This window comes from Pinus tabuliformis, chromosome 9, assembly GCF_031772625.1.
Source record: "Pinus tabuliformis cultivar Carrire ecotype Pingquan chromosome 9, CPIR1, whole genome shotgun sequence".
NCBI lineage: Eukaryota > Viridiplantae > Streptophyta > Pinopsida > Pinales > Pinaceae > Pinus > Pinus tabuliformis.
In genome coordinates, this window is record NC_142307.1 from 924,519,490 (window position 1) to 924,591,578 (window position 72,089).

Sequence of the window (72,089 nt, forward strand, 5' to 3'; positions counted from 1 at the left end):
CTCTAATAACCTATCTGCATTTGCTGGAAGTCCTCCTGCAACTTTTCAAGCTATTTGTGTGCCTCATTATTAGTGTTGGCTTGTTGCAATTGTAGTTGCAGCACCTGTATTTGATCTTCTTGTTCTTTCAACAATTGTTGTACTTCTGATGCTTTGTCAATAGTCGCAGAGGCATACGCTCCTGCGATCTGAGATAGTTTGGTGAGATTTTTAGTCGGATTACTCATGGGATCTTTCCTCAAGACGTCTAATTGCTCTGCATCTTGAGAGAGTGTATTTTCTAATTTCCTTTTCTTTCTTTGTCTTCTTACCACTGCTTTATGTTGGGGACTATAAAATATTTCCAGAGGGGGAATTTCTTCTATATTAAGTATAAGCTCAAAAGATGGAGCAATAAGAATATGCTCTATTTCTGAGACATTGCTGACTATGGTTGTTACTACTTCCTGTGCTACCTGTGTATTGCTCACAGGTGTTTTTAGGGCTTGTCCTTCAAGATTGATCAGTTCGTTGAAGGTTTCCCTTTCCTTATCTAATTCTGTCGTGATTGTTTGTGCTTCAATGACGAGAGGGGGAGGATCTCTTTGCGGGGAGGTAATAACCTGCTGTTGTAGAAGTTCCACTGACTGAGCGGTATCCTTAGCTGAATCTTCGCTCCTATCTTGGTCATTTCCGGATCTTTTAGAGTGTTCAGGAATTTCCTGTTCAGACATAGATTTAGATCCGTTAGTGCTTGAACTCCCACTGAGACTAACGCTTGGAGTTGGTTCTCTTTTAGACAGTCGTAGCTTTTCTAGAGGAATACTGGCTAGTGTTCTTTCTCTGTATACCATGAACTTCTGAAAGTCTTCTGGAGACAATTGCAATTGGGCTTCACGCAAAATCTCTTGAAGTGAGCTTTTATGTTGGAATATATCATCAAATAAATCCTTTTTCCCAATGAACACTTTTATCTTGACTGTAGTTGTGAAATTCTGGGCAACCTCATTCGGGTCAAAAGGTCTTCTGGGGAATTTAAATAGTTGTAAACACGTCATATTCTGTACTTCAGTGAACGCGTGACCTACATCAAACAGCGAAAAGGCCCCACAAGCCACAAGAAACTGTGGCCATATAGCCTTCTTTTTGTCCTTTAAGTCTTTAGTTAGGCTGCCTTCTGAACAGGTTTGATATGCAATTTCTCGAGCTAGGAGTTTATCAGGGATATACAAAGGTAGAACATGAGGGGGTGCAGTACTTCCAAATACTCTAACATAAGTGAAAAATTCTTCTCCGAACCATCTTGTGATGGGGAGGATATCTATCTGTGCTTCAGGTGAGCACCTCGGGGGTTCTTTATCATACAACATTCTATACAAGGGCAGCATAAGTCCGTGACAAATCTGGTAGAAATATGGAGTGAACTGAGAGTCCCACAATATCTTATGATAGACATGGATGGGTAAGGGGTCTTCAGTTGTCCACTTCCAACCCATAACAGGGAACTTAGAAACATAACATATTGAATCCATAACATATGCGGCTAGGTAAAAAGGAGGATAAATCCTTTGAGACGTAGATCTTTTGGACCGGTAACTGACAATAGCCATGATTAGGTTATCAGATAAAATTTTGGCCCAATCCATAATAGTGGCATTTTTGGCAGCATCTAGTAATGGTAACCATTCGGATGAAAATTTGTTGATATCTGGCATTCCAAATAATCTACAGAGCATGGCAAAAGCAAAGCAATATGGGGAGGTAAGGGAACCAGTACTGTACATACCGTGTTTATCTTTCTTGAGCGGTTCATCTTTCCTGGACCAGTGTTTGGTGGTTTCTGACAGGTTCGGGTTCTCCTTCACGAATTTTTCTATCAATTGCATGTTGTAAGTTGCCTGTGGTTCAGGCAGATGATACATAAGCTTTAAATCATGTGCAGTGAATGACCCGATGAGCCCTTGACCATGAACCTTGAACTATCTATTTTTCATTTCTGCGCTATTAAGTATCCATTTGATCATGTCTGTGTATGGGAGAATTTTGGGCCTTGCTGCTATCCGATGTAGGAATGAGCATGCTAGCTCTTCTAGGGATGCTTCAGAAGAACTCTGTGAGCCCGCAATAGCAGTAACTTTCATTACTTTGGGATTCTCTTCTTCGAGTATTCTGTACATGCCTTCCCACGTAGCTATTCCTGTGTCTCTGTTACAAGCCGTGTCTGTATACAAAGGTGCCATTTCCTTTTCTTCGGAGCTCGGGGCTTTGTTTTTCTTCCCCATTTCAACCTACGTATCGCCTTGTATCGTCCTCCGTTCTCCATTCTTGCAATTCACAAGTGAAATGAAACTGAATGTCCCGGACGGGTGATGGGAGAGTTTTAAATGCCACAGACATACCAAATACACCACCCTACGTGAAGTGATTCTTCGAAAAGCACACGTCCATATTTTATTAATAACTGGCAACTAACTCCTATATTAGCATTTAAAGTGCATAATCATGTGTCAGCTTATGGAACGTATCTTTTCTTGAATATTGTGCCCGAAAGATCTACGATGGAGGGATTTTGCGATTTGCTTCGCAACATCGCAGATCACGCCATCGCGGATTGCGTCATCGCAATATCATAAAATTGCACAAATATAACATTGCAGCATTGGTCTGGCTTAACATCACAACCATTGCTATATCGCGATATTGCAATATCGCAGATCGCAAAAGTTTATGTATAACAAATTTCGTTAACCTGTTTCCTACGATATGCGATCTTGTGATCATGTCATTGCAAATCGGTAAATCTTGAAGTTTTTCTTATAAGTTTTTCTTATTGCGACGCGATAGTTGTTCAATACCACAATCTCGCACATGCCAGATTGCCCTTGAATGGTGACGTTCTACTACCGTTTTACGATGCGATTTTATAAAGATTTTTTCCTTATCGTAGACTTAGGTTTTAAGTATTCGAAGGAGTTTCCTAAGCTTACGATGGTAACTTTATTTTGCGGAAAAGGAATTTAAGCACTACTCTTGCTTTTCCTAAATTTTAACTAAGGGTCCCCATACATTTAGTATTTTGGATAACACTTAAATGAGAAGGGGGGGGGTTGTTGTTGGTCACAACAATTGGTGATTCACTTGGGAGAACCAGTTATCTCTGTTTTTCTATTGAATTTTGCAAACTTCCAAAACAATTTTTTTTTCAGAAAATTAAACTTTATTATTGAAAGATAAAGTACAATATGCTCTAAACTGTCAATGATATTTTGTTTCAACCTTTTTCTACTTTGACTATTAGTTTCCTCAGGCTAGTCCTTGTATTTACATCAGCTGTTACTTGGTCTTGTAAAGATAAAACAAAGTCTCCTTTGCATACCAGTTTTAAATATGCTCATTTGTCGTAGGTAGAGCCTCTGCTGCCAACGGGCGTTTATAGCCTCGACAGAGTTAACTGTTACCTAGAAATGATCCTGTATCCTACTTAAGGTGACCTACAACTTTCAAAGAAAAATCCATATCCACACTTATTGCTTTGATTTTCTTTTTATTCTTAAAGAACAATGTCTTGGTTTGGTAGCCAAATTACGACACAATCATTCACTTGATTTATAACTTTGCTGAACAAGTTGACTCGTGATGAGACCCCTTGTCTTTTGATTGCAACAATCTTGAGTCATTGCCCTGTTGTGGTATACAGTATTGGCAAAGTCAACAAGTTATAATATATGTGATAATGATAAGCCGACTCGTGATGAGACCTCTTATTCTTCAAGATAAAGTGTATCCTTGGATTATTCCTCTGAAAGCTGTGATTTCCTTAGCAGGGAGGAAGTCATTGTTTCCTTAAGATAGCTTTGGACGACAATAATAGAGTTTTTGGAAACAGCTGTTCTACAGAGAATCTTTATTTTGTTATTGATACCTTTCATTGTACTGAGATAAAACAATTTCTTCACTAAAGGTTGTTTTCATCAAACTTTATGAAGTTGAAACTAGTATCATATCTAGGCTAGAGTCTTTAACTGTATCTATCAATAATAAAGATCAGTTTTCCAAAAGATTTTCTATTTATACAAGCGAAGAGTTCAAAATCTGAAAGAGAATTGGCGTCTTTTAGTAAATGTCAAATGTTGTTAACGACAGCAGATTTTATTAGGGAAAAACATATTTAAGGAAATGAGAGGTAACTATTCCCTTAGATTATTTACATGATAGGGGTAATTGCTTCTCTTATTTTTCCTACCAACTGTTAAAAATAAACTATCCACCTAACAACCTAGCTAAATTAATTCTACTCCTATTTTAACTATACACAGAAAATAATGATATTTCCAGTGTAACCATCTTTCCATTTTTATTCCTACATGTGTATACATTTCAAATATCAGTATTAGGAATAAATTTTTTCCTGAACTGAAAACGTTAAATGTGGAATTAGAAAGTGTAATTATTGTCATAATTATGCCTGAAATCTCCTTCTTATGAAATTTTCTTTCCAATTGGATACCTATTGGATCATAAAAATCAGGATGAGTTTCCATTATGGATTGGTAATCGTTCAATAGGAAAGATGACAGGCTGGGTTGTGAATATGAGTTTTTGGATTTAATAGCTTGTATTCTATTATGTGTGAAAGTTAGGCCTTTGACAATTTCTAATGAAAGGAAAGTTTTCAAATATATCTCTCTGAATGAATCAATGAAGAATGGATGGAAATTTCTCAAAAGACAATTATCAATTAACCTGAATTGTTGGCAATTCTCCAAAAATACCTTCTTTTGTTGATGCTGTTTTGGATAAGATAGAAGTTTTTCAAGGAAAACTGATATTGATTGGAATTGAAATTGAAAAAATTCTACATTCCTTTGACAGAATTCAATTTTCTAAAATGGTAAAACATCACTCAAATGTTTTTCAATAAGGTGCTCAGTATGCCATAGTAATCTATCAAGAGTCTGAAAATTGAAATTTAAAGCAAAATCCAATTTTATACAAAATGAGTGCAAGCGAAAAAGAATGCAATGACTATCTGTACAACTAGTGTTATAGCACAACTGGGATTGTTTTGAAATATTTTCTCTTTCACAAGGATTGGCCAGAATTATGGGATTCGAGTAATTTCGAATTCCATCTTGCGAATTAGAAAACGAATTATGATTGGGAACAGGCATGAAAGTTTGTTCATGATATGAATCATAGATTGGAATACTCTCTTGGGTAGTGAAATCATGCAAATGATCTGCTACTCTGGAATGAGGATCAGCTGAAATAATTCTTGAATTAGAATATCTCTCATTCTCATATTTTTGTTGATTTACTCGAGATAAATCAACATCTTCAACATCAAAGTAGCTATCATAAATGACTTCACAGGATTCCCTAGATTGCTCTTTTTCATCCAGTATATTCAAACAAGGAGGGTCAAGCCGTTCATGTTTGTAAATGACAAAAGGGTGTTCTATAGCTGCTTCTTTATCTTGAAAACCTAATGGTGATTCATTTGGATGATCCTCTGTACTTTCTGAGATATCGTTAATACTTGGGGGGGGGGGGGGGGAATTATCATCATTAAAAACATCAGGATAAAGAGAAAAATGAGACTCTGAAATAATGCATTTGAAAATATCTCCCTGTGAAAACTCTTGTTCATCACATTCATCGTAGATTTCAGGTTTTAGATCATACCTTTGTGTGCTCATGTTTTTTGAAAGAGGATTACTTTGCTGTTCTAACCTTAGCATTTGCATTTGTCGAGTTTCGATCATATTATCTACCTTTGTCTCAAAGTTGCTTTCCGATTCCAAGGCTGGCTTTCTTCCAACATTGTCGCTTTTGTCTTCTTGTATTGGATCAAACATGTCCCCTAAGCTTTGGGAAGTTTCTTCATCATGACTTATTCGCACATCCAAATTGGAATTCTCATTTACATTAGAAGAAAATGGAACAAAGCTTGGACTAATTTCTACTGGATCGGGGATAGGAGGCAGAGAATAATTATGATTAACACAATCTAATGATTCTTCATTCATAAGTGCATTCTCAACATCATATTTCAAACAATTAAGATGAAATCGAATATTAAAATCTCTAACAGACTCATCTTCTTTGCGTAGATATTCAATTTCATCTTATACCTGATCGTAATCATAGCAATCAAATTTACAAATGAAAATAGTGAAAAATTGGTCCCAGTTGTGAATTGAGGCAACGGGGAGGGTTCTACACCAGTTTCTAGCTTCCGCTACAAATATGAGAGTAAAAATTCTGCATAAAATACCTTCATCAATTCCTTGAAAATTTGAATTTGGAACATTTTGAATAAATTGAAGGGCATGATTAAAAGCAGAAGAATTTCTCTTACCATTGAATTTTACCTGAGACAAGAGTCTTACCACTTCGGGTGGAGTGTTGGAAGAGGCATGAACATGGATACAACTCCAAATGGGAAGTTCAAGAGAAGCCATCCTAATTCGAATGTTACAATTGAAAACAAACCCCAACAGACAACATGTTCAAGCCCTCCTTCTAGCGCCAAATATGTTGAAGCCCTGAAAATCAGGTCGACAACAAGGGGGATACCTGCCCGGTCCGGACCTTGGTTGGCAGCTCCTTATCCATTTGGTATAGCGGGTCTGACTGGGGATAATGGGACCAGTTTCCCAATCTATGTGTGTGTGTATAATTCGATTTTGCTGATCTAACAGCTCCTATCTAAGTTATTCTAATTCAAACTTTAATCTAATTCTATGCTTTTGTAATCTAATAAACAGCACATCTAAATCTATACTAACCTAGGATGTAATTCTTCTATTATGCGATCTAAAGAGATTTCAAATAACAACGGGTAATAAAGATCATTCGACGATTATAAGAAAGGAAATCAATTAAGACGAACCACTACACATAAAAAGTTAGATGAAACAGTTTTGAACAACATATCGCATAATGAGCTATTCATACATTAAACACAAATAAATAGCTACCACCGTACAAAAGTGCCAAATGATAACTCAAGCAGTCATGCAATAATACCTAAATAACTAAAAATTGTATATCACTTTAACATATAAGCAGAAATGGTCAAGAGATAAAAGTACCATTTATGACAAGTCCTACTCATAAGCTTCAAGCAACAATGATTTATCTCTCCTTGCTCTAACATATACTAAGAGTACAACAGTGCAACATCAGTAGCAGATATCAAATGCAAACATCAACAAATCTTTATCCATTCATTCACCAAAAACTCCTCTGAGGGTGCAAAAGTGCATGTTCTGAGGACAAGTTTTTGATAAATTTCTGGACCCTTCTCTAAATGCATGAGAAGGGTTTAAATACTACTTATTAAATCTAATAATAGTTTATTTACAAAAATTTAGGATGCGGTTTAAAATGACCACCCTTTTTCTAAGCAAAATTTAAAGTGAAAATTAAATTCAGAACTAAACTACTTTTGTATCTGGTCTTTAAAACTGCATGTATTCAGCATTGGTTTAAGGAGAGTCGGCTGACTGACTTTTGCTTTGAGCTGGGCTGAGAAAACGATGAGAGCTAGTACCATCTTTTCAGCCGCATTTATGATACACTTCACAGTCATCCACTGACTATGCGGCTTTACCAAGTATGTCAAGTAACATTCCCAATTTAACCTATTCAGCGCTTCGATTGCTTTTCCCTTTTCTTGCGCTCTCTTCTTCCATTCCGTCTCTAGTTGTAGTTTGTTCGGTAAATATCTCGGGGTGGTTTCTGCAATTAAATTTACTCTTTGCAAATTCTCATTTACACAGTCAATAAGAATTCTTGTTGTCGTGGCTGCTGTTTCTGCCACTTGTTATGCCTCCCTGATTTGATCGTCCCACTTGTTAAAGAGCAGCTCTTTATGGTTCTCATTTTTTCTTGGTGCGCCTATTCTTTTTCCCTCATCCTCATCCTACCAAGCCAAGTACTCAGTCACCCGTTTATCAATCAGATCATAGTCACTTTGTAAATCGACCACTTGATTAGTGATCTTATCACTCATTTCACAATAATAATTCCACTCTGATATCTTTTGGCCCAACACTTCTTACTGCCGCAGTAATTGTTCATTCAAGGAAATAGATTCTGAAATAAACTCTGTAAGCTTAGGGTCATCTCTGTGCATCTCTTGTAAATCCCATAACTGGTTTCCCTTCTTGTCCAAACTTCTCTGATAACCTATCTGCATTTGCTGGAAGTCCTCCTACAACTTTTCAAGCTGTTTATGTGCCTCATTATTAGTGTTGGCTTGTTGCAATTGTAGTTGCAGCACCTGTATTTGATATTCTCGCTCTTTCAACAATTGTTGTACTTCTGATGCTTTGTCAATAGTCGAAGAGGCATACGCTCCTGCGATCTGAGATAGTTTGGTGAGATTTTCAGTCGGATTACTGGTGGGATATTTCCACAAGACATCTAATTGCTCTGCATCTTGAGAGAGTGTATTTTTTATTTTCCTTTTCTTTTTCTGTATTCTTACCATTGCTTTATGTTGGGGACTATAAAATATGTCCAGAGGGGGAATTTCTTCTATATTAAGTATAAGCTCAGAAGATGGAGCAATAAGAATATGCTCTGTTTCTGAGACATTGCTGACTATGGTTGTGACTACTTCCTGTGTTACCTGTGGATTGCTCATAGGTGTTTTTAGGGCTTGTCCTTCAAGATTGATCAGTTCGTTGAAGGTTTCCCATTCCTTATCTAATTCTGTCGTGACTGGTGGTGCTTCAATGACGAGAGGGGGAGGATCTCTTTGTGGGGAGGTAATAACCTGCTATTGTAGAAGTTCCACTGACTGAGCGGTATCCTTATCTGACTATTCGCTCCTATCTTGGTCATTTTCGGACCTTTTAGAGTATTCAGGCATTTCTTGTTCAGACTTAGATTTAGATCCGTTAGTGCTTGAACTCCCACTAAGACTAACGCTTGGAGTTGGTCCTCTTGTAGACAGTCGTAGATTTTCTAGAGGAATACTGGCTAGTCTTATTTCTCTGTATACCATGAACTTTTGAAAGTCTTCTGGAGACAATTGCAACTGGGCTTCACGCAAAATCTCTTGAGGTGAGCTTTTATGTTGGAATATATCATCAAATAAATCCTTTTTCCCAACGAACACTTTTATCTTGACTATAACTGTGAAATTCTGGGCAACCTCATTCGAGTCAAATTTTCTTCCCGGGAATTTAAATAGTTGTAAACACGTCATATTTTGTACTTCGGTGAATGCGTGACCTACATCAAACAGTGAAAAGGCCCCGCAAGCCACAGTAAACTGTGGCCATATAGCCTTCTTTTTTTCCTTTAAGTCTTTAGTTAGGCCACCTTCTGAACAGGTTTGATATGCAATTTCTCGAGCTAGGAGTTTATCAGGAATATACAAAGGTAGAACATGAGGGGGTGCAGTACTTCCAAATACTCTAACATAAGTGAACAATTCTTCTCTGAACCATCTTGCGATGGGGAGGATATCTATCTGTGCTTCAGGTGAGCACCTTGGGGGTTCTTTATCATACAAAATTCTATACAAGGGCAGCATAAGTTCGTGACAAATCTGGTAGAAATATGGAGTGAACTGAGAGTCCCACAATATCTTATGATAGACATGGATGGGTAAGGTGTCTTGAGTTGTCCACTTCTAACCCATAACAGGGAACTTAAAAACATAACATATTGAATCCATAACATATGCGGCTAGGTAAAAAGGAGGATAAATCCTTTGAGACGTAGATCTTTTGGACCGGTAACTGACAATAGCCATGATTAGGTTATCAGATAAAATTTTGGCCCAATCCACAATAGTGGCATTTGTGGCAACATCTAGTAATGGTAACCATTCAGATGAAAATTTGTTGATATCTGGCATTCCAAATAATCTAGAAAGCATGGCAGTAGCAAAGCAATATGGGGAGGTAAGGGAACTAGTACTGTACATACCGTGTTTATCCTTCTTGAGCGGTTCATCTTTCCTGGACCAGTCTTTGGTGGTTTCTGACAGGTTCGGGTTCTCATTCACGAATTTTTCTATGAATTTCGTGTTGTAAGTTGCCTGTGGTTCAGGCAGATGATACATAAGCTTTAAATCCTGTGCAGTGAATGACCCAATGAGCCCTTGACCATGAACCTTGAACTGTCTATTTTTCATTTCTTCGCTATCAATTATCCATTTGACCATGTATGTGTCTGGGAGAATTTTGGGCCTTGCTGCTATCCGATGTAGGAATGAGCATGCTAGCTCTTCTAGAGATTCTTCAGAAGAACCCTGTGATCCCGCGACAGTAGTAACTTTAATTACTCTGCGATTCTCTTCTTCGAGTATTCTGTACATGCCTTCCCACGTGGCTATTCCTACGTCTCTGTTACAAGCCGTGTCTGTATACAAAGGTGCCATTTCCTTTTCTTCGGAGCTCGGGGCTTTGTTTTTCTTCCCCATTTCAACCTGCGTATCACCTTGTATCGTCCTTCGTTCTTTGTTCCTGCAATTCACAAGTGAAATGGAAATGAATGACCCGGACAGGTGATGGGAGAGTTTTAAATGCCACAGACATACCAAATACACCACCCTACGTGAAGTGATTCTTTGAAAATCACGCGTCCATATTTTATTAATAACTGGCAACTAACTCCTGTATTAGCATTTAAAGTGCATAATCATGTGTCAGCTTATGGCAAGTAGCTTTTCTTGAATATTGTGCCCGAAAGATCTGCGATGGAGCGATTTTGCGATTTGCTTCGCAACATCGCAGATCGCGCCATCGCAGATCGCGTCATCGCAATATCGTAAAATCGCACAAATATAACATCGCAGCGTTGGTCTGGCTTAACATCGCAACCATTGCTATATCGCGATATCGCAATATCGCAGATCGCAGAAGTTTATGTATAACAAATTTCGTTAACCTGTTTCCTGCGATATGCGATCTTGCGATCGCGTCATCGCAAATCTGTAAATCTTGAAGTTTTTCTTATTGCGACACGATTGTTGTTCAATACCACAATCTCGCACATGTCGGGATTGCCCTTGAATGGTGGCGTTCTACTACTGTTTTACGATGCAATTTTATAAAGATTTTTTCCTTATCGTAGAGTTAGGTTTTAAGTATTCGAAGGAGTTTCCTAAGCTTACGATGGTAACTTTATTTTGCGGAAAAGGAATTTAAGCATACTCTTGCTTTTCCTAAATTTTAGCTAAGGGTCCCCATACATTTAGTATTTTGGATAACACTTAAATGAAAAGGGGGGGGGGTTGTTGCTGGTCACAACAGGTTCATAAAAAGGTGCTTCTATTTCACCCTACTTGAACAATTTTTCCCTAACTTCTGGAATACTAGTGGTAGTTGATATTATCGCAGTAGACAATGTGAAGGTTATGCCTATAAGAGTGACTTGGTTATCTTGAATTTTGGATATGAAAATCCTAGTCAACTCAAGCTGGTACTGGACTGCTTGGACCTACTCACAAAACTAAAAATACCCTAACCATTTAAAGGATTTCACTGTCATAGGAGAAGCTAGGAGCTCTTTGAGATCTATGGGCTCAAACCTATGAATTTTCCCTCTATGTGGCCTTCTTTGCTCTATGTTTCCCTCTCTGTTTGATCCCTCTTATTCACTCTGTGGACTATATCTTTCATCCGCCTTGGTACCTTTGTTATGATACCCTAAGTAAATGGTAGGGGAGTGCAAGTGTCTAGGAAGGAAAAATGAGAAGGGAAAGGTAGATGGGGAGTCTGATAGGTGTAGGGATAGGGGTCTCTAAAAGGGGATATAGTGTATTAATCAAGTAACTTTGGGAAATGGAAAGATTGCTTGCAAAATCAAGGTTTAAAACTAAGGTTTAAGATGTAAGACTAACACCAATCTTTATTTCATTCTTCAATCATTGAGGAAACAACTTTTAGGAGTGGGAAAAATGATATTTTGAAGAACACACTTACTTGTTCTAAGGATGGGGAGGTGTAAGGACCACTGAAGAATGAACAGGGGAAAAACTGGCCAAATGTGTAGTGTCTAGAGGAAGTGTGCAGCGCCTGAAGGGAGTGCGTAGTGCCTGAAGGGAGTGCACAATGCTTGAAGGGAGTCCACATCGCTTGAAGGGTGTGTTCAACATGAAGAGGAAACGTGCAACGCCTCCAGTTTTTCTGCTGATTCATCCTCAAACTGTAAAAAACACTACTGAGGTTTTCTCAATGCATGGTAAGAGGAAAATAAAGAAGATATGAAGGTAAAAAGATATTTATACACCCTTGAATTTAATCTTTAGCTCCTCAAACACCCTTTGCTAATGCTTTTTGTCACTTTCACCTTTTCATTTAATTGCTCTTGATTTTCTGACCCTTTCATTCTTGACAAGTGGATGAATGCTTAATTGGACTTGAATTTTTCATTGTTTGTTTGTCTTGCAACAAGGAGAAATGCTTTGGTGCAGGTGAGATCCATTATTACATATAGGAACTTTAAAATTACATATGAAATACAAATAAACTTAAAATACTCTGTTTTCACCTCAAAAACATGTTTTTGAGGAGAAAATTATGTTAGGTTAAAACAAATAATAACTCAGTAGCTTATGACTTACAAAAAATTATGCTTGTTTTATCAGTCATCCTCATACCCTTGCTAACCTTTATTTACCTTTTGACATCAAATTTTTTACCTTGGTGGTGAAATCCTAAGACCTAATGAAATCATGCCCTATGACCTAATGGAATCATGACTTCAGGTTGATTATGAAACGATAACTGAATACAATCTGGAGGATCAACAAGTATACTCTATGAGGGAAAAATTTAGATTTTCTGAAGAGAAAACAACCATCAGTGGATTATTATATCATTACCTAATGGAATGATAAAAAAATTTCAGTATGGGACCCCTAAAATGAAAATGAAAAGAGTAAATTTTTATCCCTGATGGAAGTATTCAAATACTGACACTAACATTGGCCTTATCGGGGATGGAAGCTCCTTGGAGGTGTCAAGAACACTATAGACCAAGTGCCTCATCCATTGGGCAATATAGTCAAAACCAAAAAAGTGGAAAAATAACTCAATACAACTAAATGCTGACTATCAACCAAACTGACTCAAAAATTGACTATAAACCAAATCGACCAAACTTAACACTAATCATTTAAACTTTATAGCCTTCACTTCGGGCCCCAAGCTCAAATGATAGTGTACTCGAAAATTTGCAAGGAAAATCAAATTGGTATATACAATGAAGGTGCAGTAACTTCAGAAAACAACTTCAAAAGTAGTAATGCTTCAAGAGCCTACCTTTCACTGGCCCTCTTGAATAATCCTGACCATCCATTTCCTTTAACAAAAAGGCATTTTGTCCTCGATAGGCTGAGATTTTGTATGATCCTTTCCATAGATTGTGAAGCTTACCATGCTTTCCTTTTTCCTCATTTCGTGCATCCCATCGCAGCACTACATGCTCCAGCTGAAACTTTTCTGGTTTGGTTTTGTGGTCATAGATCTTATTTATCTTTTCTTGCAACTGGAAAGTGTTTTGAGAAACCTCTTCTCTTGTTTATTGAAGGTGAATCATTTCATTAATTCTTCATTGAATATCATCCTCTTCACTGCCAGCCTCCTGTAGCAGTCTCATGACCGAGACTGCAAGTGACGTAGGAAATAATGGATCAGTACCATAAACCAACTCAAAAGGTGACATACCTATGGATTTCTTACTACTCACTCTGTCAGCCGACAAGGCATTAACAACCTTTCGATGCCAATTCTTCTTATTTGCCTCCAACATTTTCTTGATTATATTCACCAAGGGCTTATTTGACGACTTGGCCAATCCATTGCCCTGCAGGTAGTATGCTTTAGAATGACCCAGTGTAATATTGTACTTGTTGCAAAACTCCACCATCCTCTTGGACTTAAATGCAACTACATTATCTATTATGATCTTGTGAGGGCAACCAAAACGAGACAAGATATTAGATTCTAAAAATTGGATAATTACTGTATCTGTGGCTTGTTGGTGAGCTCCAGTATTGTAGCAATAATGCTACAACTCCTGGGGCTTCCTGTCTCTCATTTTATCAACCCGGTAGTTCGTACAAACTTGGAAGCGACGGTGCTATATGCACAAGTACTAGCTCTTGTCACAGCTGTCACTTGGTCAGCTGGCACAAGTCCGCTAGGGCTCAAGCCAACTTCTATAGGCTCTCAAAAGAAGCTTGCTAATTGATGGACGAAAGCTAATCTCAAAGGAAAGTTACTCTACTTGACAAAAATGGACTGAAAGCAAATCAAAGCATGTAAACCTAGGAAACCCTAATTTAACTAGTCTGACCTCTACAATGCATGGAATGTAAATGCAACTTCTACCAATGCTGTCACTACCTCTGATAAATGAAAATGCATCGTTCTAAACTACTTGCATCATGAAAGTTATGTTTTTGTATTTTCTGTTAAGTGTGTGGGATGATGGTGATCTTGAGCTAACTAGGGTTTGGTTGTGCAGATGGGATGGAGAAGGAAGGAAAGCGTGGGATAGGTTGGGGAGGCTAGGAGAGGTCCCTAGGGATCCTTAGCACCCATCCACAGAGGTTCCTCGCATTCAGATGCTCAGCAACCAAGAGAGTGGCCTCCTACAGGATGGCTGTGGAGAATCCTACAGGATACTCTGTTTTCTACAGGATGTCTATAAATGGCTACAGGATGACCTACCGTGAGTGTTTGGAGTGATGGAGGAATGATGAAATGGTAGAGGGAGATGTGTAAGGTAGGGATGAGGCTCGTGATGGCTTTAGAAGTGGAAGATTAGGATGGGAAGTGAGTGTAGGGAGGAGGATGGAAGGTGAAGGGCTATGTCAACGAAAGGCTAGAGAATGGGAATACGTGAGGAATGAAAGACTTTGTGAGGTAACAGAGCGGAGCAGGGGTCAAAGAGATGTCTGCATGCGTGATCAAGATGGAGGAAAAAGTGATGGAACGAGAGAGAGCAGTGTAAGTGAAACAAATGCTTATGACTGTCATTTAACCAAAAATGCATCAACCTAAACTACTTGTGCTTGTAAATTCGATGAGAAGCAATCTAAACGTGAAAGAGAATGTGCATGAAGTTGTGGTAAGGAAGTGTGGTGTAGGTGTGAATCATGTAGAAGCAGCTAACTTAACGTGACTGTGTTGGCAGCAATCATGGAATAAAGAAATGCGTATTTTTGGTGGTTAATCATGGACTTCACTCCAATCCCAGATGAGACGGCAGTGAGCCTTAACAACCTTTTTGTTGGAGCTCCAATTGATTATATCTATCCTCTGCTACACTAAGCAAATGGAAACAAATTCACTATAAGCAATCTCCTATCTAACTCATGAAAAAGACCAACTCAACAACCTGTAATTCGAATTGCATGTGTAAATGGAAAGCTCACAGTGCTGAAATGAAATGGAAACAACACTACAGCAGAGGGGATCTATGGCTCTCAGGTTGGGCCCTAACCTGAGAGCTATAGTCTCCTTAAGAAAAACTCAGAACTAGATCACAAACTGCCTTCTTTATTCATAACTGATATCATGCCAAATTGGCTTACAAAAAGGAACGAAAACTGAACTGTGCTCCAAAATTACAATAGCAATACGAGAGTTTCAACAACCTATCTAAGGCTAAAGCCTTCATACTTATACAAAAATGATGATCCAACAAGTGTCCTACATTTTAGGAGCTCGGCTGTCCAACTAGAGTTTAACTGCTGATCCTGTAGGATGGTCATAATTGTTGTTCCTGTAGAGCAGTTTATAACTGCTGTTCCTATAGAACAGCTGGCCGTTTTTTAAGCTCGGAGGGGAGATGGATTAGAGCTCGGAGTTCTTGATGGGAATCATGAGGGATGTCCCTAGAACCGTGGACATCCTCTCCCAAAACCCGCAGTGCCACCTCGTTGTCTCCTTAACTCCTTTTTCGTTGTCTTTTGCTCCCTTTTAATGCCAAAACCTGGAATCAAAATGCATTAGTCACGTAGAGAGAGTGCCTACCCTTCTTCCTACAAACAACATGAATAAGCTAAGAAATTCATGCATAAGCAATAAAAAATGAATGGTTTGAGCAAGTAGAATAGGCCAAAATGAGCCCAAATTGTACCAAAATTGGGGCTCATCATCACCCCCCAGCTGAACCATTTGCTCATCCTTGAGCAACCTTGCTCCTGCTCCTTGTCCTTGGCCGAGGATTCGGGATCGGAACAGGCTCTTTCTTTTCTGGTTTTGATGGCCCTGCCTTCTCTGCCCCTGGTGGTGATGAGGGTGATGCTTCCTTCCCCTTTTCTATTTCCTTGAGTCGGGCTTCGGAAGGCGACTGGCCTATTTTTCGTGTCCAGGAAGTTATTTTTGGGCTCCCTTTTTCTGGGGTGGCTGATGTTTTAGAGGGGGTCCTTGCACTGGGTGAAGTAGGGACATCCCCTGAAGTTGTTTGGCTGCTGGGTGGAGGCTGTGGCTTGCCCATGGTCATCCTCTTGCTTCTCCTGACTTCAGGTGGTAGAGGGGTCTCCCTCTCTCTTTTCTCTTTCGGTTTTGGAGGTGTGCTGAGGGCAGCCAGTGCCACTGCTGCCTCCTTCTCAAGAACGCCAGCCTTCTCTTTCTTGCGCTTTGCTATCTCGGAGCTCCTTGTAGAGGGCCTCTCCTTTTTAGATTTCGGGCTTCCTGTGGAAGACCCTGCTTTGCCTGCTTCCGGGCTTCTTGTAGAAGATTCTTTCTTTGTCTTCGGACTCTCTATAGGAGGCTGTATCTCAATGACCTTCGGGCCTCTTGTAGAAGCCCCTCTTTCCAATCTCGAGCTTCTTGTAGAAGCCTTTTTCTCCGTTTTTGGGCCTCCTGTAGAAGCCTGTCCTCCAATGATTTTCGGGCTTCCTGTAGAAGCCTTGGTTGTTGCTCTTGGGCTCCCTGTAGAAGCCTATTCCTTACTGATCTTCGAGCTTCCTGTAGAAGCCTTTATCTTTGTTTTCGGGCTTCCTGTAGAAGCCTGTTTTTGTGTTTTCGGGCTTCTTGTAGAAGCCTGTGCTTGCGTTCCTGTAGATGCAACTTCCGCCACCTTTTCTTACTTGGCTGCGTGGATTTTGCTTTTGGCTTTACCTGTAGGAGCTGACGAGGTGCTTGGGCTGGCAGGGACCACCTCAGTCTTGACTGCCCTGCTTTTCAACCTCTGTTCCCTTGCTGACAGGATGGGGGTGTCTTCTTTTGCTCTGTCATCCTTTCCCTCCTCCTTTTCCTTTCGTTCTTCCTTCTGTGTCGGAGTCGGGACCTTTTTGCTTTTCCCTTTCTTACTCTTGGCTACGGGCTCTTCTTCTTCACCGCTAGAGGACTCCGTTTCTTCAAGCAACATTTTTATGTCCCCTTCCCATGTTAAGTTCCTAAATGATTCCCATGCGAGGGGGACTTTATATGAGTGAAGAGCATCCTCCACAAGCAATTTTATCAGCCCATGATGGGCTATCTGATCAGGGATTCCGTCCTTGAGCTTTGTAGAGCACTCCATCAAGGACTGCAGTAAAAAGTAAGGAATGCTTAGCCTCTGTGCTGCAGGGAGGTCAATCTGGTGTCTTAGTTCATTGAGCAGCCTGAAGTGATACGCATATATGATGTTGTAAGGACCCTCACAGGTGATATATTTCATAATTTGCAATCTGACTTCGTTCCACGGTGGCAACAGGCTTGTCCTTTTCACCCCATTTTTGTCCTCTGTGAATGATTCTTCAGGCGGGAAGAACTCCTTCTTTGCTTGCTGGCTCTGCTTCCGCTCTTCTTTATCCCACGGCAGACCCATGGGCAGTTCCGTGACTCGACTTATGTGCTCTGGGGTGAGTTGGAGGCTGAGGCCTCGGAAGCTTACCGTGGCCAGTGTCAGGGATTTAGGCTTCAAGGCCTGCAAGAATTCCTCGGCTACTTCATCATCGTAGCCTTGTAGCTTATCACAAAAAGGCATCCATTGTGCTCTGTTGAAGAGCTCAACCACTGCCGGGTTTCTCCTTAATTTGGCGGAATCTGTGGGTTCTCGCCTGATAAACCCACCAAGCATGACGAACACAGTGGTTTTGACCAAAGGCGGTAGATATAAAGGAAATTCGGTCTTATAGACAGAGCATGCAATGAATTCACAAAACCACAGTCTAATTATACTGCTATCCTGTAGAAGCGATAGTATAGGCACGGTAATCCAATATCTTTTATGACCAGACTGTGAATAATGACCTTGCCACCTTTGAAAACCAATTGCGGAAGGAGTTTCAGGGTTACCTCTTTTCCGCCACCTTTTTTTTACGTGAAGACTTCACCTTCCTGTAGATACTGCTTTCCTGTAGATACTGCTTCCTGTAGGACTGCGTTCCTGTAGAAACTGTTCCTGTAGGAGCAGTGCGCAGACTCCGGGGGGAGCTATAGTTGGACAGCGGTCGAGAGGTGCCTTACCAACGTTCAGGTAGCCGAGAGCTTGGCGTATCAACATGCAGAGGTAATCAGAGGAGTTACTCGAGTCTTGAAGTGAGGTTGATGGATATACACGCTTAATCGAGCCGATTAGATTTTGAATCGGCGCAGCTCGTGGCGCGGGGGGTGAGTTGTCCCCGCCGGACCGTTGGGTGACGTCACCCATCATCCGCCTGCACATTCGCTTGCTGCTGCATTCATTCCCACAGATCTGCCGCCGCCCTTTTCAGTTAAACTCGTTTCACGGTTGACGGGACTGATCTTCACGTGCGTGCTGCGTGTGTCCTTTGTTGTGGCTGCCACCTCATCATCCTACTATCCCTTCACTAGCCGATGTGGCCAGTCAACTGGCCTTACGGCCGCTCAACCATTCACCTTTATGCCATGCAAAACAAATCAAAGTAATATCCATGCGATTTGATGGAGAGAAGGATTAGAACACTTACCTGCGCGCGTCTGCATATGATTTTCAGGTTTTTGGACGACGGATCTACCTACTGCATGTGGCTTACATAGTCCGGAGGCTCGTGGTCACGGGATGTTGGCGCTGTGGTGGACGTTCTGGTTGCATGCGCCAGCGTTTTGCTTGCAGATGGCTGGCCGATGAATGGCATCCACTCCTGCAGGTTTGACTGCTACAGGATTCCTGCGGGAGCCTTGCAACAGTCTCACCTCCTTGGGTGCATGCTGCATGCTGGTGGTTCTGGCTTCTCGATCACGATCCCAGTGCTTCTGATGCATAACGTGGATGTGGTATGGCTCTCGGTGCTTGGTTTTTCTTTGACAGATGTTTTTTTTCACGAGAACTCATTGCTTTGTTGTGCTGCTGCAGGGATCTTGGTTGCATGGCGACGAGGATGGTGGAGCAAGATAATAGCAATGTTCAGGGGTGCCATCAGTGGCATGCATGCATTCAATCCATTCCTCAGTTGCTAGATCTTCATTTAAAACACATTTCGGCCGTCGCAACCTTCTACAGGAAGTTTCCTGTAGAACACAGAGCTTCCTGTAGAAATTTTGCACTTTCCTGTAGAAGATCCGCGTCTTCCTGTAGGAAGACTGTCTGTTCCTGTAGAAAACTGTATCTTCCTGTAGAAGATCCAAATCATGATGAAAATTGCACATACCTTGAAAAACATTGTTATTCTTGGAGGAGGTGTTGATGACATCCTTTGATAGCATGATGAAGGCCCCTGGCTTGGAGTGGAGAGGCTTCTTCTCCTCCATAGAACATCTGCATGCAAAACTCTTATTATGCTTATTGATTTTTCTTTTTTTTTTCTCTTTTTTTTTTTTTTTGAAAAGATAGCAGGGGCGCCCCAAAGAGGTTTTCACCCTTGCTACCTGCCCTGAGCGCCTCAGAGAGGTTTTCACTCAAGGATCCTTTTTTTTTTTTTTTTTTTTTTTTTTTAACTTTCTCCTTTTTTTTGAAAGACAATAGGAGCGCCTCAATGAGGTTTTCACCCCTACTGCCTGCCTTGGGCGCCTCAGAGAGGTTTTCACCCACGGATCTTTATTATTTTTTCCTTTTTTTTTTCTTCTCTTTTTTTTCTTTTTTTTTTTCTTTTTTCTTTTTTCTTCAGGGTATGCCCAAAATGGAGGCAGAACCCTTCTCTATGACCAAAACAAATTTCTCCATAGTGCTGATAAACTCTTGTCTTGAGGGAGGCTTCCTGTAGATCTTCAATCGGTGCCCATTGACAAGCATGGGAATGGCTTCCTCATCAATGGTTCGAATGAGGACAGATCCATTGTCATGGCACTGCTCCACTACATATGGTCCTAGCCATCCGGTTCTCAACTTCCCCTTGAAATCTTTGAATTTGGAGTCATACAACAAAGCCCAATCTCCCGGCTGAAATTGCTTGTCATGGAGATGTTGGTCATGCCACACCTTCCTCTGAAGTTGAACCACTTCTGAGTGAAGGAGGGCCTGCATGCGGTGCTCATCCAGCCCATTCAGCTGCAACAACCTTTCTTGCTGTGCATGGCTGAGATCTAAGTCCAGCTGAGCTGCCATCCTCAAAGTGTTATACTCAAACTCAATGGACAGCAAAGCCTTCTTCCCATAGACCAGCTCATAAGGTGTGAAGCCGGTGGTGGTCTTCCAAGTGGTGTTGTAAGCCCAGGTGGCTTCAACCAGGCGATCTGCCCAGTCCTTTCTGCTGCTGCTCACCACTTTGGTCAAGATCCCCTCTAATGCTCTATTGGTGACCTCCACCTACCCATTTGCTTGAGGATGATAGGGAGTGGAGGTTCTATGCTTGATCTTGTGATGAGCTAGGAGATCTTCAACCAAGTGGGAGGTGAACTGGCTCCCTTGATCGGTGACCAGCTCTCTTGGATAGCCAAACTTATAGAAGATGTTCTCTCTTAAGAACTCGGCCACTTTTTCTTCTGTTGCTGCTTTGATGGCTTTGGTCTCTGCCCACTTCGTCAGGTAGTCAGTGCACACAATGATGTAGGATCTTTGCCTCGAAGAGGGATTGATTCGACCCACAAAGTCCATGCCCCACTTCTCAAATGGCTCAAGAGTCACTTGAGGTTGGAGAGGCATCTCATCCCTTTGGGTCGGTTTCCCCATTCTTTGGCATTGGTCGCACTGGCTGACATATCTTCTGACATCTTGATGCAGTGTGGGCCAATAGTAGCCTGCCTGCAGAATCTTGAAGGCAGTTCTCTTTGCTGCAAAATGTCCTCCACAAGGCCCATCGTGACAGGTGAGGAGGATGTCAAAGACTTCCTCTTCCCTTACACAACGCCTTAAGATCTGATCGGGGCCAAGCTTGAACAGATTGCCCAAATCCATGTAAATGAGGCACTCTTTCTGATGATTTTGCTCCTCTTTTGAAGAGAGGTTCGGAGGGAACTGAGCTGAAACAAGGTAGTTTGCTATATCAGCAAACCATGGAGAGAGTACTGATATAGCAAACAGATGCTCATCAGGCATCTGGTCATCCACCGTCCCATCTTCATCTGCAGACAAATCCAATCTAGACAAGAAGTCAGCAACAACATTTTCTCTCCCTGGTTTATCAACAATGGTTAGATCAAACTGCTGCAATAAAAGTAACCATCTAATAATACGAGCATTCACATCTAGTAACCGGTAATATAATGTCGGAACTTGTTCAGTGCATGGACCACAGCTAAGAATTCCTTCTCGGTTACAGTGTAGTTCAGCTCGGCTTTGGACAAGTTTTTGCTAACGAAGTAAATGGCATATGGAAGTTTTTCCTCAACTTGTCCTAAGGCTGCACCTATGGCTTTGTTTGAGGCGTCAGTGTGGATGTGGAAAGGTAGGGCCCAGTTTGGACCTCTCAAGATTGGTGCTGACACCAACTTGTCCTTTATCTCATTCAAACTCCTCTGACAATCGTCAGTCCACTTAAACTCCACATCTTTTGCCAACAGACCAAACAATGGTGAGGCTAACTTGCTGAAGTCCTTAATGAATCTCTGGTAGTATCCTGCTAATCCCAAGAAACTCCGGACATCCCTTACTTTTTGAGGAGGTGGAACCCTCTTGATGAGAGCAATTTTGTTGGGATCCACCTGCAATCCTTGGGAAGAAATAGTATGGCCTAGCACGGTCCCCTCAGTCATTAGGAATTCACATTTTTCAGGACTAAGGGACAAGTTCATCTCAGTGCACTTGGTTAGGACCTTTCCCAAGTTGGACAATGCTTCCTGGAAGTTGGCTCCATAAGGGGTAAAGTCATCCATGTATATTTCCAATGCATCATGGACCAACTCCGAGAAGATGCTCAAGACAGCTCTCTGAAAAGTAGCAGGAGCATTGCATAGCCCAAAGGGAAGGACTCTATAGGCAAAGGTACCCCAAGGACAGGTGAAGGTGGTCTTATCTTGGTCTTCCAGGCTGATTTGGATTTGATTGTACCCGCTAAACCCATCCAGGAAAGAGAAGAACTTCTTTCCTGCCAGTCCATCCAACACTTGATCTATGAAGGGTAGGGGGAAATGGTCTTTCTTGGTAGCTTTGTTCAGCTCACGGTAATCTACACAGATCCTCCACTTCCCATTCTTCTTGGGAACCAACACTAGAGGGGACACCCATTCACTATCTGAGATGGGGTAGATGAATCCGGCATCCAACAGTTTTTGCAACTCTTCCTTGACAATGTCCTTAAGGGCTGGATTCATTCTTCTCTGGGGTTGCCTAACTAGTTTACAATCCTCTTTGATGTATATATGATGGGTACAAACCGAGGGATGGACTCCTTTCATCTCCTTATAGCTCCAAGCAAAGGCATCTAAGTGGCTGGCCAATAGGCTACACAACTCCTTCTCCTGGGAAGGAGATAGGGAGGAGCTGATCTTTAATGCTCTCTCAGGGCCAAACTCCACACTTTTGACTCTGGGAGTGACAGGGCCAGTTGTACAAAGGTCCACTGAGGTGCTAGCTTGGGCATCCTCCACCAACTTCTCCAAAGATAGTGCACTGGAAGGTGGATTCTGGATCAGGGTCTCAATCAGATCATCCTCGGTAGGAGGGTCTCTTCTATTGGTATCTAGGGTGCAAAGAGGTGCAGAGTACACCTCGTCTTCCTCTCCTTCCTCCAACCAGAGTGGTAAATCATGCTCTAAAGAAGGTTGGGCAGGAGGGTATAGGACTAGCTGCTTGGACATGGGACCATTCTTGATGGTCATGTTTCCTGCCCGACAACTTATGTAAGCATCTGAAGTAGCTAACCAAGGCCTTCCCAAGATGAGAGGATATCCAGTAAGCTTGGCCTTTGGTTGCAGAACCAGGAAGTCTGCAGGGTATTCCCAAGAATCAATAGAGACCAAGACATCCTCCACAATCCCTTCGGGAGTCACGGTGGAGCGATCTGCTAATTGCAGTACTGTGGAGGTCTTCCTCAAGGAACCCTGAAGATTGAGTTTAAGCATGGTATCTCTGGTCATCACATTGATGGATGCCCCCAGATCAATCAAGGTGTGGGGGATAATGGTGCCATTGATGTGAACATCTACTACAGGGCTTCCAGGATCTAGGTACTTTGGGCAGATGACTTGTCCTAGCATAAGGTCAGACAGTTGTCCTATGACATTGATAGTTGAGGCATCTTTCTTCCGTCTGCCTGGGTGTTTGAAACACTTCTCCTTAACCAACTTGTTATATATAGGCACATCCTTGATGGCTTGGAGAAGTGGGATTTTTACACACAACTGCTTGAGCTCACCCAAAAGCTCATCTTCTTCAGGGTTAGGTTGTGTGGTGGCTGTTAGTCTCTCAGGAAAGGGTGGAATAGGCTTTGGTTCACTCTCCTGATGGTTTTCCTCATCCTCTGGGGGAGGAGGTTGGCGATCTGGAAGAGTCTTTCCAGATCTAAGATTGATCTCCTGGATCTCCACAGCATAGGTAGGGCATGAGGTCTCCCCAGTATATACCTGCTGAGCCTGTCTATTGTTGGGGTTCGGGTTCGGTTGAGCAGGCATCTGAGGTTGCCTAGGAGGAGCAGGAGGTAAAGGCTGAGGTTGAACTGGTGGTGGAGGCAAAATGGCAGGAGGAGTGTTGTATTGGGGCCTCCACCCCGACTGAGGAGCACTCCATTGAGGCTGCGACTGGGTATGTGAGTGATATGGATGAGAGGGAGGTTGAGTAGGATACTGAGGTGGATAAGACCATGGAGGAGGCATGGACCAAGAAGGATGAGCAGGGGGACCCCAGGAAGGCATAGGAGTCGATTGGTTGGGGTTGTAATAAGCTTGAGATGCCCCTTGCATCCCCTGCTGATAAGGTCTAGATCCTTGAGGCCTCCGTTGGTTGATGAAGTAGAGAGGTTCAGTGGGGGCTTCAGTCCCTTGGTACATGGCTTTAAATCTAGGTAAGGTTGGACACTGATTTGTTGGGTGGTCCTCCTCACAAACGAAACACACTTCAACCGAATGCAATGGACATTCGTTCTTAGGGTGTCTTCTGGTGCACCTAGGACTGAAGATAGCCAAGGCTCTCTCAGCTTCTTCTTTCTTCTGCTGGATCCTGAATGTGTCCAGCTGCATGGCAATGGGCTGTCTCACCTCACTCTTAAGATCTTCTAATTGGTTTGTAAACTCATGTTTGGAGAAAGGGACACCAGTGGAGAGGAGATTTCCTCTACCTCTTTTCCTAGCTGCCCTAGAATGATTTTGGAACACAGTCTTGATGTCCTCATAAGGCAGTTGGTAAATGTCCCCCCCAGCTAACATGTGAAGGGTGTCTAAGAGATCTTCAGGGACTCCTCGGAGTAGAACCAACTTGAGGGATTCAGGGTCAAGTGTGCACCTGGCCCGTTTATAGCTAAGTTGGAACCTCTCCTCATAATCCTCTAAAGACTCATCATTCCCCATGGTCATTCGAAAGATCTCTCCCTTAGTTTCCTTGGACCTACAATAATCCCTATACTTGGTATTGAAGGCTTGCTGCATCTGAGCCCAAGTAGCTATGCTATTCCCAGGTAATCCCATGAACCAGCGTAGGGCTGCATCCTTAAGGGTGGAAGGGAAAAGCTTCAGCTTTTGCTCATCTTCAGTATAGTCATAGGTTCTACAAAGGACAACAAACTCAAACAAGAAGGTATCAGGATCCTCAGTGGTCAGTCCATGGAAGTGAGGCAAAGCAGAGGGGCTAATGTTTTTCATTTTCATCTCTCCATTGGTCTCTCGGATGGGGAAAGCTCCTTCTATTCTCTCATCTTCTCTCCTATTATCAGCCATGGCTACAGATGGAGTGGTCTCTAACTCTTCTTCTTCTATAGGGTCTTGGTATATCTTCGGATGTTCACCTATAGGTTCCTCTGGGTCACGGTCACCAAAGAAGAGTGAAGGGTGACTCAGTGATGTGGTGGGGGTGTTTGGTAGGAATTTCACGGTTCCTACGAGGCATGAAATGGAAAGGACTTTTCTTTCTTTTGTTTTGAGCTTTTGTTTTTTTCTTTGGTACCTGCAAAACTGAAACAAAGTGATCTACAACTAACTATATTGCTCAAATGAAATTGCAAAATTGGAAAGCTAATCTAGGAAAGCAAGAAATATTAATCTAGGAAAGCAGGAAATGCTAATCTAGGAAAGCAAGAAATGCTAAGCTACTTTTGCAAAAAGGGAAATGAAGTAAACTACTAAGCAGAAGTAAGAGTATGGAAGTAGAAGAAAAGCAACAATTACTAATACTCTGACGCTTCCCCGGCAATGGCGCCAAAAAGATGGTGAGCTCCAGTATTGTAGCAATAATGCTACAACTCCTGGGGCTTCTTGTCTCTCATTTTATCAACCCGGTAGTTCGTACAAACTTGGAAGCGATGGTGCTATATGCACAAGTACTAGCTCTTGTCGCAGCTGTCACTTGGTCAGCTGGCACAAGTCCGCTAGGGCTCAAGCCAACTTCTATAGGCTCTCAGAAGAAGCTTGCTAATTGATGGACGAAAGCTAATCTCAAAGGAAAGTTACTCTACTTGACAAAAATGGACTGAAAGAAAATCAAAGCATGTAAACCTAGGAAACCCTAATTTAACTAGTCTGACCTCTACAATGCATGGAATGTAAATGTAACTTCTACCAATGCTGTCACTACCTCCGATAAATGAAAATGCATCGTTCTAAACTACTTGCATCATGAAAGTTATGTTTTTGTATTTTCTGTTAAGTGTGTGGGATGATGGTGATCTTGAGCTAACTAGGGTTTGGTTGTGCAGATGGGATGGAGAAGGAAGGAAAGCGTGGGATAGGTTGGGGAGGCTAGGAGAGGTCCCTAGGGATCCTTAGCACCCATCCACAGAGGTTCCTCGCATTCAGATGCTCAGCAACCGAGAGAGTGGCCTCCTACAATGGCTACAGGATGACCTACCGTGAGTGTTTGGAGTGATGGAGGAATGATGAAATGGTAGAGGGAGATGTGTAAGGTAGGGATGAGGCTGGTGATAGCTTTAGAAGTGGAATATTAGGATGGGAAGTGAGTGTAGGGAGGAGGATGGAAGGTGAAGGGCTATGTCAACGAAAGGCTAGAGAATGGGAATACGTGAGGAATGAAAGACTTTGTGAGGTAACAGAGCGGAGCAGGGGTCAAAGAGATGTCTGCATGCGTGATCAAGATGGAGGAAAAAGTGATGGAACGAGAGAGAGCAGTGTAAGTGAAACAAATGCTTATGACTGTCATTTAACCAAAAATGCATCAACCTAAACTACTTGTGCTTGTAAATTCGATGAGCAGCAATCTAAACGTGAAAGAGAACGTGCATGAAGCTGTGGTAAGGAAGTGTGGTGCAGGTGTGAATCATGTAGAAGCAGCTAACTTAACGTGACTGTGTTGGCAGCAATCATGGAATAAAGAAATGTGTATTTTTGGTGGTTAATCATGGACTTCACTCCAATCCCAGATGAGACGGCAGTGAGCCTTAACAACCTTTTTGTTGGAGCTCCAATCGATTATATCTATCCTCTGCTACACTAAGCAAATGGAAACAAATTCACTATAAGCAATCTCCTATCTAACTCATGAAAAACACCAACTCAACAACCTGTAATTCGAATTGCATGTGTAAATGGAAAGCTCACAGTGCTGAAATGAAATGGAAACAACACTACAGCAGAGGGGATCTATGGCTCTCAGGTTGGGCCCTAACCTGAGAGCTATAGTCTCCTTAAGAAAAACTCAGAACTAGATCACAAACTGCCTTCTTTATTCATAACTGATATCATGCCAAATTGGCTTACAAAAAGGAACGAAAACTGAACTGTGCTCCAAAATTACAATAGCAATACGAGAGTTTCAACAACCTATCTAAGGCTAAAGCCTTCATACTTATACAAAAACGATGATCCAACAAGTGTCCTACATTTTAGGAGCTCGGCTGTCCAACTAGAGTTTAACTGCTGATCCTGTAGGATGGTCATAATTACTGTTCCTGTAGAGCAGTTTATAACTGCTGTTCCTGTAGAACAGCTGGCCGTTTTTTAAGCTCGGAGGGGAGATGGATTAGAGCTCGGAGTTCTTGATGGGAATCACGAGGGATGTCCCTAGAACCGTGGACATCCTCTCCCAAAACCCGCGGTGCCACCTCGTTGTCTCCTTAACTCCTTTTTCGTTGTCTTTTGCTCCCTTTTAATGCCAAAACCTGGAATCAAAATGCATTAGTCACGTAGAGAGAGTGCCTACCCTTCTTCCTACAAAAAACATGAATAAACTAAGAAATACATGCATAAGCAATAAAAAATGAATGGTTTGAGCAAGTAGAATAGGCCAAAATGAGCCCAAATTGTACCAAAATTGGGGCTCATCACTTGCCTTGTCGGAATGGCCTCAATCCACTTGGTGAAGTAATCAGTAGCTGCCAAGATCCATCGATGTTGTGCTGATGATATAGGATGGATTTTCGCTATGAATTCAAGTTCCCACTGCTCGAAAGGTGCATTTACTTCAACTGGTTTCAAAGGAAGAGGAAGCAGCTTCCTTTTTCCTTGAAAAAATTGGCATCCATGGCAACTCATCACTGTCTTATACAAATATGAAAATAAAGTCAACCAATAATATCCTACTCTCAACACTTTGTTAGCTATTGTTTTCCAAAAACATGACCACCACAATCACCTTTATGAAAATCATGCATCACCTACTGAGCTTTGTCTTCAACCAAAAAATTAAGAAGAACCCCTCTTGGATCTTTCCAATAAAGTGCATTGTTTAAAATGCAGAATTTTGCTGATTTGAGTTTTAGTGATCTACCTTTGCTTCTTGACATTCCAGGAGTTGGCGAAAGATGCTGAAGAACATAAATGATATCGAAATACCATGGTGATTGGAGAAACATTTCTTAGACTTGAATGAGTAAGCCATCATCTTCATCCTCCGACATTACTGCAATGAGATTTATGTCTAGAGCATGCAGATTTGATTTTACCATCAGTTTTTCTAAGCCATGTCCCTTATTTAGTTTAGTGGGTTTAATCTCCAAATCATATTCCAACATTGTTGCTATCGACTTACCTCTTCTTTCCTCCGGATTAGTTTGCATAAGAACATCCTTTACTGCTGCATTAGGAACATATGCTATGGTATGCGAATGCAGAATGTACAGCCTGGAATCCTTCAATGCTTTTATGAGAGCCATTGCTTTTTTTTCAATGATATTATACCATAAGGCAGCATCTTGAATAGTCCTACTGAAAAAAGTGATGGGTTGCTCAATCTGATCTCTTTTTTGCATTAATATCACAGCCATGGTGTGCTTGGATGCAATGAAAATATAATGAAATCTTGAGTGTAATTAGGACTAATCAAGACTGGGGTTGTGGTCAAAGCAAACTTTACCAAATTGAATTACTTCATGTCATCCTCAGTCCATTTCACAGTGCTGTCCTTTTTAAACATATTAGTCATTTCACGTAAATGTTCCACCAAATTGGGTATAAATCTACATAAGAAATTCATCTTACCATTGAAAGCCTGAATCTCTTTTTTGTTGCATGGAAAATCTATATGCTAAATTGCCTCCACCCTTGTAGGATCAATGCAGATACCATCTTTAGAAATGATATGACCGAGGAGTTTACCCTCGTCCATGGCAAAAAGTCTCTTCTTGGGGTTGAGATAAATCCCGAAATTTCTACATCTCTGAAAGACAATCCTTAAGTGGTGCAAGTGTTCATCATCTGAACCAGAAAATAGCGTCAAATCATCTAAATAAACAACCAAGAAAACTTCCTTCTCATTTGAAAAAGCAATGTCCATTGCTCGCTGGAAAGTGGCTCCAGCATTCTTCAATCTGAATGGCATTTTGGCATACTGAAAAGTTCCCCAAGGTGTTGTGAAGGCAACCTTGTCTTGGTCTTTTTCATGCACCAAGATCTTATTATAGCCCTAGTAACCATCGAGTAGTGACATTCGTGATGCTCCAACTACTCTTTACAAAATATGGTCCATCTTTGGAAGTGGGTAGTTATCCTTTAAGGGTACTTTGTTGAGGTTCTGAAAATCTATGCACAGCCTTATTTCTCCCGTCTTCTTTTGTACCAAGACCAAATTCAAAATCCAATCAGAAAATCTGATTGGAACAATGATGATAGATTTGAACAATCTATCCACCTCTTTTTCGATGGATGGCAGTAGCTTTGGATTGATCATTCTCAACTTCTGTTTGAAAGGATTTTGATCCAGCTTGATGGGAATAGTATGCTGAATTATATCCTTGTCATACACTTTAAAATCTAAATAATCCCATGCAAACACATCAGAAAATGCAGAAAGCAATCTAACATATTGGGTCTTTACCTTGGGAGACAATGCTTTTGATAGCTTTACAAGCTTGGGCTTGTCTGCTATTTCGAGATTGACATCTTCAACTCCTTTGTCGGTAGGAACCAAGCTCAACTTTCTTGCAACATCATCTTGACCAAAAAGCTCCTCTAAAGGTATGAGACCTCTAGGAATAATGTTATCCTTTAGCTGTAATACCTCCATCTGATTCACCTCAATCTCTTATTCATCGGTATTATAATCATCATCAATGGAATAATTCTTGAACTTTCCTTCATTCTTCAAAAGGCATTGATTTCATTATCATCCCAAAACACTTGCCATTACCTTAAATTATCTGGAATAGCAGGCCGATGTTTGACATGAATTTCAAACTTGTTGCTGGAGTTCATTGGGATCTTCAAATTGCTTGCCATAGTGGCGAGTGAATCTGCAATATTGTTCTAAGTCTAGGGTACTGCTGTCAAGGTATATTTAGGAAACATTCTCAAAATATCTAGGACTGCATTTATGTAGCCTCTCATCCACAGATACTTTGCTTGATACTCTCCCTTTACCTGTTTGATCACCATCTCTGAATCACCATAGATAGAAATCCTTTTTGCATTTAGTTTCTTCAAAATTTTAAGACCTATAATCAAAGCCTCATACTCGGCTTCACTGTTAGAGAAATCAAAAGCCAACTTGTAGGAACATACTCTAACATTACTTGGGACTTTGGTAGGCTGAAAAGAAGGGCTGCGAATCCAAATTCCTATACCAACACCATCCTTACCCACATTTCCATCGACGTCTGTGCTCCAAAGGCCGACTTCATCTTCTAGCTACTGAAATTTTGTTTCCTTCTCTACCTTACCTTGACTGATTACTTCATTTTTCTGCTCTTCACTAACCTTATGCTACTATGTAGGTTGCTTACAAGAACTTGCTATTTTCTCTTTTTCCTGATTAAGGATTGCCCTAAAGTTTTTGGAAATTTTTGGTACATCATCTACTTCTACAATCTGAGTATCTACATCATTTAATCCGCTATCAGAGTACAAAAAAAATTATTATAAATCAGTATGTACAACATTTATTGGATGATTCACATGTTTCTCTTTACTAGTGATCATGTATTTCATTTTCTTCTCCTGGTATAATTTCCTCAATTGACCAAAAACGAGAATGGTAGCATAAGAGAATTCAAGTTGTAAAGTTCCCTTAAGTTTAGCACCCCGCAATCTAGACAAGAGCATACCGAATCAAGGTGGAATATCAGCAACAACCACATCCATCAAAACATTTTTGGCTGGGATTTCATCTAAAGACACTACCAGATCTTTTATAAGACCAATGCAACAAACTCCACCAGAGTCAAAGGAGTACTAATCATGATATTTCTGGGTAATATCTACGCCTAACTTCTTCATAATGGCTTTAGGCATCAAATTATGAGAAGCTCTTGAATCCAACATGGCATTATGAAGAATGTACTCATGTAATCTTAGACTTAGATAAAAGGGAGGAACTTCACTATCTTCAAGCTGACCTTCTATAGCTCGACCAAAAATGAGTTCAGGATGATCATCTTCGACATTTACCATGTCTGACAAAGGTTCTATTTGCAAAATTCTAGATACATGGTGTTTATAATTGCTATTCTTTAGCAGTTCAGGTAAAGGAATGAAAACCTTCAATTTAGCAATTTCACTTTCTAAATTAAAAGATGAAACTTTTTCTACCTCTTTGACAGTAATGTCCTTCTTCTCTACTTGCTCTTTCGTTGCATTTTGTTGATTGTTCTTCTCGCTTGCAATGTTATTTGCTAATGTCACTTTGCTGGAACTCGGATCAGCAGGCTCTTCCCTTTCTTCTGAATGTTTGAGTAGTCATTCTTTGATTACAGATCCTTTCTTTTTTGAATGTGATTAATCGGTACATCTCTTCTCCTCAAAGAATACTGCCTCTACTATGTTGTCAAAGAATTCATATAACCTTGCTGATAATCATCAGATTTAGCCTCCAAAACTACATCATTTGCTAATATGCAATCTTCATCCATTTGAATGTCTAGAACCTATGCATATTCTTCATCTTCCGTCAGAAGAATGGGCATACCATCAGCAGTAAAAAAAATGGTTTTCTTCAATTACCGGATCATCATCACCTTCTTCTTCCGTTCCCTGAACATAATTCTGCTGCAAGGGAGTTCTGATCTGTTTTTGTTGTGCTGGTTTCTCTGGTGTCGTTTCTTCCCTCTGCTTGATCTGGAATTGGTGTTGTTGTTGTCCTCTAAAATTTGGATCCCTGATTGGTGGTTTAGGTTTATCTGTGACGGTCAGTCGATCAACCATCTTCTCCACTGTTGAGATCAAAGTTTCCATCTTGACATCTGGGGTAGATGCTTCCTCCTTTATAGTCACTCTCTTTTCAGATCTCATTCTTGCTCTTTTGGCCACCAGATTTTCTTCTACACTTACAGTGTTCTTTTGCATGTCTTCTAGTGTGGTGGGATCACGTTCCCGTAACTGATGTGCCATATCAGTATCGAAACCGTTTGGAAACATAAGCAAGGCTAATTCCTTTGGTGGTTTAATATTGTCCGGAATAGCATTATAGACTGCATTAGACCTCACACAATAATATTGCACAGTTTCACTGAGATTCCTTTTAATATTTTCATACTCAGACAAAATTTTGAGTGGATTCTTCTTTACCTCCCACTAATCCAAGAATTTTCTATGTAGGACTGGCAAAGTGGTGATAATGTTGCAGGTAAAGCTCTAAACCGTTTTCAAACTTCACCTCCAAAGCTTTGGACAAACAATCTCATAGTCACATCTTCTACATCTAACTCATGAAGGTCAAAGAAGTCATTCATTATATCAACAAGTTGTTGAGCTATAATGTTTGGAGGGGCACCAAAAAGAGGTATTTTACTTTGGTAATCAGCGGGCATATCACCAAGATTCTGAGGTAAAACAAGGGGTGCATACCGAGCAGTGATGACTTGAGGTGGATTTGAAACAATGATTGGCCTACTAGGGTTTAATGGAGTGGTTGATGGAGTAGTAGGGGTAATAAGTGTTTGATAGGATATGATAGGTTGAAGGGGAAGGGTGTTAGGACTCAAAAATATCACTTTTTCATCCACCTTTCCCTTCACTATTCCTTACATTCCATCATCCTATTAAACCCTTCATTATATCATTTTCATAAATTCATTTGGTTTTCATATTATTATTTTCCAATCTATTCATTTTAGCATTAAGAGTGAATTTATGATTAATATTAGAAAATATACATGTTTTAATATATATCTCAAATATGGGTGAGCTTTGTAATATGTAGGAATATGAGAACGATTAATTCAAAGAGAATTCTTGAATATCTCCTCCACCATTTCAGGGAGATAGTTATTCAAGCCTATTCTTAAGGAGAAGACCATGGAGTATTTGGTTGGAATATCTTATTTAAGATATGTAAAAGATGTGTGGAGGATTTTGAGTTGGAAATAATACTGAGAGGGGGGGTGAATCAGTATTATCAAATTCTTTTCAATATGCCTTCCAGATTTATACTTTAATTTATTCTTCAGATATTGATCATTAATTTGTATGTCAGTGCCATATAATAATGAACAAGAACAAGAAAAATAGATAAGCACACCAAAGAACACCAGATATAAGGTGGAAACCCAATGTGGGTGAAAACCACCTGCTGCAATATGTCTCTATCTTCTTTCAATTAGAAACTTCTTTTACAAGGATTTTGTACTGGTGTAGTCCTTTACCAGTACGCAGGCTGCAACCTGCAGAGAGCTACAACTCTCTCTCATTTTCCAGTCTCTCCTGGAAGAGAGCTACAACCCCCTTTTCTCTTTTACTTCTTTAGGGACCACGTTTCATTAATTTTCAAAATGGATCCAAGAAGATCAAATAATCATTAAGTACATGCAAATCACCCAATCTCCTTATACAATCAACCAATGAATCACCCAACTTCTCAGAATGCTGTAAACAGAAAAGTAATACTAGAAATCTAAACCCAAAACTCTGCAGCAATAGATAAAATACAGCCAACAAATGTTTCAAGATAGGTCCGCAACTTCACCAATAGTGGCCTGCGAATACCTGCAGCTCTTCTGTGTCTAAACTGTGCAAATCCGCACCTGATCGATCTACTGCTCTGCGTATCTCCGCACCACTCGTTCTACTGCCCTACGTACCTCTTCTCAGATCCACACCTGCACTGCCCACCTGAAAACGTACCTCCGCGACTTGTTCTTCTGTTTGCCTGCGTACCTCCGCACTGCTCCTTTCCTGTGTTGCGTACCTCGCACTGTGCCTTCTGCTGCGTTGCATACCCCCGCACTGCACCTTCTCCTGTGTTGCGTACCCCTGTACTCATGCCGTGGATCGCCTGCGAACCTCTGATTAGGGTCAAATTAATAGTCCTCCAATGTGCCACAGTCAGTCAGATCCACAGATCTGATCATGCGCCCGAGAGATCACAAATTATGAATAGATTCACCTTAAATTTTCTCCTTGATTTAGATCTAGCTTTTAAAACCAATCACCTAAACTTTCAAATCTTAAGATATTAAAATTTCACAAGTGTCTAGCCAAGTGATCTCTTTTCCTTTTTATAGGCAAGCCCTTATTCAAACCATGGGACAAAACCATCGAAAACCAATACAAGGGATCCAAACAGGGGTTCAAATAATTTAGATCCTAAACCACGGGCCAGAACCATAGGATCATGAACGACGGGCTAAATACCAAGGGCCAAACATAAGAAGCCCCACGTGAGCACACTTCTCTGCATTGGAGAGAGTGAATCTTGGGGACCGCACCTTATGAACGGATAACCTGCGGGTATGTCCGCACTTCTTGGATGGAGAACCTACGAGTCCACACCTTTTGAACGATGCACCTGTGAACCTCTTATTTTCCATCATTTTGAGAACCTGAACAGAATTTTGCCACTTGAGTGAGTTGCCATCAAGTACAACACCTGTACCATAGAGCCAAACCAGAATCATAATGCCAACAATCTCCCCCTTTGGACTTGATGGCAACCTCAAGATCCTCAACATCATTCTCCCCCTTTGACATCGAGGGAAGAGGGTTGTGCTCCCCCTGAGAACATGCTCCCCCTGACTATAAACCACATCTATAAAAGGAAAGAAATTTCTTCAAGAAGAACCATAATCCACCAAACACCATAATTGACCATGAAAGAGATAGAGACATATTGAAGCACTATTCAGATCAGCATCTATGATCTCCTTCTATACTTCCTCCAAGATCTTCTACCATAATGCCAACAATGCATTATATGCTCCCCCTGAACCTGTGCCATTCGATCTTCGACCAATCCGCAACCCAGCAAATGTACTCGTATACCCCATATGAAACTTGGGTACAACCAACCATATCTGAAACAGATGAGATTCAACAACAGGATGATGCATCAACAACCCCCATATTTTTCCTGAGGTATTCAAAGGTCTCCCTGGGCAATGGTTTGGTGAGTATATCAACAACTTGTTCCTTAGAAGGAACATACTCCAACTTTACCTTTTGTTCAAGCACTTGTTCCCTGAGAAAGTGATACTTGATCGGTATGTGCTTGGTCTTTGAATGCATGACTGGGTTCTTTGAAATGCTGATTGCACTTGTATTATCACATAAGATGGAGATTGGTGGAGTACAAGTGATTTGAAAATATTGCAAGGTCTGCATCATCCAAAGGAGTTGAGTGCAGCAAGATGCAGCAGCCACATATTCCCCTTCAGTTGTAGATAAAGCAATCGAACTCTGTTTCTTGCTGAACAAGGATACTAATCTGGAACCCATAAAGAATGCACCACCACTTGTGCTCTTCCTATCATCCACGCTTCTGGCCCAATCTGCATCTGTATAAGCATGAAGTGTGAGATCTATATCTCTAGGATACCATAAACCATAGTTTTGTGTTCCTTGAAGGTACTTGAAAATTCTCTTCACTGCCTGAAGATGAGTTTCCTTTGGATTTGCCTGAAATCTTCCAACTATTCCCACTGCATGCATGATGTCTGGTCGGGTACATGTCAAATAAAGAAGACTTCCAATCATAGATCTGTAGGTTGGTTGATGTACTGCTGCTAATTCATCATTTGCATTGAGGCTACATCCTGTGACTATGGGGGTACATACTGGTTTTGCATCTTCCATGCCAAATTTCTTCAAAATCTGCTTGAGATACTTGGTTTGAGACAAGAAGATCCCACCTTCATTTTGTTGGATTTGCAGTCCAAGAAAATATGTCAGTTCTCCAAGCAAAGACATTTCGAATTCTTTCTGCATCACCAAGGCAAAGCTTTGACTCATAGATTCTTCATTGCTACCAAAGATAATATCATCTACATACACAACAAGTATTAGTAATTTGTCATTTTCAATTTTTATATAAAGATTGCTATCTGTTGATCCCTTTGAAAAACCTTGTTGATGAAGATATTTGTCCAAGCGGTAGTACCAAGCCCTTGGAGCCTGTTTAAGACCATAGAGAGCCTTTTTTAGTCTGCATACAAGATTTGGATCATTCCCAAGGATGAACCCATCTGGTTTCTCAATGTACACTTCTTCTTCTATGTCTCCATTCAGAAAGGCTGATTTTATGTCCATTTGAAATACTTTGAACTTCTGAAAGCTTGAGAGAGCAAGGAACATTCGGATGGCCTCAAGTCTAGCAATGGGATCAAAAGTTTCTTCAAAGTCTATTCCTTCTTGTTGAGCATACCCTTTAAAAACAAGTATGGCCTTGTTTCTAATTACTTCCCCATTTTCATTCAACTTATTTTTGAAGATCCATTTTGTCCCTATGACATTCTTATCTTTTGGTCTAGGAACCAACTCCCAAATGTTGTTCTTTTCGATCTGCTCAAGTTCTTCATCCATCACCTTGACCCAAAATTCATCTTTTCATGCCTCTCTTACATTTTGTGGTTCAGTGGAGGAGAGTAATGCCAAATAGCTTGAGGCTTCTACAATTGTTCTTCTTGTTTGTACACCTGCCTCTTTCTGCCCCAAAATCTGAGATTCTGGATGATTCTTCTGAACGTACCTGGATGGAGTCTTCTCTTCTATCCTTATCTGTTCCTCTAGTGTCTCTTGATGTTCTTCTTCATCATCAATCTGATTTGGAGAGTAGTCTTCATCCTCTTCGATATTTTCAGAATTTACTTGCCTAGGAATGTATCATTTTTCATCAACCACTACATCAATGCTGTCAACAATTCTTCCAAGTCTTTTATTGTAACACTTATATGCTTTGCTGTGGGGACAATAACCAAGGAGAATGCCTTCATCTGCTCTAGGTTCAAGTTTGCCAAGCTATTCATCATTATTCTTAATATAGCATTTGCTTCCAAAAATTTTGAAATGCTTTACCGAAGGAGTCTCAACACACCAGAGCTCATGAGGAGTTTGAGTGTTGTTCACTCGGAAATTTGTTTCTTTGGGAATAACAACCGCAACAAAAGCAGCTTCACCCCAGAAGGTTGCGGGATTCCCAGACTCATCAAGCATAGCAAGAGCCATTTGTTGGACCATTCTGTTCATCCTTTCCACCACTCCATTTTGCTGAGGAGTCCTAGCTGTAGAGAATTCCCTTCTTATTCCATTTTCTTCACAGAAATCGAAAAATTTATTTGAGGTAAACTCCCCACCTCTGTCGGACCTGAGGCACTTAATTTTGTGATCTGATTCGTTTTCGGCCAAGGCATTGAAAGATTTGAATTTTTCGAATGCTTCATCCTTGTGTTTCATAAGTCGTAACCAAACCATCCTGGAGAAGTCGTCAATGAATAATATAAAGGATTCTTCTCCTCGAGGTGACCTTGTCCTAAATGGACCACATACATCTGTATGGAGTAGTTCAAGAGGCCTGCTGGCTGATCCTTCCTTCTCAGGGAAGTTAGTTCTACTTTGCTTACCAAACTGACATGATTTTCATATGGTGTTGTCTAGAATTTTGATATCTGGAAGACCACGAACTGCCTGGTATTTGCATTCTTTCCTTATTTGTGAAAAGCTTAGATGCCCCAACCTCCGGTGCCATAACCAATGTTCATCATCTTTGCTCAAATAGCATTGTTGTTGTCCTTCTTCAGATATATAGATTATTTGGAGTTCTTCTGCCTTTGATCACTGTTTTTCCTGTATCAAGATCACGAACACTACATCCATTTGATCGAAATATTACCTCTGTTCCTTGATCGCACATCTGATTGACACTTAGTAGATTATGCTTCAAGACAGCAACATACAAAACATTTCCAGCTTTGACCTTTTCTTTCAACTGAGAAGTGCCTTTTCCTTTTATGGCTGCCGGGGTATCATTTCCAAAAGAAACTTTCTTTCCCTTTTCTGAAGCAGTATATGGTTCAAGTTTTTCTTTATCACCTGTCATATGCTTCGAACATCCGCTGTCGATGTACCATATATTTTCTTATCCTTCTGAATAAAATGCTATCCCACATATTTCTGTTTTTGGTTCCTTTATTCTCCATGTTCTGGTGCTTGAGGCTTGTTCCTTTGTTTGTCGAAACCTGCTCTTGCATTCAGAATCTTCATGACTGAAGTTATTACAAATAGAACATTCAATTTCATTTTCAAGGGCATAAAAGTTGTTATAGGTCCTTTTTGTAATCCCAATCATACTTTTTTTTTTTTGAGCTTCTCTAGTCATGATTGTCTTATAAGCAACACATTGAGCTGCTTTGTGACAAAAGTTATGGCAAGAGAAACATTGGCCATTGAAGAAACTTCTATGATTATCAAATCTACCAGCCAAATGATTGTAATTTCTATTGTCATCCATTCTTGAAGCAAATTGAGAAGTTTTTACCTATGGCTGGTTGTAGCTTTTGTTCACCCTTAAGATGGATTGCCCCTAGTTTACCTGGTAATCTTTGTTTGTTCTTGATGTAATTTGTCCCCGCCTTACCTGGTGATCTCCATTGGGATTTTGCTCATTCCTCCTTGCTGCATCAAGATAACTCTTTGAGGTGGATGCTTGAGATGTTTCTCCATTATAACCCAGACCTGTCTTGATTAGTGGAGAACGTTGTACATTGATAATCTCATCCAGAGTTTCAGATCCTTTAACAAATTTAAGATTAAGGGCCTTTGTTTTCTCAATTTCTTTTCTAAGGCCAACAATTTCACACTCTAACTTCTCAAGAGATTTTTCTTTTTCATCAAGTTGGAATTGCAGAGTATCAATGATCATATCTTTTTCTTCTAAACATATTTTGAGTCAAGAAATCTCTTCATAAAAACCATCTACATCTATAGCGTCCATGTAATCATCATCTTCAAAGGCCATTAAAAGTTTATAATCATTACCTCGTTCATCTTTGTCACTATTTGATAGGCCATCATTGTCTTCATGAGTGTAGTAACTTTTCTTAGTTGCATTCTATTTCTTGTTCCATCTGACAGGTTCCTTCCCTTTGTCAATCTTATCCTTGTTAGGAAATTTGGAAGCATAGTGACCGACTCTTCCACAAGCAAAGCATTTGAAAGGTAACTTACCTCGGAAACGACCAGTACCTCGTTGAAGATTTCTCACAAAATTTGATAACTTCTTCTTCTTCTTACACGTGTCCTGACTCATAGTACTCTCCTTTGCCTGAAGCCTTGAAGGCAGCTTCTCTTCTGTCTGATGGACCTCCTTTCCTCATTTCATAAGTAGTTAGAATTCCGTGCAGCTGTGACATTTTAAGGCTTTGTAGATTCTCTTTTTCTTCTATTGCAGAAACTTTAGATTCAAACCTAGGGGACAAAGATCTTAGAACTTTTTCAACCACAACAACCTCTTTTATTTCTTCACCCAAATTTTTCATACAATTAACAATCTCATCTACACGAAAAAATTAGTTAGCCACACTTTCATCATTATACATCCTGAGATTTTCATACTGAATTCTGAGGGTTTGAAGTTTTTCTCATTTTACCTGATCATCTCCTTCATAGCTCAGAACAATCTTGTCCCATATCTCTTTTGCAGATTTAAACTGCATTACCTTAACAAATTCTGATTGAGATAGGCATCATAATAGAGTATTAACTGCCTTTGCATTTGTTTCATATTTCTTCTTCTCAGCCGGATCTGTAGGAGTTTCTGATGGAAAAGTATACCCTGTATCTATGATATCCCATACTTCTGTACCAAGAGATTGAAGATAGGTAGTAACTCTTACCTACCAATAAACGAAGTTTGTCCCATCAAAAATCAGTGGCCTGATTGATGCTTCCCTCTCGTAGTTGCTCATGATGAAAGATCTTTCTTCACGTGATCAAGCTTCTTCTGAAGAACCTGCTCTGATACCAATTGTTGGAAACAATACTGAGAGGGGGGGGGAATTAGTATTATCAAATTCTTTTCAATATGCCTTCCAGATTTATACTTTAATTTATTCTTCAGATATTTATCATTAATTTGTATGTCAGTGCCATATAATAATGAACAAGAACAAGAAAAATAGATAAGCACACCAAAGAACACCAGATATAAGGTGGAAACCCAATGTGGGTGAAAACCACCTCCTGCAATATGTCTCTATCTTCTTTTAATTAGAAACTTCTTTCACAAGGATTTTGTACTGGTGCAGTCATTTACCAGTACGTAGGCTGCAACCTGCAGAGAGCTACAACTCTCTCTTGTTTTCCAGTTTCTCCTGGAAGGGAGCTACAACGCCCTTTGCTCTTTTACTTCTTTAGGGACCACGTTTCATTAATTTTCAAACTGGATCCAAGAAGATCAAATAATCATCAAGTACATGCAAATCACCCAATCTCCTTATACAATCAACCAATGAATCACCCAACTTCTCAGAATGTTGTAAACAGAAAAGTAATACCAGAAATCTAAACCCAGAACTCTGCAGCAATAGATAAAAGACAGCCAACAAATGTTTCAAGATAGGTCCGCAACTTCACCAATAGTGGCCTATGAATACCTGCTGCTCTTCTGTGTCTAAACTGCGCAGATCTGCGCCTAGTTGATCTACTGCCCTTCGTATCTCCGCACCACTCGTTCTGCTGCCCTGCATACCTTTGCTCAGATCCACACCTACACTGCCCACTTGACAGTGTACCTCTACGACTCGTTCTTCTGTTTCCCTGCGTACCTCCGCACTGTGCCTTTCCTGCGCTGCGTACCTCGTACTGCGCCTTCTGGTTCGCTGCGTACCCCCAAACTGCGCCTTCTCCTGCGCTGCGTACCTCCGCACTCACGCCGTGGATCGCCTGCAAACTTCTGATTAGGGCCAAATTAATAGTCCTCCAATGTGCCACAGTCAATCAGATCCACAGATCTAATCATGCGCTCGAGAGATCACGACTTATCAATAGATTCGCCTTAAATTTTCTCCTTGATTTAGATCTAGCTTTTAAAAACAATCACCCAAACTTTCAGATCTTAAGATATTCAAATTTCACAAGTGTCTAGCCAAGCGATCTCTTTTCCTTTTTATAGGCAAGCCCTTATTCAAACCATGGGACAAAACCATCGAAAACCAATACAAGGGATCCAAACAGCGGTTCAAATAATTTAGATCCTAAACCACGATCCAAAACCATAGGATCATAAACGACGGGCTAAATACCTAGGGCCAAACATAAGAAACCCCACGTGAGCACGCTTCTCTACATTGGAGAGAGTGAATCTTGGGGACCGCACCTTATGAACAGATAACCTACAGATATGTCCGCACTTCCTCAACGGAGAACCTGCGGGTCCGCACCTTTTGAACGATGCACTTGCGAACCTCTTATTTTCCATAATTTTGAGAACCTGAACAGAATTTTGCCACTTGAGTGAGTTGCCATCAAGTACAACACCTGTACCATAGAGCCAAACCAGAATCATAATGCCAACAATTTGAAGGAACTATATTTTGTAATAATGGGAAAGTGGTTAAGAGTAGTTGAGAGAATAGTGGGTATGTAATTAATGCATTCTTATCTTATCTTCAAATACTCTCATGTATAAAGGGGAGTGCTCCCTCTCCATAGGGGAGGAGGACAGTTGGAAATTGTAAGAAGATCGATTAGTCTTAGATTCTTTCATTGTTATAACTTATGCTTTCATGTTTGTCATTTGATTATTGTAATATTGATTTATGGATGTGAGCTCACGTATGTCATTTGTTGTTAACTCTTCACATGTTGTAATGCTTTTCCTTCATGCAAATCTCCATTCATAGATTAAGTTGATTTTAGTAATGTAGATTAGACTAGATTAGTTCTACTTCAGTCCTGCATATATAGTGAACGTGTTTCGTCAGCTTATGTACCCTGGATTAACAAGTAAATAGTTGGGCAACTGTACTACAATGTTATTATTATGACAGATATTTCGCTTAACATTTTGGCACTGTCACTGGGGAAATACAAGGTATTGAGGTATCAATTTATTTTTTATGAAAATATGATTAATCATGCTCCTAACTCTGAGATGACATATGGGTAAGGGCATGTAGGGTAGCGTAATTTTCAATTTCTGCAAGTGTGTCTGCATTGTTACAGGGAAAAGTGTCTACTCAGAACTACTTATCCCACTAAGCTGTGATAGCTACCTTAGAAACAAACAAAGTAAAGCTACTTTCGTTTTTCCTTTATGAAGTATAGATAGAGAAGAACAAAGAAGACCAACCTCTGTCTTGCGCTAATCTCCGGGTTCGATTCCTCTCCTTCTTGATAGTCTTTCGCTACTTGTTCCCCTGCACGCCCAGCTTCACAGAGTAACTGTAAGGTCACAGTAGCATAGCACTATACAAGAACATGGATCTATAATCATAAACAATGTAGGATCAGATGTAAATTGACCATACAAATGCAGCAAACATAAATGACACAAGAGTATGGAGGAAAACTTGAATAGCTTTTATTGATAAACAAGAAAGAGCCAAGGGGAGTTACAACCAGTTGTTCTGACCCAACATCATCCTCTCAGCAAGGAAGCCCCTCTTCACCTCATACAAAGCTTAGATCACCCAACAATCTAATGTTTTATCTCAAGAAACCAACAACAATTCCTTACAATATGCAAAATTCCAGCCTCCATCCTCCTGGATCTCTGGGATGAGAGATCTATATATAGATATTTTCAGAGGCGTGAGTCAGCTCTGGGTTTTTGATTAGTGTCTTCCCTCTGATAGTTCTTGCTTCCACTTGGAGATCTCATTGATCTCTTACTCATCTTTGGGCGATTCTGAGAGGCAAGTGTCACAGGAGATGTTTCTGGAAGATTCCATGATCATCCACCTCGCAAACTATCTCCGCCACTTGTCTTTTCTCGTCCATAACACCCCAAAGAAGGTATTTTTGAAATGCAACGCACTTCCTGTGTGTACAGGGTGAGATGCATCGCACCCTGGCCATGGAGCAAGTGAAATGATCCTGTTTTGACCAGTTCTGAGCAGTTTTTCATGGAGAACTTCTGGGAGAAGCTGTAATCAGTTGACCTTGTTCCTTTAGGGGTTGGAACAACACTTTTAGGGACTTAGGAGCCGTTGGTTTATGGAAATTTTATGATTGGGGTTGCAGTGCCCAAAAATGCCTATAACAGTTGCCCCCTAAAGCATGAGGTCGTTAATCTTTTTTGATGTCGGGTGAAATGATTTATCATGAGGATCCGAAGTTCTTTCAAGCTGGGAGGAGACCTGTAATAAGATACAATACAATACATTATCTTCATAATATTTTCATGATCTAGCTGAGGCAGGCATTCCCATGCTCAGCTTTATAAATTCATTTTCATGTACATAGGATGGACAATCTTCTAAGTGTAAACTGATGATTCTGGTAGAGTCATCATCCCTTTGATTGGATGATTATCTGCGCAGCAATGATGTACATTTGATGTTTTAATTTTCCTAAATATATATTGCAGCCTGGATGGATGAAACTAGATCCGGGGTCTTCAATCTCGTTCGATCTTCACTCAAAGTACAAGTCGATCCATGCGAGAGATGTTCTGGAGTCGAACATGGAAAGACATCACCTGATTACCAGCCAATGATGTAAGCTGTTAATAGGTGCGAGAGGAATCACCGATAATGATAATGACCCTCAAGGTACTACAGTACAATTCACGCGGTGTGAATAAAGGACTTGGCGTCGAACACAGCGCAAAATCTTTCGGTCAAAGGCCATTGATGTAAACCTGTCACCGGAAGTGAGAAACTTGCCATTGAGGCATGCAAGCTTCAAAGTATTGAACGAGGTGTTCCTAGATCGACTTCTTGGATAATGAGTTGATGTCGACAAGAAGCGATCCATCATAGGAGGGCCTTAATGAATCCCACATCAGTGACACGGAATGGAGCAAATGATTTTAATGGAGGTGAAAACGACCAGGTGATATAAGGTTCAGGGTAGCGGTCATGAAAGAATGGAGTGTAAATGTATTGTAGCGGGTGAGACACAGGTGAACTCTCTGAATGACTTCTCTTGAACATATCGGCGACACTGACGTGATGGATTGGTAGCATTAACCCCAAATGTGGATGGTGTGATGGGACCATTGTGATGTTACCGGTGAATGAAACAACCCAACCTGACTTGGATGCGGAGTGAAAGTGTCATGTTCAAGAGCGACTTGCTACCAACAAAGTTTCTTCAAGTTTTCTTCCCAATTTTTCCCCAGTCATTGCTGACCAGTACCTCTTTATTTTTGTCAAGCTTGAGGAGGATAACATCTGCTTGTTCTATAATTTGCCCTTCGGGCAAACCCATCGCTATGTTTTAATGAGCCTAGTGATAGTGAAACTCGTTCTCGTCTATAGACAAGTTTGTCGCTATTAAGTCTTAACTATTTTAACGACAAAGATAACTCGATCCTTTTTAATTTAAGAGAGTCTGAAAAGGAGCGTAAAGGAAACTCCAAATTTCTTTTTTCGTCATCTAATCCCTTAAGTCCGAAAAAGTATAAAACAATACAGAAGGGATGAATTTTTTATCCTTTTAACGAGCCGAACAAAACAAGTGCTCGATCTTTTTGTGTAATAATCCCTTAGGTCCAAAAAGATTAAAATCTAAAGCAGGGATAGCACTTCTGGTCCCTTTAACGAGCTTGAGAGGCCAATGGCTGGGAAATCTTTTCATATTTTACGAGTCAATTGAAAAGAGTTTAAAGGAGACTCGTCTTTTGAGGAACGAGTGATAAAATTGGGTAGCAACTGATTCCAGGTAAGGTTTGGAATGTTCCAATCACAGCAGTGTTACAAGGATGGCTAGTGAGATCACTCTTCGCAGCTGTTCCTCAAAAGCGGTAAACAATCAAATGCAGGTGAATGATCGGCCAATACGGAGTGGAGGTGATGATGAGAACACGACCAAGGCTTTTAAAGGCCGAAGTATTACACTCACGATGGTTAATTACCGGAAATCGGTTCATTTTTTTTTATTGAGCTTAAACACTGGGGGAAACGTTTGCTCATGAATTATGTGTATTCTTTAACGAGCTTGAACTATGTGCTAAAATTGCTCGATGTGGGTTTATTTTTTAAAGAGCTTGAACCTTGCAGTAACACTGCTCGTGATAAGTTTGCATGCCCCCAGCATAATAACGCAAATCGAGGTGCATGCCCCCCAAGCTTCATTGCATTCAACTCGGTGGTTGGAATGAAGGTTTACCTTTGAGATTTGGAAAGGGGATTTGTTTCATTTTTTAATGAGGTTGAAACAGTAAAAGAACCATCCTCAAGACTCCTTGTTTCATTTTTTAACGAGGTCGACACGAGATAAGAACCATCCTCGAAATACACCGTATTTACAGTATTTGATAGAAAATAAAAAACTGATGGATGATTAAGGTTGCTGGAATAATCTTCGTGGTAATCCGGAAGATGGGAGCGATGGTGCTAATCTTCCCATGGTACCTCTCCTATCATCATTGATTGAATGATTCCTTTGTCTATAGAATGTACATACGACCAAGGATCTGAAGAGGTACCATATTCCTTAGACCTATCTATCCAAACACTTGATGAGCATTGATTTGGTTTTGACCCCCAGGCCAAGAAAATTGATTGCTTCAATATTTCTAAAATGGCGATGATCCATGCTGATAAAGTGTTTAGGAATCTTCTGAATCCATTAGATATAGAAGATTTCATATTGTAGGTTTCCACTATGGCCACTTCCGTGAGATTACTTTGAGGCGGTAGTGCAAAAGTACCCATTAAGGCAGGGTCTTTTAGGAGGCCTACTCCAATATTTTGAAGCGAATGATTCCTTCCATGGATCATTGGAATGCTTCCCGTAACTTGTGAACTGTTGGGGAGAAATGTTTGTTGGTCGATGATTGTAATTCCTCCTTGAAAGGGAAATGCAATCTTCTTGAAGTAGGTCGACACAACTGTGGCCATGGCATATATCCAGGGCCTTCCCAGTAGAATTTTGTAATCGAGGTTTCCGTCGATTACTTCAACATCTATTTCTACTGTTTTGCCCCCCAGTTCAACTTCCAAGTTACTTAAAATCCCATATGGAGTGTATGATCGTCCATCAAATGATTTTAACGTCATTGACGATCTCGACAAGGGTGGTGAGCCTAAATTTTTCCAGCAGCTCATTGACATAATACATGTAGATGCCCGCTCATCAATAATTGTTCGATGAACAATTTTGTTGAGGGCTTTCACTTGAATAAGGAAAGCTAGTTGAGCTGGTAACTGAGGGTCATATCTTTTATGATCAAAGGCCACAAGATTGGAATCCATTGGGTCAATCCCACCTATTGTTGATAATAAAGCTTGCTTTTGGGAGGGACAATTTTGTGGTACCTCCAGTGTCGACATAGCGGATGACAATTGGGTCAGGTCCTCTATTATATTATAATTCCGTGCTACTTTTGCACTAGGATTAAATGTCGATTTGTGTACTACTCCCTTTGGCGACTTTATCATTGGTTCAGGAATGATGGGTGACACAACTTCGGTCAAAGTTGTTGTCGAACTACTAGGTTGTTCATTAGCCTTGTTATTCGATAGCTGTGGATTCCTGTAATATTTATTCCTTGTCAAAGCATCATTTTGCTGCTTTGAGATAGACAACATAAGCACTTGGGATCGGGAAGCATTTTTATTAGCAACCAGTTTGGTTCCCGGGTTTGGAAACGGATCAGTCAATACCGCTGAGGTTTTTGAACTCTTAAAGAGTTTCTTAACTTCAGCTATATGTGGACAATCTCTTGTCCAATGATCCCCATCGCATATATGACACCCCGCAGGGGGTTTCCTTTGCCCATAAGGGTTTGCAGAAGGTTTTTCAGGAGATGACTCATCCTGCTTCTTTTTTCTCCCTTTCTTTTTCTTCTTTCCCCTTGGTTGCTTCAGTTGTTTGCCTTTGTCAGTCGACACGACATTTACTTCCGAGGCAAGAAGTTCCTCATTTGCATTTTGACTGGAAATCTTATGGGCCTTTTTAGATGTAGCCTTTGTCGATTTCATGTCTGTTGTGCCAATCACGCCATCGCCGGCATGAGAGTCATTGTTTGATTTAGGAGGAGGAGGAATGGAAAATTTTGGTCTAGGAGCATCAGGTATTTTATCGTAGAGCGTTCCAGACTGAGTATAGGTCAAGTCTAGATATTGTGCACGAGCAATAACTTGCTCTTCAGTGACGACTCCTCCCTTTGCCACATCTTCTGTAATGGAAGGTAATAATGATTTAATAAACCATTCAGCTAAAATCTGATCAGGAACATATGTTTTTACCATTCTACGACGACGTCGCCACTCATCAATATGATCGGATATGTGAGTGGTCGTTGTTTGCTTGAAATTGGTAAGAAGTTTTGTTCCTGTTTCGTACCTTATCGGTAACTGAAAATGGGTTAAAAAGGTTGTGGCTAGGGTACTGAAGTTGTCAAACGAAGCTCTGGGTAACTCGATATACCATTTTGCTGCCGGACCAGTTAACGTCCTCTGGAAAAGGCGAAGCCTAATCGAATCGTCGTTTAGGGTGTTTGGTGAACACCACAGATGAAATGTCATCACATGATTCGACGGGTCTTCACCCGGATTTCCATTAAATTTAGGAATATCTGACAGAAGTTTATGTGGAATCGCTGACCACCAAGGGGCATAAGCAATTGGATCATTCGTCAGTCGGTTTAGATCTGGTAATTCTAGAGTTGCTACAAATGGCAATTGTTGATTCAGGTTAGGCGAAGCATACCCAGGATAAGATGGAATCGCCTGACGAGTGGGTCTTTGCATACCATCATAATGTATTTGATGCTGGCAACTTTGACAAGGTTGATGGGCATAACCATTATAATATGGTTATTGATAACCGCTTTGGAAATGCGATTTCCCATTACTTACAAAGACTTGTTGCTCAGGTCCTTGATATGATTGCTCGAATGGTGGTTGTTGAGATTGAACCAGCCATGGTTGTTGGACCATTTGTTGTTGCCCAATACTGGATGATTGACCAAGATGAGGAGTCATAGTACTTGTTTGAGCCTGAGTCGCTCCAGATAAGGAGGCATTAACCTGAGGTTGTGATTGAGTTGTCGAGACAAGAGGCTGTTGTATTGCAACCTGAGAAACTTGGGGTTGACATACAACAGGTAGCGTTTGTACTTGCGACGCAGTCACCACAGCAGGTATAGTGGGAATATTCGACACAGGGTGGACTGGTTGCATTGAATATACAACCCTTGGTTGCTGAGGCAGTATTGGTACCCAACCGCTGGATGTAATTCCAATTTGACCTAAACTTTGTTGTAAACTCCCATATGGTTGTTCTCCGGGAGGGAACAATGAAAAGGCATACTGCCCTCCATATGGTGGCAATCCAGTACTTAAAGGGTAAATTGGCCTTTGAAGACACATTGGATCAATTTGTTGAGTTTCAACATAAGAAATACCAGATGATAATCCGGATGAAGAAATAGGAACAGACCATGTCGTCGAAACAGTCCCTGATTGGACTCCGGCTTGTTGTTGATAACTTTCCGGGATAGATGGTATACTGACGAACATTGTTGGAGTAGCAGCAGGAGGTTCTGTTGCTGCTGTGTCGGATGACACAGTCCTAGATGTCGACGGTTGTTCAGACATATCTAGTCTATCCAAAAGATTTCCTAGCGATTCTACAAGAACTTGCGATGAAGGGAGACTAATTTCGAAGACCAATGAGGGAAAGGTGATGATTATTCCATTTAAAATAAATTTTAGACGCTTTGACACAACTTGTTTTTTCAATTTTAAAGAGTCGAGAAAAAACAAAAGATGACTCTAGTCGCCTTCGATTTTTAATGAGCCTGAAGTGACAAGTGCTCAGATGGACCTTTTCTGTTAAGGAGTCTGAAAAGGAATGAAAGGGACTGCTCTGGAAATCTAGGTAGAGGGATTACCAAACCAATCGCAAAACTGGAGAATACTTTTTACGGTACAGCAGTCAATCTTCCCAAATGTTGTGTTCAGTGCATTACGATCGATAGGGCGGCAGACACGGCTTCCTATGGATAAAGGATTAAGCCTATTGTGGTCTCCCAAAATATACTCGACGGTACGTGGGAGCACAAGTCCGTACTGGCACTTATCGTCTCAAAGTGGAGGAATCACCCAACCATCAGTGAGAACAACAGTTACCAGGCTTTATGACGCGAGAATACGTCTCTAGCCTAGACTTCTAAATGTTGTGTGTTAGGTTCCAAAGGTTGTTAGATTCACTGAATTTATTTTATAGTTGATCTTTTTTATGAAGTTTTCCTTTCAGGTTCACCGCGAGATGTAGATGTGTGCTTCCTAAAATGAAATCTAAGATGATAAACAGTCTTTTATCTTCTTTGTGCAATGAAAATCCTAGCTACTAAGCAAAGAGAGACAGTGTTCTTTCACAAAGAGCAAAGAGCACACTCTAAATGCACTTTCCTAAATCAAACCGATCAGAGAGTCTAAATGCAAATGCACATGAATGTATTTGTTTTCGACTTTCTTAGTATGTAAAGGATAAAAAGAAAGTTGATGCACAAATCTGAATTACTTTTCAAGCGACAGTTATCAACAAGTTTCTTTTCGAAATAAAAAATGGAGGCAATCACAACATCTTACGATTTGAAAATGAATACTTGTTTTCGACACTGGAAAAATTACAAATTCAGACCAAAAACAATAGTAACAGGATAATCGACTATCTACAGCAATCAAACTCTTTCCTATGCCTGAAAATGACACTTGTGACGCTTTCAAATCAAAGGATGACAGTATGATTACGTTACTTTTGCAAAGGAGAACTGAAAATGACCCAACAAACACACAAAAACATTTACAGTTCTTTTGTACAAAGGAGGTGGAATAACAGCAAAGAAAAGGAGTTTCAAACAGAGATATACTGATCACAGGCAGCAAAATTCATGAATAGAACTAGAAAGAATGAACTACAGAAACCAAAACTGAACAATGCCTAGTCTGATCAGCGCACATGTAACACCGGGAATTTGAAATGCAGCACACCTACCACACTCGGGAAGTGTGCTGAATTTCAGATTCTCAGAATAGTACCTGCGCTGGGCCAGAGACGAGACTTTACTTGGGTTCCGAGTCATAGTTTGCAGTTTAGTTCATGGGTTTTGGCCGAGCAAATGGTAATCAGTAATACAACAATCAGGGGTAGATCTAAGGAGGATCTAAGAGCTATCACAAAGAGCAATCAGAGAGTTTGTAAATCAGTTGTTTAATTTATAAACAAATCCTGGAGGACTGAAGCGGAATTTATCTACTTTGCATTTGCATAGCAAATGCAGTTCGAAAGCTACCTGGCTCGACTTCAGGCTCCGTCTGTAAGTTTATAAAATAGACAACAAGGAAGATAAACAAACAAACTAATTCGTCCCCAGCGGAGTCACCATTTTGTTACAGGGAAAAGTGTCTACTCAGAACTGCTTATCCCACTAAGGTGTGATAGCTACCTTAGAAACAAACAAAGTAAAGCTACTTTCGTTTTTCCTTTATGAAGTATAGATAGAGAAGAACAAAGAAGACCAACCTCTGTCTTGCGCTAATCTCGTGGTTTGATTCCTCTCCTTCTTGATAGTCTTTCGCTACTTGTTCCTTTGCACGCCCAACTTCACAGAGTACCTGTAAGATCACAATAGCATAGCACTATACAAGAACATGGATCTATAATCATAAACAATCTAGGATCAAATGTAAATTGACCATACAAATGCAGCAAACATATATGACACAAGAGTATGGATGAAAACTTGAATAGCTTTTATTGATAAACAAGAAAAAGCCAAGGGGAGTTACAACCAGTTGTGCTAACCCAACATCATCCTCTCAGCAAGGAAGCCCCTCTTCACCTCATACAAAGCTTAGATCACCCAACAATATGATGTTTTATCTCAAGTAACCAACAACAATTCCTTACAATATGAAAAATTCCAGCCTCCAACCTCCTGGATCTCTGGGATGAGAGATCTATATATAGATATTTTCAAAGGTGTGAGTTAGCTCTGGGTTTTTGATTAGTGTCTTCCCTCTGATAGTTCTTGCTTCGACTTGGAGATCTCACTGATCTCTTACTCATCTTTGGCCGATTTTGAGACGCAAGTGTCACAGGAGAAGTTTTTGGAAGATTCCATGATCATCCACCTCGCAAACTATCTCCGCCACTTGTCTTTCCTCGTCCATCGTACCCCATAGAAGGGATTTTTGAAATGCAACGCACTTCCCATGTGTACAAGGTGAGATGCATCACACCCTGGCCATGGAGCAAGTGAAATGATCCCGTTTTGACTAGTTCTGAGCAGTTTTTCATGGAGAACTTTTGGGAGAAGCTGTAATCAGTTGACCTTGTTCCTTTAGGGGTTGGAACAACACTTTTAGGGACTTAGGAGCCCTTGGTTTATGGACATTTTATGCTTGGGGTTGCAGTGCCAAAAAATGTCTATAACATGCACGTGTTGTGTGTGGAGCATGATTGTTCAGAGGTCTTTGTTTCAACCAGATGTATACCCCAGGAAGTTTGTACACCCCTCCACGTAGGGGGGTACAGGGGGACTTGTCACCCCCGCCAGGGCTGATCACCCACGGGGGGGGGGTCCGGGGGCTAGCGGTCCCCTGGAGGGGCCAAAAATAGATGTAAAATTGCCTTGTAAAAGTATAGTAATTTCTAGTCAATCTGGGCCGTTCATTAGGCATATGATCTGACGGTAGAACTTATGTTTAGTTTAGGGGTTTTTTCCCTAGAAGGCAACCCCTCTCTTTGTATGAGGGCATTATATTTGAGGCTGTGACATAGATGTGTATTCTCTGAGCGAGAAACAGAGAGGTGAGGCTGTGAGAGAAAGTAGAGGATATTATAGCGGATCTACTGTAGGTTGTGTCTCTTCATTTTACTGGATAATAGAAAGGAAGGACTGGTTGTTCAGGGTGGACGTAGCCCAAACTAGGTGAACCACGTATATATGTGTCTCTCTTGTTTTATGTGTTTTCTGTGTTTATATTTCTACAATATTTTATGTGTTCCATTGCTCCGTAATATATAATTTTCTAACAAAAGGGTCATAACAGCTACTTGAGTGTAGACTCCTCATGTTCTCCTTTCCAACATGTTACTGTAAGGTGAGATGTCAGCCTTATTTAGAACAAAGCATGCAGAGTGTGAGTGTGACTTTCAATTTCTGCAATTTCAATTTCCACAACTGTGAAGAGGTTTTTGTGTGTGTTAGCAAGTTTGATTCCCAATTTTTTTAAGGTTGATTTGGGTGTTGTATGAATGCTTTTTGCAATATGATTTAACTATGAGTATTAGCTTGGAACAACTCGCTCTGATCCTTGAACAACAGATTTTGCACATTTGTCTATATTTTTTATTATCATTATTCGCGAAAATGAAAAATAACACATTTGTAATATTGTTACGTGGATGGTTACATTGGCTATTTGACTACACATAACTATTTTTTTCAATTTTTAATTAGCATAGGGTAGATAGGTTAATGAATAAACAATGTTTTCTTTCTCTAGTTTTAATAAGTATGCTCTCCTCAGCACTCATTGTGAGGATCAAAAAATAGGGATGATGAAGATCTTTCTCATATTGGATTAACTTTCTTGAATGCAACTAACCCCTACGGATGCCATTGCTATGCTATGTCAGCAGCATCAATTATATGCATTTTTGTGGTAGAAATTAGCTCCTTACCTTTTATGGGTTTGTCTCACCACTTGCTTCCTTTTGTTATTGTAAATAAATGAATCAAGAATAGCCACTGGTTTCGTATCTGCATGCGAGGTCTACCTCGAGCTTCATCCTAAAAAGAGGAAGTTACCCCGTATTATTGTCTACATCAATGAACTTTGAGGTTTAGCTACTTCTTTTCACCCTCCCCTTTAACCTTTGATTTTAAAGAATGACCTATGCCCCATGAAAGTCACATACTCGCATGATATGAATTATGCTTCAACCTTTATTTCGAACCTCCCTGGATGTTGTTCATCCACATATGAAGCTTTCTGAGAACATTAGAGGTCTGGAACAGAGGACTGCAATGGAGGCCTAGCCTTAGACGTGAAATAACTATATTGATTGAGTGGATTGATTGATAACTAGTTGTCTTGTGCTTGGATCTCGCTCCTTTAACCTTATTGAAAACATATTGATATGAGCGTCACTATCAGGAGCTGCCGCCATCACGAATCTGTATTTCAGGAATATGGTTAACATTCTAATTATAATCTCGTGCTTTAGATGTCTAATCATAGAGAAAATCTCGGGGATGAGGTGAAAATCCGGCAGAAATATCGTCAGGAAAATTAGGAAAATCAAGAAGATATCGGACCAGTGAGGAAAATTGCACCATTCGATATTGTCAATTGCCCCAAGAGGGAAAACGGTTGCATGATTTATGTCTACGTCCACAAAGCTTAAAATGGTTGTGCGATTTATGTCTACATCCTTTTCCTATTGATGCTTTGGCACTCTTCATGTTTCGTGTTCTTTAGTGAGTTAACCACCCGGGTAGTCTGGATATGTTGGCTATGTTCTAGTCATGTTTTACAATCTCTATGAAAAATTGCCTTATGATGCTTGCTAATGGAAGCTCCTTTCAGGGGGCAAGAAATCTTGATGGATCCCAAGGAACTGCTGCATACTCTGCTACATCAGGATCTGTGGACTTTAAGCTTCCCAGTACTAAAGAAGATATTGCATCTGAGATTCAGAAAAGTAGCACCAACAGAGTCAAGGTGAAGGGAGTTAGAATTGATGGTGTTGGGAAGCTTGAATCTGAAGCTGATGTCAAGGATGCAAGTAAGAAAATACCCAAATACGAGTGCAAAACTTGTAGGAAGTTTTTCCATACATATCAAGCTTTAGGTGGTCACAGAGCAAGCCATAAGAAAGTAAAAGGTTGCTTCGCAAGGATAACTGTGCATGAAGAGAACGAGACATTGGAAGAGGAAATTATGGATGAGGAACTATTTTCTGGAGCTGATCATCATTTATCTGATGATTTCTGCAAGCCTCCCCGCAAAGGTCAGGTGAGGGACTCTAGCAATGAAAGGAAAGAAGAAATTGTTGAAACCCCATCTGCTACTAAAAAGCTACCCAGGGTACATGAGTGCTCTATTTGTCACAGGGTTTTTACATCTGGTCAAGCTCTTGGAGGACACAAGAGGTGTCATTTGGTAGTTTCTGAAACTTCTAGTAGCAAGCAGAGCTGAGGCCTACTGTAAAAGAAGAGATGCTAGATTTGAATATGCCTGCACCTATAGAAGATGATAATGGTAATCAGTTTAGAAATAACATTCGCCCCGCTGTTCTCAATAGCAGTATTGTTAATTCACTTAGACCTATTGATGCTGATCCTGTCAACAAAGTTAGCCCTTCTTACATTCAACCTTGGTGGATAGCACGAAACCAGAAATAGGGATTGTTTATGTACAAAGGCCACACTAATCATTTGACTCAAGAGGATGAAGCGGAGAGCAAGCTTGGTAGCAAAAATGGAATTGATAATGTGCAAGATTGATCCAGGTGGATGTTGGTGGCCACCCACCTATCCCATTTGGACCCCCACAACTGTCTCTTTCAGCTTTTTTAGTTTCCTAAATTGTAGCACAGTTTACTATTTTTAGCAGTTTTTCGAGTCCTGAACTTCTGGAGCCGTTTTGAGGCCCTAAACAACGTTTTTTTGGGAATCTGGGGCAACATGGGTCCATGGACCATTGTTGCCTCCCAAAGTGGTAGTACTCAGATAGATCTTTCTAACGAGCTATCGTACGCGTCAAACGGAGATCGTATGCCAAAGTTACGACCCCAGGAAATTGATGTACCAATTTACCTAAATGGGGCCCACAATTTGGCGTTTCATCTTCTAGGGTTAGGTTTTGGGATGTGAAGGGTTTTCCATTGTTTCTCAACAATAAATAGGCCTTCGAGCCTCATTGTAACATAGTTCAGAACAGTTCAGAGGCATGTAGCCGCCACATCTCTTCCCAGAGATAAGCTACCATCGCCCTAGCTGGTTTATTTCCATTTCTGGTTGTAAGCATATTTCAGTATTTTCCATTAATGAAATGAAGTATTATTTCCACTGCATCTTTGTGTATATGGTTATCTCTGTAATTTGTTGCGTTCTTGTTTAAATCCAGATCAGTGGTATCAGAGCAGTCTGCTTTTTCTCTGTTTTTTCTTTGCATGTCCCCAAAGAGGTCGGGATATAAGGAGTTAGGGCTTGAACTGGTCGAACCCTTGCAAGACCAGCCTCGCAAATCCCGACGGCCTCCCATGGCGGATGAGAAGAAAGACGAGGGAGCAGGAGATCCTATCAAAATCTTGCTCAAAGAAGCCCTCGAGCGGCAAAGGAACGCGATGATGGATAGCTTTGCGCAGATCCTTCAGCGGCTACCCAGAGGCGACGCATCGGCTTCCAATAGCGACTTTGGAAATGCCACACCCTTCAAGGTACAAGTTAATTTTGAAATCCCCATATTCGAGGGTCAAACAGACGGAGATGCCGTAGATAAATGGTTAAATCTGCTAGATGGGTATTTTTCTATTCATGAATTTTCGAGTCGGGAAAAGATTGTTTTCGCTCTTCTCAAAGCAGTCCCCCACGTCAAGGACTGGTGGGAAACCTATTGCGAGTAGAAGGATGAAAGTACAGGCTCACTATTTTCAGCCGCACCCACTTGGAATGACTTCCGAGATGCCATCAAGGAGCAGTACTACCCTGTCGAAAGCTATGAGGACAAATACATCAAATGGACCACACTGCGGTAGGGACGAGACCAAGATGTGCCAGAGTTCACAAACATTTTTCATACCCTTCGCACACAGTTGGGTATCAAAGATTCTGAGCTGCATCTGGTACTCAAATACCATGGCTGCCTGCACAAGTACATCCAGCAAGAGATGGTGTTCTTGAACATCTCCTCACTTGTTACAGCATACCGATACACTGTCAAAATCGAGCAAAAGTTCAAATAGAAGAAGCGAGACTTTGGATCTGCAAATCTGAAGTCCAAAGGACAAAGCCAAGGCGGGGTGACCCAAGACAACCCGTCGAAGCCACAAGAAAATAACAACACCATGAAGCCAAAGAAGGACACAGGGAAGTGGTGTGAGTTCCACAAGGGTCCCACTCATAACACAAGTGAGTGTCGGACCAAGCAGTCGCTGGTGGCTGAGTTGAAGACTTCCAAATTAGATGCATGTTCCGGCCCTGAGCCAGAACCCGACAAGGGGAATGGCAAAGAGAAGCAGATCATTGATGGGGATCCCAGTGTCATTGTTGCCACCACCAAGATCCAGAAAGATGAGCCCGAAAATCCAGAGGAAGGGGAGCGTATTTTCCACTCACAGATGTGGGTGAAGGGTTCGCTGCTGCAATTCATTGTCGACAGCGGCAGCCAAAAGAACGTCATTTCAGTAGAGGTCATGAAGCGGTTGGGCCTACTGACTACACCGCATCCACAGCCGTACAGTATCGGGTGGCTTCACGAAGGACGAGATCTGAAAGCTCGCCAGCAGTGCCGCCTTCCCTACAGCATCAAACCCTTCACAGACGAGGTATTGTGTGATGTTACACCTCTGGATGTTTGTGATGTACTATTAGGGGAGCCATACTTGTGGAGGCGACATGCTGTGTATGAGTCAAGGCCTCGTGCTGTGATTATTTCTTTGAATAATTCATTATACAGGATACCAGAGGTAGCCCCACCTACTGCCACATCCTTGATCACTACCAAGAAAGGCAGCAAGCTCATATCACAGACTAGGAGATTCATCTGTCTGGTTCACTCCGAAAGTAAGGGGAAGATCGTTGCTACATCCATGACCCCTGCAAAGGGTTCCTCCACGCAGCAGCAGCAGCAAAGGGATACGGTCATTACAAAACACAGGAACAACTTCTCCTCACCCATATGGGTACCACACAAGTTTCAGGTGAGCAACAAAGTCTGGTTGCATCGACAGAAAGAGCGCCTTACCAGAACCCATCAGAACCTCAGACCACTCCGACATGGTCCTTACAGCAGTACCAAGGCTATGGGAAACAATGCTTTGGAGCACATCATTCCTCCATTCCTTCGCCTGCACCAAATGTTCAATGTGGACCATCGTCGACCATGCTTCCCACCATCACTGGACACATCAGAGATTGCAGGACAAGTTCAGCAGATGGAGGAACTCAACGCAATGGGGACCATTGCTTCCTAAGGGGGGAGGAATGATCCAGGTGGATGTTGGTGGCCACCCACCTATCCCATTTGGACCCCCACAACTGTCTCTTTCAGCTTTTTCAGTTTCCTAAATTGTAGCACAATTTACTATTTTTAGCAGTTTTTCGGGTCCTGAACTTCCGGAGCCGTTTTGAGGCCCTAAACAACGTTTTTTTGGGAATTTGGGGCAACATGGGTCCATGGACTGATGTTTTCTCCCAAAGTGGTAGTACTCGGATAGATATTTCTAACGAGCTATCGTACGCGTGAAACGGAGATCGTATGCCAAAGTTACGACCCCGGGAAATTGATGTACCAATTTACCCAAATGGGGCCCACAATTTGGCATTTCATCTTCTAGGGTTAGGTTTTGGGATGTGAAGGGTTTTCCATTGTTTCTCAACAATAAATAGGCCTTCAAGCCTCATTGTAACATAGTTCAGAATAGTTCAGAGGCATGTAGCCGCCACATCTCTTCTCAGAGATAAGCTACCATCGCCCTAGCTGGTTTATTTCCATTTCTGGTTGTAAGCATATTTCAGTATTTTCCATTAATGAAATGAAGTATTATTTCCGCTGCATCTTTATGTATATGGTTATCTCTGTAATTTGTTGCATTCCTGTTTAAATCTAGATCAAAGATCTAATCCAGAACAGGGCTAGACCTTGGTTGGAAGTGTGAACTACAAGTCTTGTGAGATGGATGGGATCCTTATTTCTTTATTTTTTTTAACAGTTTTCATGTACTGTACATAGGGTCATGGCTTTTTGTAATAGAAAAAAAAAACCATACTTTTCGTCTTTAGAATCAATTTTCCACTTCGGATTTTCTAAGTCTTTCCAGTAGAGAATATCTTCAGATTGATGGGTGCCCAAGAAATGGTAAAATAGTTGATGATCAAAATTGATATTCGTTTATGTTCCTTCATGGCACCATCGACACTGGTTCTACATGGATCGAGGAACAGTAATTAGAATCCTATGCCCCCACACATGAGCAGAGGACTATACTCACCACGAATAGCGTGGTTGATGGTTTAATGGGCTACCTCTATCACTTTTGTTATTTGACCTTAGATGGAGTCTCTGCTTAGAATCAGAAAGAGGTTCGAGAAGACATTGATTTTATTAAGTTGGTGGAAGAAACACTTATAATCTGAAAAAGGCCGTAATGGTTCACTTATAAATCATTATAATCATTACTGTAAACATGGCCCAAGTCTTAAGTTGTTTCACTCCCCTAATTTGAAATTCATGATGACCGTGAAACTCTTAGCAACGATGCAATATGTTTTATGTAAGAGCATGGAGAATAGCCCACAGACCAAACTCATTGTTTCTTTCTATTGCTAGGAGTAACTCAATCTTAGGGCTTTCCTACTAGGGCATGAGTACAACCTTATTTCTGTCCTAGTATATTTGAATTTTGGAATTTCCCTTGTAACATGGAGAGCTCGTAGCTAGATAATAAATAATGTTCAAAGCATTGTAAATGGACATTTCCTCAACACAATCTCCAACATGTTTTTACACTTTATGATGATTTGTTTCTCTCAAATCTCCTCAAGCTGCATGACGATAAAACACAAGTGCACAATGGCAACAGGTACAAAAAAAATTTATTTTCTTTCCATATTCATACTTATTCTCTAGACATGTTATGCTTTTTTTTCGATTTTCTCACAAGTTTTCATGCAAGATTTGTACTAAGATTTTTCAGGTGCAGAGACAATCAATTCTTATGCCGAATATATTCTTCCGAATCATAAATTTTTTCAGTGAAAAGACAAATGAAAACATGACTTGTTGACAACTTGAAGGAGTTGATTCTCATGCATGTCATGAAATTTTCCACTACTCGAAAAAAAAACTTTTGCGTTATGATTTGTTACCCACATTTCTCCTTCCAAGCATATTGATCATCCCTAGGTTGAAGCCCATCTTCCATTACCTAATCCATCATGGCTTCACATACGCCTATTTTTCTAAGCAGCATACATCATTTCCTTTATCTTTTTCAGTTCATCTTTTCCTTTCCAGTTTTCCTTTTGAATTAAAAAACTCCCTTTCCATGATTCCATTGCTTCGATTTCCTTTCCATAAACTATGTTGCTACTGAGATCTTTCGTATAGTCCTACCAACTCTTTTTATAATAACTTGCATTGATAGATGTGGGGTTCCTTAAGGCCCACCTTTCAACCAAGCTTTCCCCATCGACCTTAGCACCTTATCTGGGATATAGACTAGAGTCCATTTTGAGTACCTAGAGGCTTGCATGCCTTAATGGAAAGTTCTCTCGCTGATGATCATGGGAATATTCAATGTCCCTTCATCTTTAGATCTTGCACATGTCTCGACCTTAGCACATCCATTCGCACTTTGCAAGATGTACTCAGGTACCTTGGCACTCATTGACATCAATGGTGAGTTGCCTCGCATTGGTTAATGACATCCATCAATGGTCGGTAATCCAATGATTTCTATTCATGCTTGACATCGACACATTCATTCACATGATTAGAATTGTACCATCGAGTTTGTAGTGGGTGAAGACTATGCACTTTTTCCTGACTCCCTCAACAGTTCCAGCAGTTGCAGTGACAATCGTATGACTTTATATATGAGAGTACTCCAATCCACTTTCATACTCCCTCTTTTCCCTGATTCATTAGCAGCAGTTCAAATCCCTCCACTTCACATTCTTGGATACAGCAGTTCCAACAATTGCAGTTATAGCAGTAACAGGAGTTGCTATTATAGCAGTTACAACAGTTTCTATTACAGCAGTCCAAGTAGTTGCAGTTACAGCAGTAACAACAGTTGCTATTACAGTAGTCCTAGCAGTTGCAGTTACAACAGTTATAGAAGTTTCTATTACAGCAGTCCCAGCAGTTGCTATTGTGACAGTCCGAGTAGTTGCAGTTACAACAATTACAATAGTGCAGTTGCAGCTCCCGCACAAGTCATGTTTTCTTGATCCAGCAGTTGCAACAACTCCATTCCTATTGCATAGTTCATCTACTTTTTGGGTGAGTGGAGGTATGTTATTTTCTAAGCTTTAATCATGCAATTCCTTATATGTTGACTTGAATATTTTGGAAAATTTCCTCGCCATACTCCATTTCCTTTTCCCTTCCATGACCTACACTATGTTGCATGAGGACATGCAACAACTTCAGTTGGGGGGAGGGGGAACTATATTCATAGTCACCACATATTTACTACCATCATTCCATTTTTCCACTATCATCATTCCATTTTCATCCCATTCGCCATTCACCAAAATTTCTTTTCCAATGATCCCCTCTTGCACTTTGCTTCATATGCATTGATATACATATTGACATGATTCATAAAAGACAGAGAAATGACTTTCTTACACTCAGTGATGTTTTCTCATGCACATTGATAGCTTATGATTTCCAATGAAGTTTGTGGTTACATTATTATTCCAGCAAGAAAAATAACAAAATGAATGTTGTTAACACAAGAACCAACATTGTTATATTCATGGTTGTTACACAAGAACCAACCATAGGAAAGTGCCAGCTGTTACTCACAATCTGTTACTCACATCTTTCACATATCCTGGAAACATTCATTATTAAAAAGACATCATCAATCAAAGCCAAAGTTCAGATGCCAAAAATTCCTCATATGATCTATGGATGGTTGCATGAGGACATGCAACAACTTCAGTTGGGGGGGATGTTAGGACTCAGAAATGTCACCTTTTCATCCACCTTTCCCTTCACTATTCCTTACATTCCATCGTCCTATTAAACCTTCATCATATCACTTTCATAAATTCATTTGGGTTTCATATTATTATTTTCCAATCTATTCATTTTAGCATTAAGAGTGAATTTATGATTAATATTAGAAAATATACATGATTTCATATATATCTCAAATATGGGCGAGCTTTGTAATATGTAGGAATATGAGAATGATTAATTCAAAGAGACTTCTCAAATATCTCCTCCACCATTTTAGGGAGATAGTTATTCAAGCCTATTCTAAAGGAGAAGACCTTGGAATATTTGGTTGGCATATATTATTTAAGATATGTAAAAGATGTGTGGAGGATTTGAAGGAACTATATTTTGTAATAATGGGAAAGTGGTTAAGAGTAGTTGAGAGAATAGTGGGTATGTAGTTAATGCATAGTTATCTTATCTTCAAATACTCTCATGTATAAAGGGGAGTGCTCCCTCTCCATAGGGGAGGAGGACAGTTGGAAATCGTAAGAAGATTGAATAGTCTTAGATTCTTTCATTGTTATGCTTTCATGTTTGTCATTTGATTATTGTAATATTGATTTATGGATGTGAGCTCACACATGTCATTTGTTGTTAACTCTTCACATGTTGTAATTCTTTTCCTTCATGCAAATCTCCATTCATAGATTACGTTGATTTCAGCAACGTAGATTAGACTAGATTAGTTCTACTTCAATCCTGCATATATAGTGCACGTGTTTCGTCAGCTTACATACCCCAGATTGACAAGTAAATAGTTGGGCAACTGTACTACAATGTTATTATCATGACATATATTTCGCCTAACAAGGGGTAGGTATAAATTGAGGTTGGGAATGAACTTCAGAGGTTGATGGGAATAATGATGAACTGAGGGTAGTGGATGTTATTTTAGAAAACTCAGGGATCTTAGCAATAGTAAGGGATGATTGAGGAGAATTTCGGATATACTCATCAATTGACCAGTTTTCCTTTTGAATTTCGAGATCTGTAATAAACTCCGGGTCTAGAACAATATCGTCAAGCACACTTTCAGATTTGGTTCTAAATAGAGAAAGGTCAAACGACAAATAAAAAGAGAGATCTTCTAAGAACAACCACTCATCTGGGCAGGAATATACTTTTATCGAAGGTGTCAAGCTGACTGAAATTTCTTATCTTTTGAGTCTTCTTGAAATCAAGTTAGGATTATCCAGTACTGGGGTGGGATTTGGATCAGGATTGGCCCTAGTGTACTTTCTCGAAGCCAGTGTGCTCAAATTTCGAAGCTTTTTATATTGCTTTACAACTTTCTATTTCAGCCTAGTAAATTCTAAAACACATCATCCAACGTTCAAGAATTTAAATGAAAGATATTACCGAGGTGATTAGTCTTTTAGATCCCTAGTATGGTCACCACTATGTTATCACCTAGATTGACCTTAGGTTGAAGGGAGGCAATGCCAGGGTAACCACAAACCAAGCTTAGACAAGTAGCTAGCCCTACTAGGCCGAGAGAGGGCTCTCTCCATAAGGATCTCAGTCAAGATGACAGGATCGGGTAAAGGATTTTAGGCTAGGTATAGTAGCTTGAATGTTTTGATTGGATTTTGTAGAGGTTTCGCTGGATCAGGAGGAGTTGGGCAGTTTAGGTCTGGGAAATTAGGTCAGAAATGCAGGGTGTTCTATGGGGCAAGGTAGGCAGAGGATTTAGCACTCTTAGGTTTGATGGGGTGAGATGTTTAGACTGGTGAGAAGTTAGTAAGGGCATGTGACAATCATGGATCCTTCCTGGACTACAGAAAAGATGAAATGATGAACGATTTCCCAAGGCAGAGCAATGATACAATGGATTCTACCTATCAAACTTGAAAACGTTCAACTAGAAGTAATGAAATGATATATGGCATACATAAAAAATATAAACATATAATCATAGAAGAAGAAATTGTACTAGAAATCCATACCACTGGGATCCCATAAGAATAACTGCTAATCTTATTAATTTCCTGCCAAACTGCTTACAAAGGTGTACAATCAAGCTCTGAGCATCCACACTGAGTCCAAACAGAAAAATGACTGAGAAAATACATGATATATGCCTCAAAACATCTAATCCTAGCCTCAGGGGTTGAATCCATGAGAGGAGGAATAGTTTCACAAAATACTGAACTGATAGCGAAAGACTAGGGTGGTCAAACTAAATCATTCCTAATATGAAGAAAATTGATTCATTACATGCCACTTAGGCCATTCATCTGATGTATCTACCATAGGTAACCAAAATATACTCCAATTACATCATAATAATGAATTACATCAGTGAAAAATCAAAATCCCACAGGTGAAAAGTATTTTCTGAGCTTTGACTATCTTCCTTGTGTCCAAATCTAGCTCATGATAGCTTATTGGAAAGCTTATCCTATCTAGCTTCGAAAAATTCCCTTAGCTTCCAATTTGAGCTTGATTTACCCCTCCAAAGCTGCAATATCCCAGGACTACTCAAATGCGTAGCGTCTGGCTCAGAAAATAGTCAGAGACATGATTTTTAGGTGGTTTTTTGCCTTTTCCACCTAGTAGTTTTGACTTTCAAACCTAGAAACATGGTTTTCTTGAGTGTAAATGCTCTTATGAATCCAATGGTGGTGGCCATTCCTCGAAAAAATTCCCCAAAATAGTGTATAGTTCCCTAGGCGCTACGCTTTTGACCAATGGATTGATATAAAAATTACCTGAAGATAACAGAAAATGCCCAAAGAAAAAAACTGAGTTTAGGGTCTTCAAAAATGGTTGACATAGTTGATGCTAAAGGTGCCTAAGCATGGAGAGAAGCCTCCGCCAATAGGTCAAGTTTTTCCTTCTTCTTCTGATGAGTCAATTTTGTTTCTAATGGCATAGTATTTGGCCATTCTTCTTTGAATCTCCATATTTCTATCATCTTTAGCTAACAGGTCCTCAAGATGAGTGTTAGCCATCTCAAGCCAATATTCATGGTTCTCATTCATAATTATGCCAAATTTTTCATTTAAGGTGAGTTGGTTGGCAAGTTGAGCTTCTTTTTCTCTTTCAAGCTCCAAAGCTCGTTTTAAGCCTCTATTCCTAGGCCTCCTCCTAGGCATTTCTTCCTCCATGGGCTCACCATAGTCACCATAGGTTTCCTTAAGTTGGAATTTAGTCTTTTTAGCTTTGATGAGCTGAACTTCCATAAGCTCATGCTTGGTCTCCATTTTCCTATTTTCTTGTTTATAATAAGATATGATGTATATTTCTCTTTGTAGATTCACTGGAAACTCATCTATCAATGCTTATTTCTCTTTGAAGATCATTTTGGTGTTTTCCTTTTCATCTTCCTCATCGAAGTCCACTAAGTCAAAATCTTGGTCAATTTCATGGGGATCTTATTCCTGTTTTTGCATTTCTGTTTCAACCATTTTTTCCTTTCCTTTTTGTACCTACTTGGTCGATGAAGAGAGCAAGGCCCCTCCCACAATCTGTGGGGAAAACACTTGCCTATTTCCTCTCTAATAGGTATGCACCACAGTATCTAAATTATTCCTTCTAGGCTTGCTTCTTTGACCCTGATCACTTTTTTCTTTGTCACTATCCTCTTTCCTGTCAGATGAAAGAATAGGTCCATGGAATGGTGATAATGGGGGTGATGGTGGATGAGATGAATAGTGCATGGGCTGAGATGGAGGAATGGAGGTTGGTGGATGAGATGATGATGGAATGTCTTGAACATTTTGAGTGGAAAATTGAGTGAAAATGGGGTTAGCTATAAATGTAATCCATGTAATGTTAAGTTCTTTAAGCTGATAAAGAACGATCATCTTTATGAGGAAATGGTGAAATAATCTTTTCATTTGATCTTTTTATTCTCTTCTTTGGGCAATGTAAGCCATCTTCTCAACACTCATGAAAAGATAGTAGGGTATATTGAGCATTTTAACCCTAGTGAAATGCATAAGTAACCGGATGTGGTAAGAATAGACCCTAGAGAACCTACCCTCACATGAAAAATACTTCATTATAATCTTCATCATAGATGAATATTTGACAAGGAGGTATGAGAAAGGGAAATAGCCTTTTCTTTTACTTCTGTACCTAGGTTTGATGTATGGTTCATAAAAATGTGCTTCTATTTCACCCTGCTTGAACCATTTTTCCCCAACTTCTAGAATTCTGGTGGCAACTTATATGATGGCAGCAGACAATGTGAAGATTATGCTTGAAAGAGTGACTTGGTTATCTTTAATTTTGGTTATGAAAAGCCTATTCAACTCAAGCTGGTACTGGACTGCTTGGACCTACTCACAAAAAAATACCCTAACCATTTGAAGGATGTCACTGTCATAGGAGAAGCTAGGAGCTCTTTGAGATCTGTGGGCTCAAACCTGTGAATTTTCCCTCCTTTATGTGGCCTTCTTTGCTCTATTTTTACCTCTCCGTCTGATCCCTCTTCTTCACTGTGTTGACTATATCTTTCATCAACCATGGTGTCTTTGTTATGAGACACTAAGTAAATGGTAGGGGAATGCAAGTGTTTAGGAAGGAAAAAGGATAAGGGAAAGGTAGATGGGGAGTCTGATAGGTGTAGGGATAGGGGTATATGAAAGGGGATATAGAGTATTAATTAGGTAATTTTGGGAAATGGGAAGCTTGCTTGCAAAATTAGGATTTAGGAGAAAAACTAGGGTTTTGAATGTAACACTAACACCAATCTTGATTTCATTCTTCAATCAATGAGGAAACAACTTTAAGGAGAGGGAAAATGGTGTTTTGAAGAAGACACTTACTTGTTTTAAGGCTGAGGAGGTATAAGGACTGCTGAAGAACGAACAGGGGAAAACTAGCCAAACACGCAGCACCCAGAGGAAGTGCGTAGTGCTTGAAGGGAGTGTGCAGCACCTGAAGGGAGTGCGCAACACCAAGAGGAAACGTGTAGCACCAAGAGGAAACGCGCAGTGCCTCCAATTTTTCTGATGATTCATCCTCAAATTGTTAAAAACATTATTGGGGTTTGCTCAATGCATGGTAAGAGAGAAATAAAGAAGATATGAAGGAAAAAAGATATTTATACACCCTTGAATTTAATCTTTAGCTCCTCAAAACCCCATTTGCTAATGTGTTTTGTCACTTTCACCTTTTCATTTAATTTCTCTTGATTTTCTGACCCTTTCCTTTTTGACAAGTGGATGAATGCTCAATTGGGCTTGAATTTTCTAGTGTTTTCTTGTCTTGCAGTAAGGAGAAATGCACTAGTGCAACTGTATAGGAGCATTAAAATTACATATGAAATACAAATAAACTTAAGATACTCTATTTTCACCTCAAAAACATGTTTTTGAGGTGAAAATTACATTAGGTTAAAACAAATAATAACTCAGTGGCTTATGACTTACAAATCATCATTCTTGTTTTATCAATCCTCCTCATACCCTTGTTGACCTTTATTTACCTTTTAACATCAAACTTTTGACCTTGGTGGTGAAACCCTAAGACCTAATGAAATCATGACTGTAGGTTGATTATGAAACCATAACTAAAGGCAATCTGAAGGAGGATCAACAAGTATACTCTATGAGGGAAAAATTTAGAGTTTTTGAAGAGAAAACAACCATCAGTGGATGAGTATATCATGACCTAATGGAATGATGCAAAAATTTTCAGTATGGGAACCCTAAAATGAAAATGAAAAGAGTAAATCTTGATCCCTAATGGAAGTATGGAGATACTAACACTAACAAGTTCTAAGAAACATGCTTCCTCATTAGAAGTGTTAGGTAACAAGTCAATTACGAGTTTTAGTGATGAAATCTCACATTGTATTGGCAAGATTACCTCAAGACCATACACCAAATGGAAAGGTGTGAATCCAATTGCGTTTGTTACCAAGGTTCGGTAAGACCAAAAAGCTGAGTACAGGATGAACTGCCAGTTCCGTTTGTGAACTCCTATCATTCGTTGAAGCATTCACTTAAAGACTTTGTTGATGGCTTCAACTTGTCCATTAGCCTGTGGATAATAAGGAGTAGAACTATCATGTGAGAGTCCTAACTTGGCAGTTAATTCAGTTATCATGTGATTGCAAAAAAGAGAACCATGGTCTGTAACTATAGCTTGTGGTACACCAAACCATGCAACTACTGGTTGAAGAAAAAAAGTGCAGGTGTCTCGCCACTGTTGTTTAATATAGGCATCGCCTCGACCCATTTCGTAAAATAGCCAATGATGACAATAATATACCAATGCCTACCGAGTGAGGGTTACATGTCATGAAATCAATGCCCCTTTTTGCAAATTTCCCAACAGCGATGATAGGATGTGGTGGTGCAGGTGGTAATCGAGTCTTATGGTAAAAAATCTAGCATGCATGACAACTTTTGACAATAGTAATGCAATCATTAAATATGGTAGGCCAGAAGTAACCAGCACAAAGATTTTTCTGTGCAGTAGCATAACCAGATAAATGTCCACCGCAAGCACCGTTTAGAAGCTTCTCGGTTTCCTCATGTGTGAGGCACCTATGAAAAATCGTATTGATACTGCGACGGTAAAGGGTGTCACCAATGATCATATAATATTTGGCTTGATATCGAATACATCATTGTTGCAAGTGAGAGGTATCGGACCAGAAAGTTTGGGTTTGGAGAGAGATCTATATATCTCCATACCAAGGGTCAGATGATGAGATCAGAAATAAAGACTCACTCGGAATTTATGGTTCTGTTGTTGAGTCGATGGCCGTAGAGGGAAGGTCGCAAAGAATCTTGACAAAAAATATAGATTTCCTTGACCTGGATTTGGTGAATTCCAAATCAAATTCCTACAAAATGACGATCCATTTTGAATATTTTCCCCCCAACAATTGACATGACAAGATATATGTCATAGGGTTGCAATCTGAAATGACAATGGCCTTTCAGAGTAGGATATAATGGCGAAATCTCTATACAACTTGAACGGAAGCCAAAGCTAGCTTCTCCACGTAAGAATATTTAACTTCCATATCATTGAGATTACAACTCAAATAATAGATCGAATGTTCAATCCCATCTTCTTCTTGGAATAAAACCATATAAATGGTTATATTTGCAGCGGAAAGATATAGGAAATAGTCATTTTGATAATTAGGGGAATACATTAATAACGCTTGGATCAGGGTATCTTTGAGAGCATCAAAGGAAGCTTGCGCAAGTTGGTCCCAATGGAAGGGAATTCCATTTTTCAAATGACTAGTAAATCACTGAGCCATTTCAGCATAGTTGGGAATGAATCTCCTTAGAAAGTTAGCCTTCCCTTGGAGTCTATGTAACTGAAGTAAATTAGAAGGTGGGGGCAGATCAAGAATTTCCTTAACCTTCAAGGGGTCGAGTCCAATTCCTTCTTCGGACACTACGAGACCAAGCAAATGACCAGAACCAACTCAAAATGGATTAAGTCGAATTTTATAGTGTCAGCACCATAAAAGTATGGCTCTCAAATGTTGTAGGTGATCAGCCCATTTCCGTGAATGAGCAGGTAAGTCATCTAGATAGGGTTGAACACTATGTTTGATGTTGTGGAAGGCATAATTCATTGCCCTCTGAAGAGTCGCCCCAACTTTCTTCAAACCAAAAGGGAGTTTCTTATATGTGAATGTGCCCCATGGACAAATAAAGGTAGTTTTAGATTGGTCTTCTGGATGGATATTGATCTGATAATAGACAGAAAAGCCATCCATAAATGAAAATATTTCACATCCGACACATTCATCAATTATCTGGTCGATAAAGGGAGTGGGATAGTTGTCTTTTGGACAAGCATGATTAACATCCCTATAATCAACACACACTCATATTGTTCCTTGTTTCTTCATGATGGGAACAATATTGGAAACCCAATCGGTAAGAGGAACGAGGTATATGAAACCAACATGCAAAATTTTTTCAACTTCTGCTTTTATGGCAACAACCTTCTTCGGATGAACAGGATGGAGGCGCTGTCATACTGGCTTGACATCAGAATACATTTTGATCTCATGTACAACTATACTAGAATAAATACCTAGCATTTCCTGATATGACCAAGAAAATATATCGCAAAATTCACTAAAAAGAGTAGGTTAAGTTTCAAGTTCTGATGTAGAACAATATTTTCCAAGATGGATGTTTTCTACAATTCTAGGTTTTGTCGAAATATCGATAAAAATGGTTTCTTTTGTATTCAATAAGTTTCATTCAGAATCTACTATGTTTATAAATACAAAATTTGAAAGGAAATCAATGATTGAAGGGCAATTTAGTTCATTTGGAATATCTTCTATGTGATCTGGAAGATGGGATCGATGATGATAATCTGCCCATGGTTCTTCTATCATCATTGATTGCATGATTCCTTCATCAATAGAAAATATATGTGAAAAAGGATCAGAGGAAGTACCATATTATAACGAACGATCAGCCCATACAATCAGTGATGATGGATTTGGATTTGTTGCGCAAGCTAAAAATATTGATTTCTATGCAAGCTCAATTGGGCTTAGCAGCATGCTTTCATTACACATATCAAATTCAGAACTATTGGAAGTCTTCCATGAGTCAGATGAAGTGGAAGATATCATGTTGGTCTCAACTTTTGCAACTTCCGCCGTTGTGATGGCGATGGTAGTGAAAATGAGCCCATTAGCGAAGAATATTTGAAGAGACCTACTCCATTGTTCTGAAGAGATAGCGGAGGTCCGTAAACTAATGAAACTCGTCTAGCTTCCTGTGAAATAGAGGCAAAGAAGGTGAGTTGATCAACTACTGTGATTTCACCTTTATGAGGGAAAGCGATCATACAAAAGTACGTCGAAACCACAATAGCCATAGCATAAACCCACAAGTCTTCCTAGTAAAATATTGTAGTTAAGGGGTTCGTCAATGACCTCAACTTCAATAGTTGCAGTTTTCCCCCCTAGTTCTATCTGCAAGCTACTTAAAATTCCACAAGGTGTATAAGTGTGACTGCCAAAATCTTTTAACGTCGTAGGTGATCATGACAAAGGCAGTGAGCCAAGTGTTTTCTAGCAATTCATTGACATGATACAAGTAGATGCACCTTCGTCAACAATGGTTCCATGAATGAGGGGATTCAAAGAATTTACTTGGATCAAGAATGCTAACTATGACGGTAATTGTGGTGTATAACCCGCATGGTTAAAAACTACGAGATTGGAATCCGTTGGATCAATTCCACCAATTACTGACAATAAAGCATGCTTTTTGGAGGGACAATTTTGAAGCACCTCAAGCGTTGATGTAGCAGAAGGTGACTGAGCCAAATCTTCTACTATTTTATAATTTTTCATTGTTCGAGCTCGAGGGTTAAATGTAGATTTATGAACAACTCCCTTAGGGTGTTTTATTGTTAACTGTGGTGCAATGGGTTGCATAAGGGAGTCAAAAGAAGTTGAATTCCCTTTAGGTGCTCGACCATAAGGGAGAGGGAGAGGAGAGGATGCGTAAGCAGGCTCGACTGTTAAGGAGAGGACCTTTAGGGTGCATAAGCACGCTCGACTAATAAGAAGAGGTGCTAGACCATAAGGTCTGGGAGAGGGTGAGTAAGCATGCGAGGATAGGAGCAGCTCCGTTTTCTTGCTACTAGATCTTGGGTGGGTGAAAATGGAGGAACTTGAAGACCATTGGGTTGATCTATAGCTTGTTTATTTGATGAAAACGGTGGAATAACATAATATTTACTTCATGTAGTCACCCAAACATCAGTCTTAGACTTAGTGGCATATAGCATATGCACTTGTGAAGTGGAAGCATGATCTGTAGCAACCAAATGAGTCTCTAGGATTGGAAAAGGGTCCATTAACACAACGGATGTGCTAAAAGTCTTAAGAAGTTTTGAGAATTCAGAGCGGTGAGGATAGTCTCACATAAAGTGCTCCTCGTTACAAATTAAACATGGGTAACAAGGTTTCTTAGCCAGAGAAGAGGAATCATATTATTTTTTTTTAGGGGGAGAATTTTGTTTCCTTTTGGTTTTCCCCTTTTTCTTGCTTCTGGGTTTCTTTTCATTTCTACCTTTGTCAGATGACATGGAATTTATTTCAGAAGAAAGTGTATTATCAGTTGTATTAGAGATTTGATTTGAAATAGAAAGTGTTTGACTATATGGTCTACTTTCTATTTGAGTTCTTGAAGAACCTATCACACTGTCACCGGCATGAGAGTCCTTACTAGATGGAGGTGGTCGAATAGTAAAATATGGTCTAGGTGAATTTGAAATCTTATCATAGAGCATGCCAGACTAGGTGTAAATGAAGTCTAAGTATTGGGCATGAGAAATTAATTTCTCTTCAATAACAACTCCTCCTTTAGCTACATCATCGGTGATAGATGGCAACAAGGATTTAATAAACCACTCGGCTAAAAGATAATCAGGAACAAAAGTTTTGACCATTCGATGATGATGATGCCACTCATGAATATGATTAGAAATGTGAGGAGAAGTGGTCTGTTTAAAGATGGTCAACAGTTCCGTTCCAATTTCATATCTAATGGGTAACTGGAAATGGGTTAAAAATGTAGTGGCTAAGGTTGTGAAGTTGTCAAATGAAGCTCGTGGTAATTAAATATACCACTTTGTAGCAATACCAGTGAGCGTTCACTGGAAAAGACGTAGTCTTACTAAATCATCATTTAGGGAGTTGGATGAACGCCATAAATGAAAAGTCATAACGTGATTGGATGGATATTCTCCAGGGTTTCCATTGAACTTAGGAATATCAAAAGGCAATTTGTGTGGAATCATCGGTGACCAAGTTGAATAAAGAATGGGATCATTGGTAAGATGATTTAAATATGGTAATTCAATTGTTATGACAAAAGGAAACTTTCGGTTTAGGTCGGGTTGAGCGTAACAGGGTAAGATGGAATTGCCTGGGCAATAGGCCTTTGGATAC